A 71,114-nucleotide genomic window follows, 5' to 3' on the forward strand; every position below is an offset into this window, starting at 1 on the left:
GTGAGGGGAGACAACGCAAAGAACTGGAGATGGGAGTATGTGAGCAAATTTACACTACCTGCCACAGAGCAGTTTCCAGATTTATATGGTCAAATTGGTCTATATAGACCATCCTGACTTACCATGGTTCAACTCAGGATTTTTCGACTTTGCGGTGGTGTGAAAGTGATGGGCACTCTGTAGAAAACATATGTCGAATTTTTACATCGGATCTTTTCCAGGGCTAGAGACATGCAGGCAAACTCTTTCATGATGCTAGGCAGCTCCAGTCAGCTTGAGACCTGGGGACACACACTGACAACCATTCTGCACCCATACAGAATTCTGTTTTTCACTTTCGGTATAGTAATTTAATACATTATACGGGATACTCAACACTGTTATGAAACAGTCTGTGCGTTCCATGATTTTGTAAGTGTTCTGAGCACGGTGGAGACAGCCCAGGCGAAGCTATGATATTTGGTAGGCTGGGTGTATCTAATGCATTTTTGACTCACAATGAGTTACCGGGGCATAACCCCGTTGTAAGTGGTCCAATATCTATATTTATTTTTTGGTTCATGATTAGAAAGTTGTTCCTCAACCCCAGGAGGTTTCCCACTAGACAGTTATCTGTACTTTCTTACATTGTTTTTACGTTTTCATTGTAATAGGAGATAGAAATCAAAGACATTTTTTCCAAATAATCAGTTAGTTGTCCCCATATTGTTTTGGGGACTTTCTCTACTAATTTGAAATATGTTTGTTCACCATCCCATGGATCCAGTCGGCTGTTCCTATCTATACTTAGTGCTTCAATTAAGGTAACATCATGCATTTAACATTGCAGGGCAATCTCTCCCATAAGGCTTTTCCAAAATTTCTTGACTTTTTTGAATGTTTATAAATTTTTAATCGCTCTGTCAAGTTTTCTTTAAGACTTTATTTGTTTGTTTGTTTATTTATTTATTTGAGAGAGAGAGAGAGAGCGCGCGCACAAGGAAGGAGCAGATGGAGAGGGACAAGCAGACTCCCTGCTGAGCGTCAAGCCCAACCTGGGACTCGATCCCACAACCCTGTGATCATGACCTAACCTGAAATCAAGAGTTGATGCTTAACCAACTGAGCCACCCAGGCACCCCTCATTCTATCAAGTTTTTTAAATGATTCTAGTTTGATTTCAGCAGGAATTTCATGATATCTGTATGCTGAGAAGAACTGACAACCGGACACGTAAGTTTGGGGGAACCAGAGATATGCCATCATCAAGCCTTCTTTCATGTGTGGCATCTTTTTTCCCCTGTTTTGAATTTTAATCAGTTATAGCTAATGTATAGGAAAGCTAATGATTTTTATAAGATTGATTTCATAGCTGACCACCTTATAGAACCCTCAGTTCTTTCTAGAAGTTTTCCTTACTTGCTTTTATCTACTTTACCTGCCAGAGCCTGAAAGGGAGGCGTCACATGTAGCTTTCTGACTGTTACCTGACTTCCGGTCATGGTTCTTACCATATTTACACAGTATTAAATTGGCATTTGAACTCATAAGCCTGATTAATGTGATCTTTCCCGGAGAGATAAATCTGCTCTCGCCCTGCTGACAAAACCAAGTTTCGGAGACAGCAGAGCTGAGTTAGCAGAGCTGCAACAAAAGCCTTCTTGGAGTTTCTTCCTTGTCGCTCAGGCATGAATTTCTTCTACACCATCTCCATTAGATATTAATCCAACTTCCACTCAGAAAGTCCTAGTGATAGAAAACAATATAATTCAAGTTCCTCATTCCATTCGGGGGACTTTTCAAATTTTTTAAATGTTTTTATTTGAAACAAAATCTACCTAGTCTTTCTTTCCCCATGGTTCCTGAGCGACTCTATCTCTTTCTCTAGCACTTACCCTCAGCTCTTTTTTCTGAGACAACATGGTTAAGATTTCCTTTTGTAATTATTATTTTTATGTTATGTTAGTCACCATACAGTACATCATTAGTTTTTGACGTAGTGTTCCATGATTCATTGTTTGCGTGAAACACCCAGAGTTCCAAGCAATCCATGCCCTCCTTAATACCCATCACCAGGCTCACCATCCCCCCAACCACCTCCCCTCCCCTCCGAAACCCTCACTTTGTTTCCCAGAGACCATAGTCTCTCATGATTTGTTTCCCACTCTGATCCCCCCCCTTCATTTTTCCCTTCCTTCTTCTAATGTCCTCCCTGCTATTCTTTATGTTCCACACATAAGTGAAACCATATGATAATTGTCTTTATCTGCTTGACTTATTTCCTTAGCATAGTCCCCTCCAGTTGTTGATGCAAATGGTGGATATTCATCCTTTCTGAAGGTTGAGTAATATTCCATTATATATATGGATCACATCTTTATCCATTCGTCTGTTGAAGGGCATCTTGGCTCTTTCCACAGGTTGGCTATTATGGACATTGCCGCTATGAACATTAGGGTGCGGTTGCCCCTTCTTTCACTACATCTGTATCTTTGGGGTAAATACCCAGTAGTGCAATTGCCAGGTCATAGGGTAGCTCTATTTTTAATTTCTTAAGGAATCTCCACACTGTCTTCCAAAGTGGCTGTACCGACTTGCATTCCCACCAACAGTGTGAATGCAGTTTCTCCACATCCTCTCCAACACATGTTGTTTCCTGCCTTGTCAATTTTTGCCATTCTAAGCTGGTGTAAGGTGGTATCTCACTGTGATTTTGATTTGAATTTCCGTGATGGCTAATGATGTTGAGTGTTTTTTCATGTGTCTGTTGGCCATTTATATGTCTTCTTCTCATTTATTTATTTATTTATTTATTTGACAGACAGAGATCCAAGTAGGCAGAGAGGCAGGCGGGGGTGGGGGGAGCAGGCTCCCTGCCGAGCAGAGAGCCCAATATGGGGCTCGATCCCAGGACCCCGGGACCACGACCTGAGCCAAAGGCATAGGCTTTAACCCACTGAGCCACCCAGGCGACCCTATATGTCTTCTTTAGAGAAGTATCTGTTCATGTCTTCTGCCCATTTTTTGACTTGATGATTTGTTTTTTGGGTGTTGAGTTTGAGAAGTTCTTCCTGTCTCCTAGTCACTGTCCCCTACATCTTCCCTGCTCTCTGAGGATGCTGAGCGGCCAGTCCTCACACAGGCCAACTAAACGGTCCATGTCTTTTTCACAGGAAGCACTCCAGGCCATATTTCCCCCACCCTGCACTTGGTTATTTTCTGCAAATTTGATTTGTCTTCGTTAAAGTCTGTTCAAGTCCAACTTTTGTGGAGTCTGCCTAAGCCATCTTAAGACGTTTCTCTTTCATCTCACTCATTCAATAATTAAAGCTTCCTGTTTTGTGCCATCTGTAAAATGTAATAGTCATTCCTTCCAGGGTCTAGGTTCAAGTTGCTTACAAATGTTGAAAAGCCTGCAGCATGGCCTCGGGGGTTTCCTTCCAAGTGGTATGTAAATTAAGACTCTTTGGGCACGAGGTGCTCAGCCCAACTTCAAAAACAACCAGCCTTATTAATAAAGTTACGAAATGAGGGATTTTGTCAAAAGTCTTCTGAAATACCAGTACAATGGTGCCCAGAGTTCTAGTTGACCTGCTTATGGGCACAGTGCTGCAGGGGAGCAGGGCAGATGGGGAGAAGCCCCGACCTAGACTAGGGTATGGCCCCTGGAGTGAGCTGCATGACAGGCTGGGGCTGGGGGAGGGAGCATCAGAATTCACCACAAGTAAAAATGGGAATAATAGGGGGGCCTGGGCGCTGCAGTTGGTTAAGTGTCCACCTTTTAGTTACAGCTCAGGTCGTGATCTCTGGGTGGTGAGATCGAGTCCTGTGTCCCGCTCCAGGCTTGGGGGCGGGGGGAGTCTGCTTCTCTCCCTCACCACACTCATGTTCTCTCTTTCCCTCTTTAAAATAAATAAATAAATCTTAAAAAGAAAAGAAAAGAAAAATGGGAGGTATAGCCAGCTGCTCAGCTCCTGGCAACCATGAGGGCCTTGGCTTCCAGACGGTGTGTGAGCAGGAAGCATGTGGTGCTGGGTGGGCAAGTGTTCAGTGGTTTACTCATGGGGGACAATTTTCTGTGAGAGAGGGTGAGTTTTTTCCATTTTGGGCAAAGAGGCATAAAACACAGGGCCCGCACTGTGAAAGACCCCTCTAGGGACAGTATGGCAGCCAGAGCAAGGGAAGCTGAGTAGGACACCACAGAGGACAGCTTCAGGAGAAGCAGAGTTGAGATAGAGAGAGAGAGAGAAGCTGAAACATGTGCTACAGATTGGGTGAAGCCAGCAGCAAAGGGCTCCTCCTGGGCAGAGTGGCTGGCCCCCAGAAGACAGTCTTTGGGTCTGATGGTGATCCTGGTCCCCTTGGCTTTGGCCAGCACCACTGGACCATGTGACATGGAACACAGAAACTTCCGCAAATGGAACCGCCTAGAGCTAGTGTTCTGAGAAGCTTGAGGATGTGACGGGCAGACTGAAGTCCTCCAGGACCAGCGGCTCCCAGGCCCCCGGCGTGCTGAGCTCCTTTAAGAGAAATCACGTGGGAGATAGGATGTGCCTCAGCCAACCGGTTGCTCTAGGATCAGAAATCAAGAGGAGACCCCCTGTGGGATCTGTCATGAGGAGCATTTGAGTGAAATCCTTCCTGGACACAAGATGACTCCGTGACTTCAAAAGGTCACTCTCATTTCCATAAAGTCCTGCAACTCTGAGAAAAGCAACCAAATAAGGATAAATATATAGCAGGGCTTGAAATAGTAAATCTAATTCTACTGTAAGTCAGTGTATTTTTGGTTTCTCCACTATACCAATTCAGAAATATGCTTTGGGGACTGCATTTTTCTTCCTAATTGACTGGAATGAAGTAGATTCTTCATGACCATTTTGGCTTCCCCAAACCACCCCCCCAACCACACACACACACAGCTCTCTCTTTCTTCTCTTTTAGAATGTGAAGAACAGCTTTAAATTTGACATGGGAAAGTAAGACATCATTTCTGGCTTGAGTCGAATGGAAGCTTCGACCCCTCCGTGAAATCTGGTCTTCGCTCTTCCGACCACCCAGAGGGTTCAGATGAGCTGCAGAGCAGAGACATTAAATTTTAGATCCGCCCTTGAGCTGCAAGAGGAAGGCAGGGAGTTGCTTTCCACACTCTAAACAGAATAACCTCGTTTCTCCAAACTGAGCTAGAATCAGAATTTGGGGGGAGTAGAAACAATCCTAGTGACCCAACTAGGTCAGTCTTTCTCAAACTATAGTCTTAAGGCACAAAAGATATTCCTCAACAGAGATTTCTTTGGCCAAATTAGTTAGAGAATTGCTGCTTACTAGGTCCTCTGGAGGACTCTGAGAAGCCCCAAAGCAAAGAAACCTGTTATATTTTGTTTGCCAAACTTATTTGATGACAAAACGTTTTTTTCCCCAGGTAACACCTAACAGCCTTCTGGAACTGGCATGCTATCAAAGCTACTTTCTTAGTGCTGAACTGTGCTGAAGAGTGCTGATCTATGCAGTCCTCCCTTTTATGGAGAAGGCAAATGAAGCCCATATTAAGAGATATGGAGACAATGATACCCCATTACTGGCAGGGCTGGCTTCCAGACAACCCGTCCAGGCTCTTTCTACCTTTCTACCTTGGTCGTAGCTTTGATGTATCCCCTAGCACATTTTCATTGTCTGGAATTTGGAGGTTGTATTTATTTATAGTGCATTCCACAATGAATCCATCAAATGCTTTGAATGTTTTAAAAAGGGTATTGGGTCCTGGTACATTTGATCTAAAAAAGACATCATCTTTTAAGTGGCATGTAATTTACTATATTGTGAAATGTTTTATCACACTATATAATCACGTTTTAAGAGGTTATTATTTTTATAAGCAAGAATAAATCAAAGGGGTCAAATCTCAGTAAAATGTGTTACTAAAATGAAAGTATACTGTCCAGTGAGAAATAACTGTAGACACTGCTTTTGTAACACAGAGAGAACAGTCGGTGAGCCAGAATTACAAAAGAAAAATTGTTCAAAGGCCGCAGATGTATTCTTTAAAAGTAAATTCAAGGAGTTGAAGCATGCTAGCACTCTTCAGAGGCGACATTTTTCTGACTTATTCTCCGAATTCCAGAGGCACGTTGAATCTCTGTGCATTTTAGGGCCACACAGTTCTTTCTGACATTCCAGCCCTGGATACTTTGAAATCTTTCTCATATTTCTTTTTCTGTCTTAATACAAGGTAGACTACCATTAGTTGCGATATTTTTAAAATTGGCTCCTAGTCTCTGAACATCATGTTTGCCAATCCAATACTGGCCCAGGTGGTACCATTTTGTGAACCAGAAAAGGCAGCCCTTTCCAGACGCAGTGGGTGACCTGAACCAGAGCACCGGGCTTGTAAGCAGAACACAGGCTGATTTCCAGCACCTGTCCTCTGGGTTGGAGGCCCGTGTACATGTGAACACATCACACAACCAAAGGCAAGGGCCCTGTCTGCTTCCCTCCCTCTCCTCCAGTCCTCTATCTCTAGCCCCACTTCTAGACCCACCTAGAGACCCAGCCTTCATCTTGACCTGACTTCATGGACTCTATTTATGGATTGCGGACCTCTCAATTCTCCTCACTGACTCAGCACCAAAAGCCCACTGACTCTGTCACAGCTGGGATCCTGGTCACGGTCTCTTCACTTGGCCTGGGCTGTGCCTTTGCATTTAGGAGTTACAACCTCTAGGTCTTGGGTTCTGTGGAAGGTCAGGATGCTGTTATCCATGGGCAAGTCTCTTGATGACACTGGCCTTCCCACCTGAAGTTCTTAACTCCCTCCTCTGCCCTGAATTCGGGAACACCATGTTAATAGCTTTGACAGCCTACTTCATCTCACAACCAGTCCACCAGGACTACAGCCCTCCCTTGCTGGGACCCGATAAGCCTGGGCTTTGTCCCCCAGGACAAGCCTACTTGCTTCTGAATCATTTGTGGGGCTTCAGTTGCTGAGCCTAGTTCTGGGAAACAGCCCCTTTCCTCTAAGTTCCAAGACCTGGACCATCCAGGCTCAGCACAGACGCAGTACAATCTCCTAGGTGTTCTAGACCCATGTTATGCAACAACAGTTGACCTGAAGCCCCGCAGGGGTTTCAAGCAGGAAATAAAAATGTTGCTTTAGTCCATATTGAACTTGTTAAGGCAGAAAGTAGAAGACATGAAGTTCCACCTTCCCCGAAGGTGGAAATGGAAAGATGCTTTGATGAAATTGCCAGTAAATTAGAAAATGGAGGATCCTGGAAATCTAAGCTCCCAATGAGCCAAAGGCTCTGCCTCTCTCCTTCACCAGAATAAACCCAGCCCCTGAGACCGTGACAAGTATTCAGTTAAACCTCTCAATGAATGAGAATTAAAATCAATCTAACCACAGTATTTGGTCAAAAAGTAATTTATCACTCCTCATCACACACATCATAGAACCTGTTTTTAGTCACTTTGTAGTTTATTATCTTTAATCCATCAGGAGAGAATAATTCACAAAAAAATACAATAAGCATTAATGAAACGTGTGTGCCTGGGAACGAAATACTGGCAAAATGAAATGCATAGATGGAAATATATTTCACTTTTGGCAGTGTTAAAGGGTTTTTCTCTGACTGGGACACACATGGGACTAAAATTAAGAATGCCTTTTATTGCCAGAAAACTTGACAATTTACAAAATGCTTGAACACATGTGAGCATATTTGATCCTCACAAGATCGAGGACTGTCTTTAAAGGAAATTATATGCATCGCTCTTTTATAAGGAAATATCTGTGGCTCGTGAAACAGAACAGCTTTCAAAAAGATTTTTGGTCTCTCATTAACAGTAACAATCCAGCTGCGAGCATAGAAGGAGATAGGAAAGATACTCTCTACCATAAAGACAAATTGAGAGGAGGGTACCTGTAATGGCAACTTCCATTTACTGTGATGAAGACAGACTTCTATTATTCAACCTGGGGCAGTTAGAGATACTATTCTAAGAGATAAGTAATGAGATGCCGGAAGTGAGTAATGAGATGCAACCTTTGAAAGTCAAGTTTCAGCTCACTGCAGAGGAATTATTATCATTCTTAGCACTTCTGCTGCATGGTATTGACTGTAGTGCACTTCAAGGCAGCTATAACTCTGGGAGTCTGGAGCAGAGACTGGGAAGAATTCGAGAGTCTCTGATAACATCAAGCCGGGGGATATACACTTGGCAAGGGCTCTCCACCAGCCTAAAGTCTCTCCAGGGGACATACGCTTCTCACTCTTACTCCCTCGCTATCCAAGTGTTGTCACTGGATACCTGCTAAAGAGTTTGGTGAGTTACTCTGGAAACCTACATAATATTTCTACTTACACAGAAAAAAAAAAATCTCTTTAAATGATGTGATACATTTTTAAAGTATTTTTATTGTTTTTCTTCCTTGTTTTCCCCCTTTCATAAAAGTAATATAAGTTTCTTGCTAAATTTTTTGGGGAAACATTATAGAAATATGTAAAACTGTTGCTTTGGTCAGCATTTTGCTTATTAGGACAGAAAGATGAAATATGATTAGAAAGTTTCACCTCCCCCCTTCCCTCAAGGTAACCTTTGTTAATAATTCCACATAAAGCCCAGCAGATCCGTTTTCCTAGGTACACATTTAATTAGGCAACAGCTTTTAAAAATCTCTGAGCTCTGTTTTTGACAACTATCTTATATCAAGCAGCAGTGAGAAGAATGACCAATATATGACGTTTATCAGGTTTTAAAAAAAAGAATTCACCCTCATATTTTAAACAGGGAGAAATTGAAGCTCCAAAAGAAATGTTTTAAAAATAGATGGGGAAAAAAGCCTGTCAGTGTTTGGAACTAGAGAGAGCGAGGGTACCCACGTTCTGGGAAACCGTAATGCTAACAGGTTTTCTAGCCATCAAAACTTGAAATAGAATCTACAGGGGCCCAAAGGTTTGAAATAAAAATGTGGTCAGAGGCATAGATGGTATGGACTTTCAGCTGACTAAAACAAACACCAAAATAGCAACAAAGTCGGTCTCAGATGAGCTTCCTTTCCCAGCAGCCTCTTTGCTTGCAAGACGTTTCTATTACATTTTCCTAAAAGGGAATCACACTTCCATCGAAACACCAGTCCTGCTCCCATCGCACGGAGCACCAAACTTCTGTAAATTTCTGACCACAGGGGCCCATGCTCAGCATATGCCCCACCTTGCTGTTTCAGAACCAGCAGAGCCTATCTTGCAGAGACACCGTGTTCCAAATATCTGCGAATCACCTGTTTGGAGATCGCATCACTCCTTCTTATAGAAACTAGTCTAGGTAGGATTGGAGGGTCCTGAGAGCAGCCCAGTTCATTTGATGGCACCCGAAGTCCCTAACTGTGCGAACCACAGAAATAGGAGATCTTGGTTAACATTGTCTTTAAAATGCATTTTCTTTAAGTGTCCTAATTGGGGATGCCTGGACTGTGGTTCTAATCTCAAGGCCAGGGATTCCCCATCCTGGTTTCATGCAGGCTTCCCAGGCCTTGGAATCACCGTCTTCCGGAATTTGGAACAGAGCAAAGGACAGGAGCCTAGGGCCAGTGAGGAATGGGTTTGGGAGCTCCCCACACCATAAGGTCACCTCGTCCAAGGGGCTCCCGGTCTCTCCTCTCAAGGCATGTGTCTGACAAAGATCTTTGAAGTGCAAATTTCTCACCACGGCAAAGATTACCCATGGGTTTGCCTTCATTGCCTCTTTACCCTCTGTATCCTGGGAAACTGAACTTAGGGGTAGGAAGGAGGAAAGCTGTCCTCTGCTGTGGGGAATTAGAATGAAGGTAGATGTTCATGAGCTGCAGCCCTTGGAACAGAAGCAGAACAGGGTCCAGCAGGGATGGTCAATATTGCCTCAGAATGAAAACAGGCTCTAGATGACAGGGTGCTGTAACGTCCCTAAATTTAAACATGAGTTCTCTCTCTTCTGTTCCTTACAGTAAATAGTAATATAATTCTTAAAATAAAAAATGTCTGTGGTTTGGCAGGGAGGGGTGAGGGGGCCAGCAAAGACGGGGAATTAGGGAGCCTGGACATGTCCTCTCTGAGCAGTCTTGGGAGAAGAGAATTCCAAGTGCTGAAGTGGACAGTGTGGCTTTAAGAAGTATAAACTGTAAGAGTAAAGCAGAGAGAGGATCTCTCTAACCAGCAGCACCACTTGTGAACTCGTTAGACATGAAAGTTCTCGGGCCCCACACAGACCCACTGAATCAAAAACTCTGGGAGTGAGGCCCTTCGGGGGAGTTCCAGTTACCAAGCTCAAGCTTAGAATTGCTTTTATTTGTTTGTTTGTTTGTTTGTTTTCTACTTACTTTTGACCCCCTTCACCCATTTCTCCTACCCTCTACCCCTTCCTTGCCTCTGGCAACCACCGATCTGTTCTCTGTATCTATGGTCTTATTTTTTGTTTGCTTGTTCTTTTTTTTTTTTTTTTTCATTTTTATTTTGTTTGTTTGTTCTTTTAGATTGCACACACAGGAGAGGTCACACGGTATTTGTCTTTCTTTGTGTGACTTATTTTACTTAACATAATGCCCTCGAGGCTCATCCATGTTGTTCCAAATGGCAAGGTTTCATTCGTTTTATGGCTGAATATTCCATTAAGTATGTATACCGCAATTTCTTTATCCATTCATCCATTGATGGACATTTAGGTGGTTTCCATACCTTGGCTATTGTATATAACACTACAATGAACGTGGGTACAGCTTTCCAAGATAGTGTTTTCATTTTCTTCAGATAAATATTCAGAGTGGAATTGCTAGATCATACGGTAGGTCTATTTTTAACTTTTTGAGGAGCATCTGTACTGTTATCCATTTTGATCACATCAGTCTACATTCCCACCAACAGTGTGGAAGGGTTCTCTTCTCTCCATATCTTCAGTGACACTTGTTATCGCTTGTCTTTTTAATAAGGGCCATTCTGGGGCTGCCTGGGTGGCTCGGTGGGTGAAGCCTCTACCTTCAGCTCAGGTCCTGATCTCAGGGTTCTGGGATCAAGTCCCACATCGGGCTCTCTGCTCAGGCAGGGAGCTTGCCTCCTCCTCTCTTTCTCTCTTGTGATCTCTCTCTCTGTCAAATAAATAAAATCTTTAAAAAAAAAAAATAAGGGCCATTCTAACAGATGTCAGGTGATTCTTACTATGGTTTTGATTTGTATTTCCCTGATGGTTAATGATGTAGAGCATCTTTTCATGGCTCTGTTGGCCCGCTATATGTCTTCTTCGGAAAAAATGTCTATTCAGATCCTCTGCCTGTGTGATTTTTTTCTTTTTGCCTTTGAGTTGTATGAGTTCCTTATATATTGGGTATTAGCTCCATGTCAGGTATACGACTCGCAAATATTCACTCCCATGCAGTAGGTTGTCTTTTCATTTTGTTGATGGTGTCTCCACCATGCAAAAGCTTTTGGCCTGTGGTAGTCCCACTAATTTCTTTTTATTTTTGTTGCTTTTAAAAATAGAGCTGCTTTTATATCCTGGCTCGGCTTTTTAACAGCTGTGTGAGTTGAGCAAGTTAATTGGTCTGAGTTTACGAAGAAAATTAAATAAGATAACATATTTGAAGCACTTAGCACAAAGCCAGACATATTGAAAGCACTCAATAAATGTTACCTGCTGTGATCACCTTTTCGTATGAGGGAAAGGAGAAAAGATGAGTCCTTAAGACCTTCAACAAGTGAGCCCAGCATTTACCAGTTTAAAGAGGCCTTTCAGACTCTGGCCTTGTATTTCCAAGGAACCAACAGAGCAGTAGTTCTCAACCTGACTGATCATCTGAAACCCCATGGGCTTTTTTAAAAAATATTTTTTATTTTGTTGGGGGGAGGGTCAAAGGGAGAGGGAGAATCCTAAGCAGGCTCTACACGGGGCGGGGCACAATCTCAGGACCATGAAATCGTGACCTGAGCAGAAATCAAGAGTCAGACCCTTAACTGACTGAGCCACCCAGGCACCCCTAATTTTTAAAAATAATTTATTTATTTTAATTTTTTTTAGAGCGGTAGAGCCCCCAGTGGAGCTTTTAAACTGCCCTGCATGGACCTTCAGAGCAATCATCTTCAGCAGTAGGCCCTGGGCAACTATAATTTAAAAATTTCCATAGGCAATGCTATAAAACCGCTGCGGGAATTGAAAGGTATGATAGCTAGAGCTAACATGTACTGAGTATCTATCTGTGCCAGGAACTACGCTAACTTCTTTATTTTTATTGCTTCCCTTAATTCTCACAGCAACTTCTAAGTCAGGTAATGTGTTTCTTTTATATATGAGGAAACTGAGGTAAAGAGCCTAAATAACTCAGCCAAGTTCACCAGAGAAGTGACTTAGGACCTGAGCCCAGATTTGAGCTACTAATTGTAATTAACTAATGCATTCATTTACTCATTCATCCAGAATTTATTATGTGTGACCAGGTAAGGAGTTGAGAGCCAGGGAATCTAAAATTGAATAAAAATCTCCATCCCCATCCTGAAGAAGTTCATGGCCTTTGTGCGAGGGTTCAGAATGAACAAATGACAGATTGTCTCGTTTTAAAAGATGATGTCATGCGTCAGTGTTTGAGAGGCTGAAAAGATTTTCTACGACTTCCAGCCTCTTCCTCTCAGTGACCATTTATAGAATCCACAACCGTTGCAGATCAGCCTCCCAGACCGAAGCCCGAGCCCATCTGGGGGCCGCCAGCACCAGCGTCTCCCCGCAAGAAGGGCTCTGGTGCAACCTGGACGTCTACGTTAGCAAGTCCTCAGGGTGGTCCTCGGCTGTCCCCGCTGGCTTGTCTCACGCCAGTTCAGCAGGACAGCCACCCGCCCCTCTCGGTAGGTCTATCAATCAAAGCACGGGGACAAAGGTGATCGCAGCGGAGCTGTCGGGCTGGCTCTCTTCCAGCAATAAAACCTGCCCCTTACACCTCACGTGAGCACTGCTACGAAACTTCTCGAAAAAGTACAAAGAGAAGACGTAGACCTGCTTTTTAGAATCGTGAAATATTAGCGCTGGTTAAATCCCTGGGTGGAACGAAGTCTGATTCGGGAGACGGAGCTCTAGGGTCTCGAACCCGCCGGCCCTGGGCTCGCCGCGCCATCTGCGACCGCTCACTGCCTCCCAGAGTCCGAGCCGAGCACTGCTGCAGATAAGACGCGGTCCTGTTCAAGTGCAGCTTTCGGGCTAAAGACCCAAGCTGGAGGCGGCCCGGGAGGACACCAACGGTCCCCTCCGCCCCCACCCCGAGGTTGGGGTGGGGACACCACGTGCAGCCACCACGCCTTCCTCGCGGGTAGGCTGGGGAGGAGAGAGGGTTTGGGATCAGCGGTCGGTCCCCGGACCGGTATTCTGAACGCACAGGGAGAGGTGGTAGCGGAACCTTTCTCCTCCGCTTCGCTCTCGCTTCCTCCCGAACCCAGTTGGCGTCGGACCCAGTGGTGGACTCTTATAAACATGGAGACAGCAGGTGCTGAACATGGGCCGCCGTCCTCAGGTCTCGAGGCTCCGGGTTCCACAGACGATCGGCTTTTCCTGGTGAAAGGTGTGGTGCGGTGAGGTGCTGGTGTCGGGGCGAGCTCTTCCCGGGCCTGCGCTGGAGCCGCCATTCCCACACACACCCCGCCCTGGGAGACCTAACCTTGGGTTGCCCCTGAGTTTAGCCGATGGGGATCGGCTGGTCCGGGGTCGTGCGGGGTGCAGGGTGGAGACTCCGGTGGGCTGGGGGGCTGGTCCCGTGAGGTGTCCTGTGTGCTGCATTTTCCCCATCCCCGCTGCAGTTTCTCCCGTCCCTTGCCCTACCTTTCACTAGCTTGTTTTCCTTCCCGGGAGAAACTCACAAACCGTCCCTGGGAAGAGAGAAAGGGACCCTGGGCCAATTCCCAGCACTTGGAAACGACACCGCAGAATGATCTCAGGAACCAGAGGTCGTGAGGTCACACAGGTTTCGCACCCCTATCGTTTACCTTTGGCCAGAGCTGACTAGCTTTCGTTCTCACATTTCAAAGTGACATAAAATGTAATTGAAATAGTGTCTGAACTTACTTGGGTACATCTTCTTAAGGTGGTTTTTTTTCTCTTTCTCTCTTTCTCTTTAATCTCTCTCCTCGCCCTACCCCCAAAACTCTTGGCAGGTGGAGTTTTCCTTGGTACTGTGGCTGCAGCAGGAATGCTAGCGGGATTTGTTACAACATTATCATTGGCTAAAAAGAAAAGCCCTGAATGGTTCCATAAGGTTTGTGACCCGGAAATCCATTCATAGCATTGTTATTGTTTACAGATAACTGGCAGCTGTTTTGCATGGGAGAAGTAAAGAAAGTGTTGGTGGCCTTTCATGTTGCTTTAAGAAGTAAACCTACATACGTAGATTCAAGAAGTGTACAAATTAACCAATGGTCTTTATTTTCATTTAGAAAGAAGTATTTAGGGAGACCTGGGTGGTTCAGTTGGTTAAGTGTCTGCCTTCAACTGGGGTCATGATCTTGGAGTCCTAGGATCAAACCCCATGTGGGGCTCTCTTCCCAGTGGAGAGCCTGCTTCTCCTTCTCCCTCTGTGCCCTCTCTCTCTCAATACATAAATGAAATCTTTATTTAAAAAAAAAAAAAGAAAAGAGAAGTATTTAGTTATGTGCTTTCTTTTTCTTAAATTTTAGCAGAACAAGACTTGGAAAGCTATCCAGTACATTTCCTATTCACAACATGACTAAGTCTAAATCGGGGTAATTCCCTATCAGTTGTAAGAGGCCCAGTATTTTATACACCTCTGGGTAAAAAAATGATGCCAGTTAAATTCTTGACACAATACTGAATCCCAGCGGCATTTCTATTTACTTATTTATTTAAGCTTTACACCCGGAATCAGTAAGGCCTAACTGATAGCGACGTTTTAACAGTACAATTTGCATAGATTTCTAATCCAAAATTACCAGTTAAACTTTGGGTCACAGACCTTTCTGAGAATCTCATGAAAGTTACGGATTCTTAGGGAAAAAAACTACATACCCACAATTACAACTTGGTATTCTATTTTGTGGTTCTAAGATTTGATTATCACACATGCCCCATCAAATATGGTGGTTGTCAAGCTGTGGTCCACAGAACCCTAGGATCCTTGAGACTCTTTTGAGGGTCTGTAAAGTCAAAACTATTTTCATAATAATCCTAAGGCATTTGAGGGGGTAAAACTGCTGGTGCCTTTAGCGTAATCAAGGCGGTGGCACCAAACTACTAGTAGTCATTGTGTCCTCTTTTACCATGCCCCTGCAGTTTCAAAAACAAAACAAAACAAAACAAAAAAACCTCGTTGCATAAGAATGCCCTTGTTATAGCAGTAAAAGTGTTGATTTTATTAAATCTTAACACTTGATTACTATCCCACATGAAGAAATGGGAAGTATCATAAAGCCCTTCTGATCTATACCAGAGACGTTTTTCTCTAGGAAAAGCAATTGCATGATTAAGTTGCATGCTGAACCCGCTGCTTTTTTTCATGTAATATCATATTGTATTTGCAAGAGCAACTGACAAACTATAATTATTCAGAAGTGGGTATTTGGCAGGTGTTATCTTCAAAATGAACAAGATGAGCCTATCATCTCTCAAGCAAGCGCCTGTCGGTATTTGTTGGCAATGAAAAAAATTGAAGCTTGCAAGTGAAAATTAGATCTTAGGAAACTTGCCATTGGGAGCATGATAGGTGCTCGATACGTAAGGCTTTCCTGATGAGATTGCTGGTAATATTAATAATGTGAAATTTTAAATATTTAATAAATGGTGTCAGCCTCGGAAAGATCTGCATAACTTGATAAATCATTATTTTCTGAATGATCCTAATGCATGAATAAAAGGCCCATTCAAAATACAAAAGAGACGAATGGATTTTAATGTAACAAAGTGCAAAAAACTCATCGGTCTGACTTCCGATTCCAGAGTACAGACAGCTATTCGGGAAGTTTTGGTGGAGTGTCAGAGAAGGGAGGCTGTTAAAATACTTGTCCCTTTTCCAACCACAGATCTCTGGAAGACTGGATTTTATTCACATTCTTCCATCAAAAAACATATTGCAACAGATTGAATACAGAAGCATTTATGAAAATTCATCTGTCCTTTATTTTTTTTTTAAGATTTTATTTGTTTATTTGACAGAGATCACAAGTAGGCAGAGAGGCATGCAGGAGGGTGGAGGAGGCAGGCTCCTGCTGAGCAGGGAGCCCGATGCGGGACTCAATCCCAGGACACTGGGATCGTGACCTGAGCCGAAGGCAGAGGCTTAACCCACTGAGCCACCCAGGCACCCCTATCTGTACTTTATTTCTAAGCACATTTTTCCACTGTGATGTCTCAACCTACAGGTGATGGCAGCCCCCACAAAGCCCTCTACAGTAGAGAGTTCCTACCTGCTCCACCGAGAGGTGGCAGCAGCTTGAGTTCTCAAGTGGCCCTCTGGCTCCTCACTTGTCGTCCTCTCCTAGACCTCAGCCTTGCTCTGCTCACAATAGTTCAGTGGCATCCACAGAATCTTTAATTGGTTTTCTTAAAAGAGGTATTGCTGACTGGAAAGGCTGGCTTGTATTTAAACTCTGTCCTTTGTGCAAATGCCAGACTTTCTCAATAGCATTTTAGAGGAAACTTTGTTTTGAGCATAATTACTAAATCTGACCAGAATATAGTTACGGTACCACCCGTATTGCTCAATGCTAAGACACTGCATGTCTGCTTTTCCATATGGCACTAATTTTTGTTAAAGTGTTCTGAAACTTGAGTTCTTGATGGAACCATTTTCACGACTACACAACCTAAAGTTCTTATTCCTTTTAAAGCCGACCAGAGGGCCCATGGAAAGAAAATTTTCTTGAAGAGACAAAAGTTCCTCAGATGTAGTAACTTAGTTCCTGTAACTAAGCTTGGTTCTTCCCTATCCTGCTTCAGGAATCTGATTCTTCTTCCTCTTCCTCTTCCTCCTCCTCCTCTTTGGGCACATGGCTCCTTGTGCTCAACTCCAGTGCCGTTTGGTTGATTGATGCTTCATTGTCAACATGAACCAACATATCAGGTGACTGTTCAGGGGCAGGCTGAGAAGACAACATCTCATCCCCTCTCCTAGAACTAATCATTGATTGGAGGGCTAGTTCTTCAACCTTGAGCCGGTTCAACTGGTCGTGCAAGGCCGCCTTCAACCCTCATCTGTCCTTTATTAAGCCAAACATTTAGAAGATTAATCAAAACGTAAAACATCGCTTCTTGGCACTAAATTCTTCTGTAAGGCAGTTGTTTTCATAAGAATAGGTTTCTATTCACCTATACTGGGTTGATTTTTTTTTTTTTAAGATTTTATTTATTTATTTGACAGAGAGAGATCACAAGTACACAGAGAGGCAGGCAGGCACCCCCCGCCCCCCGCACCCCCCTCTGCTGAGCAGAGAGCCCCACGCGGGGCTCGATCCCAGGACCCTGAGATCATGACCTGAGCCGAAGGCAGAGGCTTTAACCCACTGAGCCACCCAGGCGCCCCTACTGGGTTGATTTTTAAATGAATACTTAAATGAATACTTTTAAATGAATACTTAAAATTAAATTAAAATTTTTAAATTAATACTTAAAATTTAAGAATTTCTTAGTTTTAATTTTTAATATATTAAATATTCGTAAGTATAATCCACACAAGCAGAAGTCTTTGGGATCCAAGTAGAAATGGATCCTGAGACCGGAAAGTTTGAGAACTACTGTTCTAGCTGGTTAAATATGTTGTGTAAAGTTCTGCCTCTCCTCTGGGGGAGCATCTGAATGAGAGCATCACCACTGATCCAGACCGTGTCTGAGAGGCTCAGAGGTTCTGGAGCAGGTAATGCATTTACACTTAGCAAGTGCCGGTTTAAGAATCCCACTTAGGCAGTGTATTTCAGAGTCACGGCCTGGCAGTTTTCCCTGACATTAGTAGTGAAGATAATATCTAGCACTTGAATGCTTACCACGTTCAAGCTGCTGCTGCTCCTTGAACCCCCATCACAGCCCCATGAGACACTGTTATTACGTTGTCCCCATTAAACTGAGGCACGGACGGATTAAACAACTTGCTCACCAGGGCACTCTTTCCATCTTAATCTTGGTGAGGAAATTATACTATTTTTAGCAATTTTTTACTTAAATAGACTTCTGTCCACTAGCCTGGAATCGAAGCATTCGTTATAATACAGATACAGATTGCAACTCAGGACTCTAAAAATGACCACCTTTAGTTGGGGACTGCCTACACTGCTATTATTTCAGGAAGATGGTCATCATTTCTTTAAAGTCTTAACCGCGGTATCTTAGCTGAGTCTCACACTAGTGGAAAGGGAGTAGTAAATGCTGAACGAATGAACATTGATTTTTCTTTGTCCTTCACTGAATAAACAGACGAAGGTGTAAGCTAAGGTGCCTTTTAAAAACACATGCACATACAAAATACATAGATAATTTCTGTCCTTCCCAAAGAAATGAGGAATTTTTAACTTAAGTTTCTAAAATAAAATTTAGGCACTCAAATTGACCCTCTTTTAATCATATTTGGTTAATGGTATTGCTTCTGGATGAAAATTCAGGCCAGTTAGAAGTTAGTGAATTTATATGAGATCTGTGGTGTCTAGTGAACTGGTCTGAAATTACAGCAACATGAGAAAAGGGAGAGGAGAGTGTTGTTTTGATCACAGAAAATAAAGAAACATCTCTTGAAAATCTGGTTGGGTCTCAGGTATATTACAAACAAGTGTTAAGTCAGCAAATACTGTGTATCTTCTGGGTCAGGGCATGGTGTGAGACCTGAAGATACAGGTAAGCCCAGCTTTTCTATGTGCCACCAATAACATTCGTAACCACAACACGTGATACAAACCTTTATTATTCAGTGGGTTGAGCAATATAAAGGAAGTTGTTCTTAAGAAGAAAGGCTTTTGGGGCGCCTGGGTGGCTCAGTGGGTTAAAGCCTCTGCCTTCAGCTCAGGTCATGATCTCGGGGTCCTGGGATCGAGCCCCGTATCGGGCTCTCTGCTCGGCGGGGAGCCTGCTTCCTCCTCTCTCTGCCTGCCTCTCTGCCTATCTGTGATCTCTATCTGTCAAATAAATAAATAAAATCTTAAAAAAAAAAAAAAAGAAGAAAGGCTTTTTTCCCCCAAGTAAATAGAAATTTGTTTCCAGAAGGAAGACCAAACATTACAAATTTGCTATCTTATTACATTAGCTGATCAGTTTGATGGCATTTTAATGAAGATGCCAGTGAACAGAACTCAGAGAGAACTTGACAGAATGTTGTAGGACTTTTCTGGGATAATTAATAGGCACAAAGAGCAAAGAAAAGTTTTGGAAAAAAATAATCAGTAACCAGTGCTTTCAGTGATGGGATGGTTATATGCTTTTGAAGCATGCATCGCATTCCTAGTCTTCTCTGTCAAGTTCGTGTGCTGATGAGCTGAAAGTTATTAAGTTATTATGGTTATAGAATTTTTTACCGTAATAAGATGCCTTGAAACCCAAAAGGAGAGTCATTGTTTATTTCCTACTTTCTCGTGACTGGCTGCCACAAGTTGGCTTTCTCCTGTGTGCCCCGCATTTTGCATATACATTTACAAGTCTTCGCAGTGACTTCTATTAGTTCACCTCTTTGAGGAACCCCTCCTTAAAGCTTCCTCTTTGCAGCAGTAGATAATGCATCCTCCTCTGGGACCGTGGTGCCCTGGGTATGGTTCTCTCGTTGCACATTCCATTTAGATCACAGTTAACTTTTATGTGTCTGTGTCCGCCCCCCGCCCCCCGCACCAGTGACTGAAATTTTTAGTCAGAAAGAAGTTATTCTATTTGCCTTTTTCTCTCTAGTACCCAGCGCAGCTCCTGGCAATGCCCTGCCTACTCAAATATCCGTCAGTTAGAGGAGTCGTGACCTAAGTCTTGTAGTTATTAAGTAACAAAGCTGCTTTTTGAACTTGGGTTCGTCTGGCATCCCAAAATTACGGTGACATTCAGAGAGTCGTGAGCGTCAAACATTCCCGAAATAATTACACTTTCCGAACTGATGCTTTTTCCTTTCTTTCTCCATTGCAGGGAAGTATGGCCACAGCCGCCTTACCAGAGAGCGGCTCTTCCCTTGCCTTGCGAGCCCTGGGCTGGGGCTCACTTTATGCCTGGTGTGGGGTTGGTGTGATCAGCTTCGCAGTCTGGAAAGCTTTAGGAGTTCACGGTGTAAGTAACTACAGTCCTGTAATTGCTGTCTGAATGTTTATTCTACTTTCTGTGACTAACTATGCCTGATTTCCAAGAAGTGTGTGTTTGTGTGTGTGTGTGTGTGTGTGTGTGTGTGTGTGTGTGTGTGTAACTTATACTCCAGGCTAAACAGCTCCATACTGGGAATGATTGGCTTTTTTTAAACTACTGGTAGGAAGTTCTGTGGACCAGGCCATGTGTGACTGGTGAGAACTGACGGTTGTTTGGAATAGGTGGCAGCAAGGGAGTTGATGAAAAGAGGTTCTGGATATATTTTGAAGGTAGAGTCAACAAGGACTTGTTTCACGTCGAATGTGAGAGGTGAGAGAAAAAATGAAGTCAAGGATCTCCAAGGCTTTTGGCCTGAGCAGCTGGAAGATGGATGGGGACAGTGTGAGAGGAGCAGATGTTCAGGGTAATGTCAGAAGCTCCATCTGGGGCCTGTGAGTTTGAAATAATCTGTTAGGTAGGGAAGAGGAGAGTCAAGCAGTTAGATATAGACGTTTGGAGTTCAGAGGAGAGGTACAAGGTCAGGATGTAAATTTGAGAGTCTTCAGTATGTGGATAGTATTCAAAGCCAGGAGACCAGATGAACTCACCAAGGCATTGAACATAGAGAGAAAAGAGGTCCGAGGAAAGAGCTCTGGGCACTCCCAAGGTTTAGAGGTTGGGAAATACGGGGGAAATTAGTAAAGGAGAAAACCCAGGAGAACGGGGAGAACAGTGGCTTGGACGCCAGGTGAAGAGAGTGTATAGTGGCGTGAAATCATGTAAGATGAGACTCGGCAGTTCGCCGAGTCAGCGGTGTGGCGGTCCTTGGTGGGTAAAGCCTGGGTGGAGTGGGTCCAAAAGAATGGAGACGAGAGACTATCTGTATAGGCACGTCTTAAATTCTGCTTTACAGGTAAAGAAAGACATGGGGTTGTAGCTGGAAGGGGGACTGAGATCAAGAGAGGTGTTTTTGTTTTAAGTTGGGAGAATTGACAGCATGTGAGTATGCTGACGGGAGCGATTCCGTAAAGCGGGAGAAATTGCAAAGGAGGGGGAGTGCTAAGTAATATTATTACTATAGGCATTACCCAAGTTTTCCCATTTGGTTTAATCATAACTGAACGTAGGCATTATTGTACTTTTTACTCAAAGTATACTAATGGACAGACAGATAGATGTTGCTTTTCTTTTAGTCTGACTAACCTTTATTTTTAAAGTAACTTTGCTGGCTAGTAATTGTTTATAACAATAAAGTTGTGTTTACACGGAAAAGTTAGAAAACCCATGACTGAAGATTTGGGATGATTTTTGTGTTAACCTCAGTTTTGCTTTTGACCAGTGTAAAGTCTCTCCTTCCATTGCAGGCATTGTACCAGACATTTTAGACATAGCGGGTTATTTAATCTTTACAGTAACTATGAAGCACATGGTAATATCCCCCATTTTATAAATGAGGAAATTGGGACTCAGAGAGGTTAAGACACTTGTCCAAGATCACACAGCTTATAACTGACGGAGTCAAGATTTGGATCCAAGTCTGATAGTCTTTAGAACCTAGTTTTTTTTTTCCGATGTTACCTCCCCTAGCTAAGATAGGAAAATAAAGGAGTAGTTGGAAGGGGCCAGAGTGAGGGGGAAGGAGTAAATTTGGTTTTAATTGTGATGTGATCCACACATTCTTGATGACTTCACTGGTCTTCCTGGGTATCTTCAATGTGGGCCTCATCTCCTGGCTTTCTAATTAATCCCAGTTAGGACTGGGCCATTTTTTCCTCATAAAAGAGAAGGCCTCCTTTTAGCCTTCATCTGCAGTAGAAAAATGCTTAGGGTATAATGGTAAAGGAGGATTCATTTGTATATATAATATGAGAGCAGTTACTTGAAAACAAGTGGAAAAAACTGGGGGGACATATGTGCAGTTGAAACGTGTGGATGAGTTACGGGTGTGGGAGTGAATTTTTTATTTCACTTTTTTCTGTATGTTCCTTAAATATGTATTACTTTAACAGTAATACTGCCATTTAAAAAACACTGCTAGATTTTATTTCTATTAATTTATGCTAGAAATGAAGCACAGCTGCTTAGAAGTTCACAGAACTTCTTTGACTATGTGTGAAATATACTTGAGGGCATGAGATACTTAATAGTAAGGTTTTTAAGCTTGTAGTTTCTATAAAAATGATGGTCTTGATGAAGTGACTTGATGGAATTGTCAGGGGATGTTTCCAGAACTTAGTAATGTGGGTCATAAACTGAATAATAAAGTTTTAAGGTATTTTAAAATATAAATAACCTTTGAACGAGAAGAGTCATAATGAATCCATCCAAACTTTCATAGGCCAACAAAGTTAAGATATTTAGATTAAGTTATATGCTCAAGAACTTGGGCTTTATGGGCTATCTGGTGCTATTCTAGTTTCTAGAATGTGAACTTCTTTGTTTTATGGCACCTGTAGGAGGATTATGGCCTAAAGAAAATAGTTGGGCAAGAAAAACTATTTTCTGATTGGCACTGCTGAATACAAGGACACTTGGAATCTTTTTATATCTTCATGTCTTTAAAACGTGAGAATACGAATGTACTGTCCCCCTACCTATAGGTCATTAGGAATATCAGATTGCTATCCATATCTGAGAAGTCTCACAGAAAAATGAACCACTGATAGTTTTTCAAGGGCACACCTTTTAAAAGCAGTAGTGTTTATGAATTTGTTCATTCAAAAGACATTTGGGGGCCTACCCTGAGCCAGGCACTGTGCCAAGACAGGGCTCCCCAGTAGACCATTACTGTGGAAGGCTTCGGTTTTAAGACTCTCTAAGCAAATTCTTATTATATGACCCACTCTGCGTCTTGCGGACATCAGTACTACATTTCAGTTCTCAGAGAATTTGGAGGATAATTGTGAGATTGCCCCGACTCCTGAGAACTGTTATCTTTCCATGACTAAAGAAAACAAATCTTAGAAAATGCTGGAAGAAATGGTCCAGATCTATGCATTCAATAAATAATTGATATGATTATTCTGGGTAAATTAGGTAAATCAGAATCAGTCCCTTTGTCAAATAATTGATGGTAGCAACCTTGAATCCTATTAAATCGTTATAAACCCAGTTCAAAAAAAGAGAAGGGTGCCATCTACTGGCTGAAGGAGAGCGGTGCACATTCCCTATTTTAATTCACAGCTACATCTGCTGGTCTAAACCAGGGCATGCTGAAATGCTTGAAGCTAAGCTCTTCAGTTTCTTAGAAATATTTTGGATTTACACTTAGTTTATTCGTAGTTATTATGGAATTTATTTTACATAGAAAAATGTATAATACATCAAAATAATACATCAAATATATCAAAATTAATACATCAAAATTAAAAAGTTTATATTTTACCCAGTAGTGTTACCATTTAATTAGAGATTCTAACAAAAGGAGAGCTAGTGGAGGTTATCTTGTCAGCGGACTGAAGCCAGTAGGTGCGTCCAGGATTTAAGGTGGGAGCCTCCCTCCCTCCATGTCTGAGCCAGTCCAGATTCAGTCTGGGATCCTCTCACCAGTTCTGGCCATGAACAGCATCGTGGGCCAGCAAGCAAGGCCTCATTGCTCAGTATAGATTCATCCATTACTTTGAATTCCAGTATTTTATCATCTGATTATGATTGAGGCAGCATTAACTTTTTAACAGTAACTTAATTGTTGAAACAATGAACAGTTACTGTGGGTCTGTGGTCTCCTAATGCACCCAGTGATCCTAAAGGATCCCAGAGGATCCTGGGAGACTGCCATGTTCAGGCCAGGTTCACCCTGTGGCAGTATGATTAGATTCTTTTTATTATTTTAGGTTTAGAGTAGTTGAAATAAATGCTTGTCAGTGAGTAAATAAGGATGTCTTGAGATACCAACTAGTAATTCCCCAGTTATCAAAAGAAGCAGCCAGGGCGCCTGGGTGGCTGTCGGTGAACTGCCCGCCTTCGGCTCAGGTCATGATCCCAGGGTCCTGGGATGGAGCCCCGTGTTGGGCTCTCTGCTCAGCCAGGAGCCTGCTTCTCCCTCTCCCTCATTCCCTCCCCACTGCTTGTGCATGCGCGCTCTCTCTCTCTTTCACTCTGTCTCGCTCACACTCTCTCAAATAAATTAAAAAAACTTAAAAACACCATGCCACTTAAAATTATTCACCTGTGACTCAAGCACAAAGACTTCACTTTTGTACCTTTTCTTATTTATATTAAGTATTGATACTTGAAAGGATTTCTGAAAAGATTGAGCATAATTACGATTAGACTATTTTGCCTTTTTTTCCCCTCCTCTTAGAAGGAAAAATGTTGGATGTATAAATAATTCCTGATTGATATGACTGGGAAATCTAGGGCTTTTTTTGCCTGGACTCTTCTCTTCTTTTCCAACATTTGTTGGACGTGAGGCTGTCTCGGTACCAGTCGGAATCACCACTGCTAACATTTACTGTGCCTTGTGGTTAATATATTCATGATACCTGGTGTAGTTAGAATTCACAGATAATTTACAGTCGTTGCCCTCAGAGGAGCTAAAATCTCAATAGTAATAAAACCACGAATGAAAACATTTTTAGTTATTGTGAAATACATTAACTCATCCAGAGACTTAAATTTAAAAATTAACTTGTAAATAAAGGAAATTTTTCGTTTAGTTTGTCTTTTACCAGGTAATAAGAAGTATTTGTTTTTATTTACATATATTGCTTATTTTTAAAGAAAAACATGTTTAGGACCTATCTTTTTTAAAACAAAGATGGTTTTGTGTTTATTTTATAAAATTATGTACCCATTTTTAAAAAAAAGGTAGAAAAGTACAAAAAGGGAAACAGAAATTCTATTTAGTTGTAATCACTTATTACAATAAAAACATCCCTTCAGACTTTGTGTATGTTTATGAATATAATTGTATGTAAGTGTTTTACCGTTCTATTCTGGAGCCTTTTCTCACTGAATAGCCACAAGAACATCTTTGCACAATAGACTGTGCAAATCTCCATCACTTTTAATGGCTACCTGGTGTTCCATTATATTATAATTTATGTAATCAGTCTCCTGCCAATAGCACTTATATTGTAATTTTTCACTATTAAACACCATAGTGAACCTCTGTAGGTGTGCATCTTTTTATACTTTTCTCAGTCAGGAAATTTATCCTAAAGACAGCTGATGTTATTGTTGATTCCAGGGGCATTTAAAAATGTTTTTGATGTCCAGAGTACAAAGTTTATACATTTAGAAGATATTGACAGTGCATACAGGTTTCCTAGCACTCTCGCCATTAGTGGCTTCTATTACTTTGAAATGTTTGCCAATCTGATAAATGGAAAATAATCTCTTTCTTCCTTTACTATATCTCTCAAAAGTCCCGCTGCTCTAAAGGCTTTTATGCAAATAGTCTGTGATTGAAGTCTTACACATCTCTCCAGCCCCCGTATTGCCTCCTGATCTGATATAGCTTACTTCTTTCTCAAGAGCCCAGGCTTCCTTTTCCTTAAAATCAAAAAGTAAAACATGTCTTAATTATTTCTCCAGAAATTGACATCTGTCTTACCTATTCTAAGATTCTTTAAGAGAGGTAATAATATCTTTCTTCTAGGACAATATTGGATTTATTCTAATAAAATGTATTTTCTCCAGCTCTTTCTGGTAGCTGCTGCTAAGTATACTTTTTAATGTTAATGTGTATGCTCATTTCTTAATGACCTTATGACCAGCTTTGATCATAAGCTTTGATTAGGCTTTTGCTAATTACAGTAAAATCTCTTTCTTTTGACTTTTTGCTGATTTCAGTATCTGATAGATCTTATATTAAATATGTTTATTCTGACACCATTTTTAAGTTATTTGTCTCAAATGAAGCAACACTGTAGGTGAACGCTAGGACCACAGATATAAATAAAATAAATAATATAATATAATAAATATATATATTTATATATATAATAATAAAATAAAATAAATAAAATAAATAAAAAATAAAATAAATAAATATAATAATAAAAAAAATAAATAAAACTATGAAAAAGCTTAGAGGTTTTTAATATCTAAGATATTTAAGAAGGAAATAGACTGTATGCTTTGTACTTTTCTTTGGTTCCAGTCAGAGGTTAAAAACAAATCCATTTCCTGGCAAATTGTTTAATGGTGACCACTTCTGAGGGATCTGCAGGGGAAGTCAGAAGGGTGACTAAAATATGTCCCTTCTGCATCCTTGCCTAATCTAATGTGAGAACTTCCAAACATCTCTACCAGCTTCTGTCCCCAGGAAGCAAACTTCAGTTCCTGACTCTGATTACCATAACATCAGCACACCCAGCTTCACTTCCACTTCCTGATGGATCTTACTAGAATGCCTAGAACACAGAGTCATCATGATCTCACACAGGTAGTTCTGTCTGTCAAGCTGAGGGCCTTCAAACAGCGTAAGCATTGAGGAATATATTCCTGGAATCATTTTTAAATTAATTGGAAGTGGCACTGTGCATCACTTAAATTTAGGTCTGAGGTGACAAGAACATCTCTATAACCCTTATTTCCCACTCACTGCAGCTTTAATGGGCTTGGCATCCGGTGGTAAGAGGCACTCAATGAGGGAATTTGGTGACAGAGAGACCGAATCACAGGCACTTGCTCAGTTTAAAATGGGAGATAATGACCAATGTCATATTTTGTTTTCTGAGGTTTTTTTTTTTTTTTTTTTTTTTTTTTCGCCCTAAGCCAAGGGGGCAGGAAAAGAAAAAAACAAAAACAAAAACAAAAAAACGGCTTTTTTATTGGCATATTGCCAAAATACCTCTTCTAAAAACCCACCAGTTTCCTTTTATAAGTAAAATAGGACCCCAAGCATTTTATAAAGTGGGAATGTGCTACAATTATTAGAAAAGATAAGCTCTGCCATAAAAGCCTTCTTGTTCCAAAGCCTGACACAAATCAGGCTTAATCACCTCAGGAATGTTCCCGGCCTTATTCCACTGGAAGAAAAATATCCTTGATTTCATTTGGGTTTTCTTTTTCTTTGTCCTTATTTCTAATATGGAGCATAGAAAATTGGACTCAGATGAGCAGATCTCTCTAAATAAGGCACTGTGGAACAAAGACCCAGTAGCCTACGCTTCCCCCTACGCTTTGTTTTAAATGGTGCCTATTATTGGTTGGTCACTTAGAAATACCTAGGAATCTATAAAACATTTTTACATGTATATGTTGATATATTTATATTTATTATTTTTCATTTCCCGGTATATCTGATAATGAAGTGGTCTCTCAAATTGAATTCTCCTGACCAAATAATTTTAAGAAGAAATCTTTTTAATGTGCTGTGTATCATTCCACAGTGTAGACTGTGCTGAACATAATTTCTCTAATTTTTGATGAACCAAATATATATATCGGATATATATCAGTTATTGTTTGTTACTTGTGCTAATGGATACTGGCCTTTTATAGTTCTTCATTCTTTTTGTAATTTTTCTCAATCCTAGTTTGGCTCTTATTTTTTCCTTCCCACTATTCCATTTCCTTCTGAGATGCTGCTGCCTTACTTTATACATTTTATGCTAGGTTCCTTGCTTTGCCTTTAAAGTTGCTCCTCTGAGGGTCCGTCTGCTCTAGCTTCATCCACACACAGAAGGCTGCCAGGTCTGCGTCTCTAGTTGACTTCTGAGCTCCTTGCTCACGGACCCACTTGCCGGACACCTGCTTGGATGTCCTGCAGGTGTCGCGTGTGTTCCCACAAGAATGTTATTTTCTGCCCTCCCCCCGTCCCCACGCAGCACCCTACTCCCGGATCTCATGGTGAGTGGCGGTGTCATCCGTAGCGCCGCCCAGAGGGAAAAGCTGGACTCTCTTCATGACCACACTCTTTCTCACCCCTGTATCTAATCACTCAGCATGTCTTGCTTCTCCCACACGCCCACTGCCATTGACCCTGCCCCAAGATTGTCATGACGGACCTCTGTTCTCCCTGCCTCCCACCCGGTTTCTCCGTAGTCCTTTCTCCACACTGCGAGAGGCTCTGACCTTCATCTTCCCCAGAGTTCATCCTGCATCTGTACCACTCACTCTGCCTTTCTTCATGTCACCGTGGGCGAGGTGTCCATGCTGCGGGCATAGGTCCATCACGTCCATCTGTCAGAGGACCTTGCTCCCAGGATTACCCCAGCCTTTGCTGATTGTCAGCTCCCCGCCGCTGCTGTGTGTACAGACATGTTCCAGCTCCTTCCGCCTCTGCACATTCTCTCTTGCTGTTCCCCATCTTTCTCCAGCTACTCCTTTGGTCCGTCAGCCCCCAACTGAACATTCGAACACAGTCTGCGCCGTCGGCCGTCGGGTTTGCCCTGCACATGCCTGCTGCACATCAGTGGTGTGGCCCAGAGGCACGCAGCAACCTGGGTCTCACTCAGGACTCTCGGTCTCCTCACCGCCTCTTGTCGCTCCCGTTCAGGCTGTGTCCCTCCTGTGCCCCCAGCTTCCCAAGCCCAGAACCCAGCAGAGACTCATCATCTCGGCTTCTCTCATTTCCCTTCATTCCCTTCATGTCATCCACGGGCAAGTCCCGCTTGTTGGCTGTGCTGCCAGACACGGCCTGGCCCCTTTCATCTCTTGCCATTGCATTCACCTTTTGCCTCGCAGAGTTTTCCGGCCTCTTCTTTCCTTCCCCCCGAACTCTCCCTCCACACAGCAGCTGGAAAGATTTGTAAAGTGTCAGATGACGACACTCTGAACAACGCTTCAGAGGCTCCCCGTGAAGAAGTCTCGTGGGATGTAGCCCCACCTGCCGGCCGGCCTCCTCTTGGACCACCCAGTCACCCCTCCCACCCGCCGACACCCCCCTGCCCCCCCACCACACACCAGCCTTCCTCCTGAGGGCCCTTCCTCCTGCTGGTCCAACAGACTCCTTGCCCAGGTGCTGGCCTGGCGGCTCTGTGTTGGCTTGTGGAGTTTCAACCCTGTTTGCGTTCGTCTCCCCCGAGAAGCTTCCCCAGACCATCAGTCCCTCTCTGAAAGCATCCTGTTTGCTTCTTTTCACAGCACTGTTGCAAAATGAAATTATATTGACCATTTGCTTGTCTCATCTGTCCTCACAGAAAGAATGTAACTTTTAAGAGGATAGAGACCTCGATTGTCTTGTTCACTGTTCAACCTCAGCACCTGATAGAGTACCTAGCACGGAGGGTGTGTCCAGTAGACATGTGTTGGATGAAATCTGATCACTGTTTCTGCCATTTCAATGGCCCACTCTTCCCTGGAGAATAAAATCCAAGTTCCTTGAAATGGTTTGGTTGCTCTCTGGTCTCGCTCCTACTCATTTTTGACCCACTGGTTCTTAATGGGGGCATTTTGACTTCCCCTCCCCACAGAAGAAAGATACTTGACAACATCCATAGACATTTCTGGTTATCATGATGGTGGGCGTGCTCTGCCATTCCATGGATAGAGGTCAGGGGTGCAGCTCGGTGGCCTGCACTGCACGGGACTGGCCACAGAAAAGGGATCTGATGCAAATGTCCACAACACAGTGCTCAAGACTCTGGCTGGTTCTCTCTTTGTTGCACTCAGAGTTCTAGCCTTGCCGAAAGGCCATGTCCTTCTAGCCTCTGAGCCTTGACCTTGCTAATGTCGCCACTGAACATTCCTTCCTCTTCCTCTGTTTCTGCTGCTGGCTCTGTTCTTTGCCTAGATGGGGTCTTGAGGCAAACAAGGAGTTCATCTGTTCCGGCAGTTTTGAGACTGTAAAAGATAACTTAAGTTTCCACCTTTAGGTGGAATTTAAGTTTTAGGTAAATTTAAGTTTTTACCTAAATTGAAGGTAACTTCCATGTACAAACATATTCTTCATGTCATTTTTTTTTTTTTTAGATGAATAGAACTGCTTTGAGGACTACAGTATTATTTCTATTAATCCAACCACAGAGAATAATTGCAGTGAATTAATAAAAACGCACCTATTTAGAACCTAAATCCATAAAATTAAGCTTTGTCAGTTTTTAGCTACAATTTGGGATATTTAAACATCTATCAGTGAATTTTAGTTTCTTTGTTTTTCGTGATTTGTGCTCCGTTAAAATATTTCACTTTTGAAAGATAAATGCATGTGGCTCTTCTAAGTGCATCAAAAATTATGTGTCGATAATGCCCTTAAAGAACAGAATTGAGATTTGGATACTTTATTAGATGACCTTGCCAATTCCTGTTATGATATTTGAATACCATCAATGCAAGTTGATTGCAGTGTTTTGACTTGACAGTCTGCCCTTGTTTTATTAGGAAACAAAGCTTTGTGGCCCTACTTTTGTCCCTCCCCAGCATTCCCATATCACCGACAAAGGAAAATGCTCTAAGGTGCTGGTATTTGTAAAGACCCCCACACAAGGATTACAAAGTTATATAGGTTTTAGTATATGAGCAATAGAATCACAGCCCACTGATTTGTTTTAAAACTACAATTTGCATTTTATGATTTTTAAATCACAAAGAAGATTTTTAAAATAATTATGTTTATATAATGCTCTACTTGCTGATGAGTTTATAGCTTATAATATTAATTAATAGTGCTTTCATTGCAGCTTCTCTCTCTCTCTCTCTCTCTCTTTTTCATATCAAGGGTTTTGTGCAGTGGTTATTTTATAAAGCTTTCCAAAGAACGAAACATTTTTTTACAGGATGAAAATATTCTCTCTGCCATTGAGCATTTGTTTTATTGTGTGTCTAGTGCTGCAGAATTTCTTTTTTGTATGTTCTGACTTGGTAGGTATTGGCTTTGGCTTTGAAAACGGTTAAGAAATCTTTCAGCTTATCCATATCTTTATCTGAATTGTATACATCAGCCTTGCTAAGAAACCCCAAACAGGTACCTACACATTTTACCTACCCCTTAATTTAAAACTTTGACACCAGGTGGATTCTCCAGTTGTGCCTTTCTATTTCTCTCATCTTTCAGTGCTCTGGCCTTACTTCACTGGGTTCTATACTCCTTTTCTACCATGAATATTTACTGAATTCACTTACCGAGCTCTGTTCTAAAGGATCGTGATATGCTCTAAATAAAAGGTGATCTCTTTGGAGTGACAAGTTCCTAAGTAATTACATTTAATAGTGTGTGATTAATCCCACAATGGAGAGAGGTACAAAAGACACTGGTGGCGTAGGATTCTTAAAAGTCACTTCTGCTTGGGGGATCGTAGAGACTGAGAGAATGGAATATTTGAACCGCACTCCTAGCTAGAAAAAGGGCAGGGGACCTGGGGGAAAGTCTAGGCAGAAGGAAGAGAATGACTTACTTGGAACCATTGCTGGTCCAGAGACTTGCTGGTCATCTTCATTTCTTGCTTTCTCCCTCCTAAGTGATGTCATCAAGCATAATCCTGCCATCAGCTATAATATTATGCTGTATTTTGAACAGATAATTTGAGTTAGGTTTTCCATTCAAAAGGAATAAAGAGCCACCGAAGACAGGTCATTAGGGAGCTATCTGGCTGTATTTGGCTTTGCACGTCTTTGAGTAGACCTAAATCTGCTCCGGGGGTCATGTACGTCTCTTTGTCTGTCTTAGTTCTTCCCTTCTTACCTCAAGACTTACTGTAAATAAAAAGCTGCTTTGTTTGAGGTATTTTTATTTTGGAGAGTGTTATTTTCTCAAAATTGATTCAGTTGTGGCTAAGGGGAAAAACTGAAGAGGCAGCTGTCAGAGATTTTATTTCTGAAGAGGTTCAAACTCTAGAAAGAAAATTACTTTCGAAAGAAGTCATTTAGCTATGAGTCTTTATGTGCTTGAATTTCATCCTCAAGAACACTTATCTTGGAAAATGACTTGACTGGTCAAAGGAATCATTATAGGAAGAAGGTGGGAACAAGCATCAGGTTAAAACATTTCAATTACGACTGGGATAAAAGAAACTATCAAAAGTTGGTCCTTTAAAAGGATCCCTCGAAGATGTTAGCCACCGTTAAATAAAGATGATCATTTGAGAAATTCCAGTTTTCAATTTGAGAAATGGTTACCATAAATCTGACCACTATTGTGGAGAGAACTTACGTATGTGGTTCTCTCACCATTGTGTGTGTCATGAGGCTTGTGACCACATACTTTCCACATGGGGTGTCTGGTCCCTGCTAGTGTGCTAAGTCACACTGAAATAGGATGGCAGGAACCCCATTAATAGCCACACTTTTCCTCCGCTCACCACCTCCTCTGCTTATTATTCCTGTCTTTCTAGACTGCATTTCCGTGGCAGAAAGAGTAAGAATAGCTTTCCCAGTCCTAAATATGAAATATTTAATAGAAGGCTATCTCCCCACCTTTCGACTCAAGAAGTCTTTTTTAATCAGGACTCTGAATCACAGCCTTGCCTTTGGCATGAGAAGGAAGTAACAGCGTCTCGCGTGAGTTTTCGCTGCCAGACCAGCGCGCAGTCGACCACTTCCCCTTGTTGTCGCTGCTGTGACTTCCCAGCAGTTGTGGGTCATGGTCGTGACTGTATGAAGGCAGTGGAACCTTTCCAAAAAGAAAGTTCTCAAATTGGGTACAACCTAAGTCAGGAGCCCCACCTCTCCTACAGACGCAGAGAAATGATGAAGGCGGCCATTTGGAGACAGAGCGCACCCACCTTATTCGTGCCGGCAGGGATACACTTCAGAAAATATAACCCTATTTTTATCTGTACATATTGGAATTATTTTTACTTGGCATCTATAGCAAAAATAGAAAATCAGTAATCCTGGGGATCTTGGTTGGCCCATTATTCACGTTAAAAATTGCAGAGACTTCGTGTTTATAAAACTTTCACTTCAGAATTCATCTGCTAGAGAAGTCCTTTTCCCACCCCAGTCCAAGGCAGAAATTTCCCCGGAGGCCCTGGCGATTCCCGGGGGCCCGGCCGCCTTGCGCAGCCGCGGTAGTGGGCCGCTGGGCCCGCCGCCGCCACGGCCCTGCGCAGCCGCAGTAGTGGACTGCGGGGGCGCCCAACCGCCACGGGCTTGCGCAGCTGCAGTTGCAGGCGGAGGGCACGTTTAACGGTCACCCGCAGCTTTCCATCCCGCCTGGGAGCTTGTCTGGCGCTTCCCTCCTTTCTCCCTCCACTTCTCGAGTGAGTGGCCATGAGTCGGGCCATGGGAGTCCTGCGTGCCGGCCGGAGAGTGGGCGCCGGGAGAGTGAATTGGCTGTGTCCCCGCCAAGCGGCGGGCCTCCCTCTCACGGGCGCTTGGGCCGTCCCCCCCGTGTGCAAGATGGCAACCGTCAAGTGTGAGCTTATCAAGAACTTCGCGTCCGAGGAGGCCGTGCCTCACAACAAGGTCTCCATCATCGGAACCGGATCGGTTGGCATGGCCTGTGCTATCAGTATCCTGTTAAGGGGCTTGACCGATGAACTTGCCCTTGTGGATGTTCATGAAGACAAACTGAAAGGGGAGACGATGGATCTTCAGCATGGCAGCCCCTTCGTGAAAATGCCAGCTATTGTGTCCAGCAGAGATTACCGCGTCACTGCAAACTCCAGCCTCGTGGTCATCACCGCAGGGGCACGCCAGGAAAAAGGGGAAACACGGCTTAATTTAGTCCATCGAAATGTGGACATCTTTAAATTAATGATTTCCAGTATTACCCAGTATAGCCCTCGCTGCAAAATGATCGTTGTTTCCAACCCAGTGGATGTACTAACTTACGTGACCTGGAAGTTGAGCGAATTTCCCCCAAACCGTGTTATTGGAAATGGTTGTAATCTGGACACGGCCCGTTTCCGTTTCTTGATTGGGCAGAAGCTCGGTATCCACTCTGACAACTGTCATGGGTGGGTCCTGGGAGAGCATGGAGACTCGAGTGTGCCTATGTGGAGTGGAGTGAACGTCGCTGGTGTCCCTCTGAAGAGTCTGAACTCAGACATAGGAACTGATCAAGATCCTGAGCAGTGGAAGAATGTCCACAAAGATGTGGTCGCTAGTGCCTATGAGATTATTAGAATGAAAGGTTATACTTCTTGGGCCATTGGCCTATCTGTAGCTGATTTAACGGAAAGTATTTTGAAGAATCTTAGAAGAGTGCATCCAGTTTCCACATTAGTTAAGGGCCTCTATGGAATAAATGAAGAAGTATTCCTCAGTGTTCCGTGTATCTTGGGAGAGAATGGTATTACAGACCTTATAAAGATAAAGCTGACCACAGAAGAAGAGGCATGTCTGAAGAAGAGTGCAGAAACGCTTTGGGAAATTCAGAAAGAGCTCAAGCTTTAAAGTTGTTGGAAACTACCTTTCTGAAGTTACTGAAGGGATAGTAGTTACAGGGTTTTGTTTGTCAATTTTTTTTTTTTTTTAAATAAGCTTGAATTTCTACAAGTTAGAAACAGGAAAGGAAGTAGAGTGAGTTGCCCCCCAAGCTTTTTTATTTAGCATCTAGATGTCAGGATGCTTTTTTCCCCCATAGTTCCTAAGTGACGGCATCGAAGGAGGTGTTTTTGTACCACAGATGTACCAGCACGTGCTATGTGTGTGTCTGTGTGTGTATTTGCTTTTTGGTCCAAAAAGGATTAGGATATAGGCATTTGTGTTACAGAAATGATAGTTTTCATTAAGTACATGTTCTTTCATTCTGGATGGCTTATACTTACTATGTTTATTTACCATTTTGAAGACGTTGTAACTTCCTCTACAATGTAAAAATAAATGTACCTACAGAAGTACTTTCTGTAATGAAGCCATGAGCTGTCTTCATTCCACTGTGACAGTCTGTCACCTGGGCCTTAAAAAAAGGCATTATAAAATGGGAGCTGCAAGTAGGTCCTGTTTATTTGGGGGCAGAGGGGCACATGCACACACGTACTCTTGTATGGATGCCAGCGAAGCAGGATCATTAGGTTAAAATGTGAAAAGAGGAGTGATCTGGTTGGCAGTTGTTACAAAGTGTTTAATGCAGTAAAATACAAAGCTTTTAGAAAGAGGCCTGACAGAGATGGCAAGTGTTACTGTCACTTAGCAGGGAAAGGAAATATACTTAGATTTTGGAGTTGTTAAAAACCAAGCCTGACTAACGTTATTTTAGAACTGCCTCTGAGAACCTGACCTGTTAGCAGGTGAAATCAGGAAGTGTGTTACAAACTGTCCTTGTTCGGTCCTGTCTTACCAGAAGATTGGGCCCTGACCCCAAGATGCTCCCGTGTCATCCCTGCTGCTAGTTCACTTCACATTAGCAGAAAGCTTTTGTGTTTCAATTTTGCCCTGTTAGTGTCCTAGAAATTGGTTATTTTAATGAGTACTCCAAGGATTATATTTCTCAGGAAGTTACACATTCACTTTTTATTCCTTAATCAATGGACTTTACTATAGATGCTAAACTTTATGCATCTGATAACAGTGAGGGTTTAGGAGAAAGTGAAGGTGCTTGTCAGGCCTTTACCTAAATGATGTAATAACTTAGAAAATAAGAAAAAAAATTTTTTTAATATTTTTATTTTAAAGAGAGCGAGCACACAGGAGGAGGAGAGGGAGAGAGGATCTCAAGCCGACTCTGCTGAGCACAGGCCCGATGCAGGGTTCCATCTCAAGACCTTGAGATCACAACCTGAGCTAAAGCCAAGGGTCAGATGCTTAACCAACTGTGCCACCCAGGCACCCTGAGAAAGATTTTTAAATTCGTGTCAGCTTTCCTAATGCAATGGAATATTAAATAAATAATACGGTGTCTTTAAACATATTTCAAGATCCATGTGGCTATCAGCAGGGGTCATCAAAATTGAAAGGTACCAGCATCTACTCCAGTCCTGGAATGCCTGGGTGGCTCATTCTCTTAAGTGTCTGCCTTCAGCTCAGGTCATGATCCTAAGGTCCTGGGATCGAGTCCTGCATCGGGCTTCTTGCTCCCTCTGCGTACTCTTTCCCCCTGCTTGTTCTGTCTTTCTCTCTCTGACATAAATTTAAAGAATAAAGCCAGTCCTCCTTAGTTGAATTTTATCAAGTAGACCTAGGACAGCAGTCTGCCCCCCAAATGACCCTTTACCCTAGTGATCAGAGCTCCCATACTATTTTATTGGAAACATCTAGAAATGTTCTGATTACCCAGGAAGTAGTATCATATAGTGGGACAAACTGATGTACGGGGCTTTTGGAAAATGGAAAGAACAGTGGTTTGGCTGTTCCAGCTGATTCTAAGAGTCGTTTAAGCTTAACTGCACAGAGTTCCTCTTCCCCTTTGCCCAGCACTTGAGTTTTCATTCAGCCTTGTTTCAGCCAAGTTTAACGTAATTTTGAAGGGGGTCAGAGGATGCCCTAGGTTTGTTTTGTAATTCTCTTCACTATGTCAGGATAGGCTGGGTTATACTACAGTGAAAAACAGTCTCCAAATGTGTGGTTTAAAACAACAAAGGTTTATTTCTCTTGTAAAATCCAGTGTGGGTTTACGTGTGTCTCTCTAGGGGAGCTGTCCTACCCAAGGTGGCTTCGTACCTCAGATTGTTTTGATCTTGAGGCACCTCTGTAGTAACACAGGTCTCCTTGTTTCCGTGGCAAGGTAAGAGTGGCCTGGATGTGATGCCCATTTCTTCTGCCAGAACTAGTCACATGGTTACCTAACTTCAAGAGGGTGGGGAAGTTGAAACCCCTGTGTCTAGAAGTCCACGACTTCTGGTTATCAGGGAACATTGCTAACAACCTGCCATACCATTCTAGAGTGGTGGCCATTGTAGGAGTATATATGCTTTTGAAATCCTTCTTAGTGAAAGCTGGTATGTGATTAGAGGTTCTAGAGGTACCAAGTTTTCCAGGTCACGGGACCAGGGTGGTGAAAGAGCCCAGGGCGTCAGTCAGTTGTACTTAGAAAACATGTCACCGTGGCTGGTTTAACCTCTCTGACCTCTGGTTTCTCATATTCAAAGTGCTGGCTCTCATTTCTGCTGCATAGAATTGTAAAGACTAAGTAATAGCCCCGTGCTTGGCACAGTGCCTGGCATCCAGGTCATGTCAAATGGCAGACATTTTTATTCCTGTTGAAGTAACAGAGTCTTATTCTATTTTATGGAGAAGCTGAATTTCCAGGTTCTTCAGAATTACTCTTGGTACCATCATTATTCACATATCCGAAGGCTTTCTCATCACTTGTTCCTAAAAAGCTTTTGTCATGCTACATCCAGCACTGACGTCCTGCAAGAGGCAATTGAAGTAAAGGAGCTGGTGAATGGCAAAGACATTGTACAGCTTGAGCTTTTTATTCCAATAACTGCTTATTTTTTTAAGAATAGATGCTATAAGGATTCTCTCAAATTAATTGGTTACATAGCAGCTTTTAAGGAGTTTTTCAGCACACCATATATTAGACCAAAAGTCTTCTTTTTTTTTTTTTTCCTGCCAAGACACGCATGATGAATGCGCAGCAGTGTCCCAGGTCTCCCTGCTGGCATCCTGGCTTTATGGCCCTTTACAAAGCTGTTGCAGTGTGAACGAGAGTAACATTGTTAGAGGCACAATCTTGAATCTGTTCTGATGTCTGAAAAGTTGCTCATACTCAGTCTTTCGAATGTCCATATTATGATGAAGTACTTACAGTAGGTTTCCCAGTTGTCATGACATTGTATTTGATAACTACCTTTAGGAAGTTGTACTTTCCAATAATATGACAACCCATCACTGCTGGACACAAACACTGGAACTTAAGGATGAGGTTCTTGAGCAGTGGACTTGATGCCCAGGGGGTGCCATTCCTGTCTTAGTCTTTGTGGAGAGCAGCCGCTGGAGCTGCACAGTACACAGTGGCCCTGCTTAGAAGGGTAGCCCTGTGACCCCTAGCCAAGGTCAAATTCTTCCCGGTCCGAGGAAAGAGGGAAGAGGAGGGAAGAGATCCCAGAGTTTGCAAAATGCTGCAGAGTAAAATTGAGTTGCTGGATGGAGACCTAGTTCCTAGCATGCCCCATCCTCACCAGACTGTTGGGATGTAGGGTAGGGAATGGGTTTATGCCAGTAGCTGTCAACGTTATTGTGGAATCTAGTACATCGGTGTTATAATCAAATTTGCTTAAATTAACTCAACCCCTAAATCTTTTCAAGCACATTTTTAAGCAGAAGGTTCTGTTAGCCTGTGATAGCGTATTACTGATAGACCCACACCTCTAAACTGCTTATCAAAAATTGACAGAGGTAAAAAAAAAACAAAAAAAAAAAAACCAGCAACAGCAACAAAAACCGTGAAGGTTTTCGTTTCCTATCCATATAACAAAAATAGTACGAACTTAAAAACCTGCTGTGGAACCCTTGCTTAAAGCAACATAAGGCCCTGTTTATAACTTAAATGTGGACTCCAGGTTTCCATTTCCACAGCTGTAAAATTAAAGAAGAGGCCTGAATGGTCCACTTGCCTCCCTTCCTTTACATCTCTTTGAAGCCTGTCTATTCCTAATTGGCTCTTTCTTAAGATGATTCCTTGCGGTAGCTCAGTAACTCATGTATGACTCTGGGAGCAAGTAAATGATACAATACTTGGGAAATTAAAGGCAAGGGGAAAAAAAAGTCCGTCCAAGAGGAGGAAATGGGAACACAGGCCCCCATGCTGAAGTAGAACGCCCACCCTTTACTCCTCCCCAGACCTCAGCTGCTTCCCCCGCCCTCCTCCCTTCTCAGCAACTGCCCGTGTCCCACATCCCTGAGAAGGTAAAATGGTAAATGATTCATGTCCTCGCTCTCTGACACCCCATTTGAAAACTCATTAGGTTTAGTTTTGACAGATGTTCAACCAGTAAAGGCTAAGGGAAAGAACTAGGCAGCACATTGTAGACCCTGACCAGAGATGTCTTTGAACTGAGAAAGTGTATGCAAAAGATTCCTCAGTGGGGCCATGTTGGTATTTTGGACAAAGCAATTTTTTTTTTTTTGAAGATTTTGTTAATTTATTTTAGAGAGAGCCCGAGAGAGAGGGAGAGGGATAAGCAGGCTCTCCACTGAGCAGGGAGCCCCACGTAGGGCTCAATCCCAGAACCCTGGGATCATGATCAGAGCCAAAGGCACATGCTTAACGGACTGAGCCACCCAGGTGCCCCCAAAGCAGTACATTAGCTATTTAGAATCTTTCCCCACCCCCAATGCAAATAGCAGTTCACTGTGCTTATGGCAACCAAAATGGCATGACACGATTTGAGAACTGCTGTTGGGAACTACAGTTCCAGTCCCTCCCCAGTACTACCTCTGGTTGACAACCTCTCATGGAGGACTTGCCACAGTACAAGCTGGAGAGTTGCATGGAAGACTGGGCTAGGGAGAGGCATACCTGCCGTGGACGTGTGTGTCTTGGGTACTGGAGTCTGGGACCCAAACATTGAGGTGGTTGGCACGGACCTCCTACAGACTACATAGAATAGGTAGCCTCCTGGATCTCCCAATGTCAGAAGACTTAGACCAAAATGACAGTGACCTATAATGTTTTAACAGATCTATCATATCTATGCATGTGAACTGTGTTCTTGCAGCCCAGCACTGATGATGCTGTCATGCCAACAGCTAGTAGGTCACCAAACACCACGTGCTGGGTGCTGTGCTCGCGTCCTCACCACCGTGTAAGCGGTTGATGATCTCCATTCTACACACGTGGGATCTACCGCTTAGAGACAGGAAGCAGTTTTCCCAGGTAGTGGAGTTAGGATTTGAACAGAGAAGTCTATCCAGTACCAGAGTCTGTGCTGCACTCACAGTGCTGCAGGGACTGGAGCGCATGCCTAGCACTTGACGAGGCCTGAACACGACACACTGGCTGAATTTAGAAACAAGGGAAGGAACCAGCTTCAAAACCAAGTGAAGTAAGAAGACATCAGCCAACTCTCAGAACAATCCACCCAGAGATGACTTGGTGCTGGTGCTGTCAAGGAGTGCAAGGTGCTTCACAGCTCTCAGGGGGTCTTTATCCTTGAGAAATGCAGTTCGGATGTGACTGATGAGAATACCATAAGGCCGTGCCATGCTGTAGGGCTGAAGCGATGAATTCACAGCAGGCCCAGATAGATTAAATAACGAACCAAACCGTGTATAGCTTGGACTATCTAGTGGAAAGATGATCGAGCTCCCGTAGTGAGTGCTGCCCTCCCTTAGAGCAGCGCCCTCCGTCCGTGGAGCACCCTGCCGAGTCTCTTCTCTCCATTTCTTCTTTTGGCTCCAAAATTCTTGGTGTAGTTAAGATAAACAGAACTCCCCCCCCCCAAAAAAACCCCCAGAACTCCCATTCTTAGCTGTATCTTTATATATGAAAGCCAACGATACATAGCATTCTTCTGGTAGGAAATAAATATTACGGAGAGTTGACAATTTAAATTATGTTGCCTTCCAGATTTAGAATGGCATTTTATGTTATTTAAAGGAAGAAGAAAAGAGGTTTCTCATTTCCTTTTACGGTAGCAAGAACAGTCCTTACCTTTTATTGTACCCACAAGCAATACAGTATCATTGGGGCAGCAACAGGGTCTCTCTCATTGCTTTGGCTCTTTTCCCCTTCTTTTAATTTTGATAACTGATTTTTTTTCCTTCTTTCAGATGAAAGACTTTCGAAGTAAAATGCAGTCAATATTTCCAGCAATTCCCAAGAACTCAGAATCGCCTCTTGAGTGGGAGGAAGCATTGAAATCCAAATGAGATGAGCATGGTGGGGAAAGTCTAAAACAAACGTCATGGAGAGGGTGGCTTTGGAGATGTCACAGAAGCAAAGGGACTCCCCTGATTTATCATCAGGGACATGTGCATTGCTGACCGAACCCACGGGACGGATGGCGTTCAGTGCTGCACAGGAGGCCTATAGTCTGTGCGCTTTACTTTAAAATTGGGGTGTGGGTGTGTGTGGGTGTGCGTGAAGGTTTTCCCAAAATTAGGAAGATTCTTGCAAAATAATTATATGGATAACCTCTCGGTGGAGAAGATCCCAAGGGAAATCCTTCTGTTTACAAGGGCTAAAACCAAGTTTTGTACCTGGGGGAAAAATAAACGTGTAGTTAACAGATGATGGAAAATCTTTATAGACAGACTCCTAACACCACTAGTACTTCACTGTGTCTAATTAAATGAGTTTCCACAGCCTTTCTTGTTGGATGTAATTGTCAGGGCGTGGAAGGCTTGCTGCTCTTAGGCCCACTCCACAGTGACAGGTTCACAGGGAAACCCTGTCTGTCAGGCAGCGGGTGTGGCTCTGTCATCTGGAACATAGCCCTGGGTTTGCTCCTGCTTGCCAGGTAGCTGATGAGCTCACCCCAAGGCCCTGGAAATTCTCAGACATAGAGAAGAAGCCAGGAACAGATTATGATAACCCAAAGAGACAGTCATGCTAAAATAATAATTGTGGATATAAATTGTGCTTTTTTGAGGAGTTGGTTCTGTGTTCCTAAACATTGACTAATAGTTTGTAGTTTTAACTCAATTGTTAATGTAAAAATAGGCCAGTTACCACCTAGCTTAACAAATATTTTTAACCAGAAAGTTACTGAGGTATTGAGTCTCAGTATTAAGTACTGCCTCCTGACGGATTCTTTTTTTTTTTTTAAAGATTTTATTTATTTATTTTATTTATTTATTTTTTAAAGATTTTATTTATTTATTTGTCAGAGAGAGAGAGAGAGCGAGCACAGGCAGACAGAGTGGCAGGCAGAGGCAGAGGGAGAAGCAGGCTCCCCACAGAACAAGGAGCCCGATGTGGGACTCGATCCCAGGACGCTGGGATCATGACCTGAGCCGAAGGCAGCTGCTTAATCAACTGAGCCACCCAGGCGTCCCAAAGATTTTGTTTATTTATTTGACAGAGAGATCACAAGCAGGCAGAGAGGCAGGCAGAGAGAGAGGAGGAAGCAGGCTCCCCTAGAGAGCAGAGAGCCCAATGCGGGGCTCGATCCCAGGACTCTGAGATCATGAACTGAGCCGAAGGCAGCGGCTTAACCCACTGAGCCACCCTAGGCGCCCCCTCCTGATGGATTCTTACACACAGGCCCACCCTTTCCTGTCCTCCATGACCTCTCAGAGAAAACAGAGGATAATGTCTACGTGCAATTATTTTTACTGGAGATGAACATTTTTTAAAGAAAGTACTTTAATATGTCAGTATATCCCAAAAAATATGGTTGGATATCAGTAGTGCAATTTCTTTATAATTAATTAGGCTTTAATTAGCAATCAGGTTTAATAAGGTACATTTGAAATTTTTCTGTTATAATGAAACCTTTTAGTGCTAAGGAAAATTTTTAAATGAAATGTCAAGTGCATAATGTAACATTTTTCTCTGGACCACGTTACCCTGTTAAAGTTGCTGTATTGTTAATTAATTAAACAGGTGTAAGCAGCATCTGGGATCATATGTAACCCGTTAAAAATCCAGGACTAAAAGGAAAGAAGTGTGGAATTTATCAGGGCGTATGGAGTAGCAAAAACTCTTCGCCCAACTTTCATTTTTAACTAAATCTCTGCTAAGAAAAGATTCCTAGCCTCTGAATGGGATGAAGGAAGGAAAGGCCAGAACCAAACTGAACAGTTTGTGTTCCTATTACTGGCCTGAGTCTAGGAGCAGGGTGGGTGTGCTCTGTTCCCCCATGGCCTGGCACATGGGAGGCCTGAGGAATGAATGTTTGGACACATACTTCTGAGACATGACTCATGTTTACAAACCCTTTCCATACGTCTTTTGTCCTTGAGGGATGGCAGGGTGGCCCCATAAGAATGATCGTGAATCACCTGCTGAGGGAACGTTGACATGGGGACAGACTCCCTAGGCTATACCAGTCATAGGCTCCCGTCGCATTTGAAAAGCAGAAATGGAGTAACGAAACTCAGAGTTTAAAGGAAAACAAGCAGTGTGATCGAAGTGGTATTTTTCTATAGTCAGAACTCAGATATCAGAAGATTTAGTCACTTGTCTATTCCCTTTATACCAGAGGCATATTGTTAAATTGGTTAATGGAAAGGAAAAATGTTGAACAGATAATGTTATTCTTTATGTGAAGTACCATCTGTGTATTGAGTTCTGAATGTTCCGGGATATGGAAGAGAGGAAATGTTATGGAATTTCAAGTTTGCCTTCTTTGCTGTCTTTATCTTGGGTAGAGTATGACAAACATAATCACATTTATCTCCTGGAGCATAAAGAGTTTTAATCACCCTATTAACCAGGATGACATTTTTCACAGACTTAAAAAGGAATAGAACAGACATTATCTCCCCATAAGCAATCCATTTCATGGAGGCTGAGCACTAGAAATTTTTTAAAGGATGGATAACACAAGCCATTTCCATTTCATGCGTAAGCCCACATTAAGGCAGCTTTCCCTAAGAATGTTGCTTACCCTTGTTGAGTGTTAAGCTTTACGTTTAGAATCTCAGCACCAAAAGAGCTATTAGAGAAAGCAATATAGAGAAAATGTGATGGGCAGGGAGGGGCGACTTCCCAGGCCTTGGGATTCATTCACGGGGGAAAAAAAAAACAAAACACAACAACCAACATGTATTCCAAGAGGTTATTGCTACCCTGTAAAAACGTATCCATGGGCTGCTGTTACCTTCAGAGTCAAGAAAATACGATTTCTAAATAACCCCAGAATGAAAAACAAGGCACGGAAAGGACCTCATGCAATGCCGAGCTGCCTTTCGCTACAAGAAACGGGGATTCTGATGATCAGAGTTGGGAGTGAACCACTGTGCGGCCCAGCAGCGAGGAGGCGTGACCACAGGTGACCCTCATTCCGTCGCACTGACTCAGGTGACATCGGAAAAACCTCGCTCGGTGCTCAGTCAAAAGGTGGCATCTGATCACCTCATCTGTCATACATTGCTTTGTTTCATGGACAGTATGGGACTCAACTTGCAAATTAATCATGCAACCTAAGGGGAAAATGTAAGAAATTAAGAAGAAAAAAAAAAAGCCCATGGGGACAAAAGTAATTAAAATCCACTGAATTTAGCTATTTCACTGGGGGCAAAATTTAATCTCTCCTAGGTTTGGTTCATGAAGAATGTTGTATATTGTCACCAATTTTCATGTATCTTCTTTAAAAATAGAGCAAACAGTTAAGTATAAAGTAAAATCAGCCAGGTAAACTATAAAATTATTTCTCCAAATAGTTAAATTTCTCACGAAAGGCAGTAAAATACAGATTTTTATAGTATATTATCATATTCAAGTGAGATGCTTTTCCTTTCTGCCAAGAGTCATTGAATAATATGTCAAGGATCGGGGTCTCTATATCGGTGTTATCAGGATTAATTATCAAAGGCGGTGCTTATATAAGGGGAAAGTGAGCATCTCTTGCAGGCATTGACATTCATCTGTAATAATGAGTGAGGCTGTTAGCAAATTTTGTCTGAAGGCAGGCAACTCAGTTTGGAAGAAAATTAGACCAAGAAGCACATAGAGCTCAACTTTCCTGCCCAAGCAGTGGAGTGACTCAGGACCTAATTTGCATTTCTCGAATAAGCTTGCCTCATTATCATTTGGTGAGGCACGATCCCTTAGTAAAAAGAAAGAAAACAAGAGTGAACACAGGCAAGATATCATGTAAATGTTCTCAATGATGAAGGGTGAAGGCCATTTTTTCCCTTAAGATTTTATTTATTTTGTTAGTAGGAGCAAGCATGAGTAGGGGTGGGGATAAAAGGGTCAGAGAGGGAAGGAGGTTCCCTACCGAGCAGGGAGCTTGATGTGGGCCTAAATCCCAGGACCCTGAGGTCATGACCTGAGCAGAAGGCAAAGGCTTAACCAACGGAGCCTCCCAGGAGCCTGTAAAGGCCTGGTGAAGCTGACCGATGACCGTCCCCTTCTCACCCATGCTGACCACATCTCAGCCACCAAATCTCGAGAACAATAAAAGTCACGTCACAATGAGGAAGGAGTAGCATCTGCACTGGGTTCTGGGACCTGGCAGTGGTTGCTAATTCCCAGTCTCAGGACCAGACAGTCCAAAAATTAAACATCAAAAGCAAAATCCTAATGCATTTACCTTCTCCGCATTACCTTCTTCGAGTCACCGAGCAAGAAGAGATAGAAGATGAGCCAAAGGACAAGTATTACTCAGGATGACCCCGTGTGGGGCCGCAGGGGTGGCCCAAGCAGAACCCATTTGGGCTCCCAGAAGTAATGACAGTGAAACGTTCTCTGAACACAAAAGATTAAAAAAAAAAAAAAAAATCCTGGTGCTTCTCACTTCATTTTAGAGACTTCACTCTCTAGCAACAGCCTCTAGACATAAGGCTCCCCCTCACCTCTGGGCGGAGGAGGTTTATTTTGTAGTCGGAGCCGAGCTGAAGTTTGGCTCCGAGTCCCCAGGACGCGCACACACGCCCCGTGGGCTGCCCCCCCACACCCCCGGCCCGGACAAATGAGACCTAGACCACCTCCCCGGGACCCCAACCCCACTTAGCAAGAAGCCTAATAATTCTACCTAATCTACCCAATTTGTGCCTTCGGGGTAAGCTAAGTCGGTCACACGCAAATGACCCCGCGTGACAGCCCCGCGGGTCAGCCGCTCTGGGTTGCTCCTGCTGGGAGGCCGCGACCACTGCCAGCCAAGCGCGGGCTGGCAGGCTAGTACCCTCCCTCCCGGTCGCCACGCGTGACATGGCTGCCGGAGTGGAAATCAGTAGCATCTCAGATACGCGACAGCCGAGAGTCCCAATGGGCCTGTGCCGTCCTGACCCGGTGCGGTGACTGGATCCGCGGTGGCTCCGGACGCAGACATCACCCTCAAAGCAGCCGTTGGCCCAGTAGCAAGGTGCGCGCAGCGGGTCAGTGCTCAGACCCCCGGCGCCGGTCAGCCTCAAGGCATTGCAGGGGAAGATGCTGCCTCCCACTCGGCCTGTCCACTGCCTCCCCCAGACTGTCCCTTGTCTTCCAGGGGCTCCTCCACCCCTGCAGGAGCACCTGGGGAACAAGACCGGAGCTGATCCTGTGCACAAGCAGAGGAACATTGACTCCAGCCTGGGGAAGCCTTCCCAATGCCTCACCTGGCACATGGTCAAGGCCAGGGGCGGGGTGGTCAGAGTCCTTGGATTTTGGATCCCTGCTCATGTTGCCCAGGTGTCCTGCACCACCCCCTGCGGAGACCTGTTCACGTCTGTCTTCTCGGGGGTTGCTTCTGGTGGATCCAACCCCAGGATCAGCCCCAGCTCTCTGAAAGGAGACAAGTGAGCCGCATGTTGGCAGGTTAAATTAGCCTTTGCCCTGTGTTTCTTTTCCTTTTTTCTTTCAGAACAAGGATCGGTTGATGTGAATGAGAGATTTTGCAAACCTCTTTGGAGGTTCATGTAGTGGGATCCTCTGGGTGGCCCATGAGCACTGCCCAGAGCCCTTCCTCAGCTAGCAACATCCTTCCCCGTCTTGGGGAGTCACTTCCCGAACCTCGTCCTTGTTCGTAGTGAGTTACTAAGGGTCGATTCAGTAGTGATAGGCCAGTAAACATTTTCTCCGCAGCTAAAACTCCTTTATGATCAACGCCGGTATAAACATTTAAAAAATTCTTCACAGAGTACCCATGTCACCAGGCTGTCCTCCCTGAAGGGGGTCTCCAGGAGCTGGTGGGGTCCTTCCCCACCTGACTCTACCCTCCAAACCCCCTCCAACCCTCCTCCAGCCTCCCAACCTTAACCCCAAGACCAGCTCCCGCCCCGCTTACACCTGGGATGACTTTGGGCAAATGACCCATGCAGGCTCAGTGTCTCCATCTCTAAAATGGGTTCAAGAAGCACGTCCACATCACGTGTTCTGGGAGCGCTTCATAAAGCAGCCAGTCTGTGTCACAGGTGCACTTGATCTGACCCTCAATGACAGCCTGGGACTCCTCCTGCAGGATACTCCTGTTCACCCCACCCTCCCAATGCTCTGCCTTCAGATCTCACCCTCAGGTGGAGGGTGGGAGCCCCCTCAGGCCTGGGCTTCCGAGGCCACACCTGCTGGTGAACCAGGCACCATCAAGAGAGAGTCCGCCCTCCAGCCTGGAACGTCCCCTGAGCCCTCAGGGACCGCTGGGCAGCTACAGGGGGAGCAGGGAAAGACTCGGACTTGGGAAAGGAAGGCTCGGGGCTCCTTTGTTACTCTGCCTACACTCACGGTTCTCAAACCTCACTTGAAGCCCTTGTGAAAACCCAGGTCCTGGCCCCACCCCCAGGCCTCCAATTCAGTCGTCTGGGCGGGGCCTGAGAGCTTGCATCTCTGTCAAGTTCCAGGGGACACTGACCTGCTGGTTCAGGCACTACAGTGAGAACCAGGGCCCCATTCTGTCTCTCAGGACCGTGCTAGGAAGAAGAGGTGCCGCGGGAAAGCACCTTTGCTAATCTCCCACTTGCATCCACAGACCACCTTCTCAAGCTCCTGCGAAAGCTACAGCTCATCCCACCCTCCTGATTCGGCTCCCACCTGCCTGCAAAACACACGGGTGGCTGTCACCCTCCCAACCCTGTCCCTGCCCCTTCCCCTCCCTCGTCACCTTAGAATCGCTCTCCTGGGCAGCCTGGCAGGAGTCTCACTGTCATCCAGCTGCCATGTGCCATGGGCACCTCCACTCCCTGCCCCCGGGCGTGCCATCGTTACAGGCAACGCGGACCCCCGGACATGCTCAGGGGGTCGTAGGAAATGAGGTGGGAGCTGACCGTCTTCAGTCCCTGACTATTCACATTTTAACTGGGAAAGGAGACAAGGTCACGGGAAATAACAAGTAGCCGAGATGGGTATGAAAGCCCCAAGGGGAAGAGACAGCAAGGAGGAGAGTCCTTCCCCCAGACCTGGTCAGGGAGGAGGACCTGGAGAGGGCAGGGGAGGGAGGGCCTTGGAGCTGCCTGCAGAGGGAAGAGAGCTTTGCAGGAGGTGGTCCCTGGCGGGTCTGCGGTGCTGGGACCAGAGCCTGGGAAGTGAGTCAGTTTACCCAAGGCTTGGGCTACCAGATGAGAAGTTTGGGTTTTGCCTCTAAGCAAGGGGAAGTCCATGGCGTTTTCTGAGTGTGTGATGTTAGGAAATTGGCATTTCCTTCCTTCCACTCATTCATTCATTCATGCAAATCACTTAAAACACAATTACTAAGCGGCTGGTGGGTGCTGGGTGGGGACATAATCACGTTTAGAGGCCCTCCTTTAAGATTGGACGGGAAGCCAGCCGCGGCCGGCACCCGGGAGGCACCTCCCCCAGGCGGTCAGCAGGAGGCGCCAGGGACCGGAGACACCGCTGAGTCCCGGGGCTGGGGCTGGACAGGGTGCGGGCTGAGGGCTGCACGTTAACAGGTCTCGTTGGCACTAACATTCCTCTCTTTTATTTTTTTTTTTAAAGATTATTTATTTGACAGATCAGAAGTAGACAGAGAGGCAGGCAGTGGGGGCGGGGAGCAGGCTCCCTGCTGAGCAGAGAGCCCAATGCGGGGCTCCATCCCAGGACTCTGGGATCATGACCTGAGCCGAAGGCAGAGGCTTTAACCCACTGAGCCACCCAGGTGCCCCTAACACTCTTCTTTTTAAAGAGAAGGTGAGAGCGCCGGGCAGAGCTGTACCCGAGCGGGACCCCGCGTCCTCTCTGCGGTGAGGTGTCTGAGCTGCCCGGGGGCCCATGGAGGGTGGGGTCTGGTCCCGCAGGCGGTGGCGCCACACGCCCGTCCAGCGTCTTCCTGCCGCTGAGCACGAACCGCTGGGGTCCGGTTCCCTACTCCAGGGTCCCACAGGGAGGGACAGCCACGGATCCAAATAGTGAGAACCCTGGCACTTGCGTGACATTTACGGGGGGGGGGGGGGGAGACTGTTCTGAAGACGCGCGTGTATAAGCTCATTTAACTGTCAGAAACGCCCCGGGAGATGGAGAGGAAACTGGGGCCTTGGGAGGGATGGAACTGTTCCCAAGGTCGCAGGCTGGAGCTCAAGCCACGAGAAATAACCCGCCCAAGTCACACATCTAACTGACGCCACATGTAGGATTCCACCGCGCCCCTTCCCCTGGCGGCCACCCAGGAGGGAAAGACTGGGGACAGAGCGCTAGGAGGCCAGCGATCCCCAGTCCACCGAGCCCGGGGCCTTCGTAAAGGCAGCCGGGAAAGCAGAAATCAAGCTAGAAAGTTGCTAAGTGAAATGCATTTAGTCTCTGCTGGATAAACACAGCTTCACAGCCAACGGGAAACCAGGCTCCAATGCAGAATTCTCGGGGGGGGGGGGGGGCCCCCGCCCCCATACCCAGTCCCGGATCCACGCCTTCAATGCCAGCACCTTGCCGGCATACGCATGTGGACCCCCAGCCTACCGTCCAAGCGCCCCCGGCGCCCCACTAGCCACTCTCACGTCCGACCTGGGGCTATGAACACCTGCGGGGAGGCCTCCGGGAGAAGATGGGCCCAGGGCTGGGCTGGTTGCGGCTTGCGGTCCCCTGCGCCCCAGCCGAGCCCAGGCCCCCTCTCAGCTTTGCACTGTGCTTGCGTGACCCTGCCCCCTCCAGCCCCTCGCTGTGACAGTTAGACCCTCCTGGCACGTCCCTCCCAGGCCCCTGTAATTGTCACCAAGCGAACATAGTACCGGAGACGCTGATGTCCCTCGGAGGGCTAATGCACCGCTTGCAATGTTCTTTTCTTTACTCAGATGAGGAAACTGACAAGAGGCTTCATGTTTCCATCCTTGCTTTAGTTGCCGGAAAGCTCGGTGGGACGCTGAACCTCGAGTCACAGCAATTTTTTTTTTCTTTTTAGGATTTTATTTATTTATTTGACAGAAAGATAGAGAGAGAGCACAAGTAGGTAGAGAGGCAGGCAGAGGGAGAGGGAGGAGCAGGCTTTCCTCGGAGCAGGGAGACCGACGTGGGGCTGGATCCCAGGACCCTGGAATTATGACCTGAGCCAAAGGCAGCGGCTTAACCGACTGAGCCACCCAGGAGCCCAGGGTCACAGCAATTTTATCACCTTCCCCGCTTCCTCCCCCTTCCGTGTGACTTTTCCATTTTCTAGTCCCATTTTAGCAACCTGGTTGTGCTGTCTTTTATTGGATGTTGCCTCAAATCCTTTTTAGAAGCTGACAGGGTATACATTATAAATAAAAAATAAATACAGCTGAAATCTTCCCATTGTCGCTTTCTTATTTCTGGAGTTATCTGAAGGCCTGACACGGCATTTGTGATCAATTCAACATAAAACCTTTTATCCACCAACACGTTTTCAAAATTTCTGTTTCTGCAGGAGACCCTGGGTTGCCATCATCCTGGACTCACAACTGAAAATTTTTCAAGGGAAAGCAGTTTATAAACATTGTCACTTTGAGCAGTGGCTGTTTGCAACACCTCAACTAAATCTTAACAAGTACTGTTTAAAATTTGGGGATCATTCTTAGCGAGCTGGGAATGGCTGAAGGGGGGGGTGTAGCATAGAGTCACTTCTGGTTGGAGAGGAAGGGTCTTGGGGAATTTATACTGTAGCAGAGAGATTCCGATGTCATTCCTTCTTTCTGCCACCCTGAGAGGGACCCAAGGAAGGAGGGACGTCCGGCTAATAGGATGGGGCAGGCGTGCAGAGAGGTAAATGAAAGCTGCCGTTAACTCTAGAGGGGGTCCGGTTCTGACTGAGGAGACCTCTGAGCTACCCAGGGTCAGGACAAAGGCACCTTCTGACCTAAGGCTGGGGAAAGTGAGAGAGGGACGGATAGGCCTTGGTTACAGGCTTTAGTTTTTGAAATCTTAGCCTGTGAGATTCGATATTTGACCATTTTATGTTATCAGTATTTCACAGTTGTAATAGGAAGCAATAATGGAATGAAATGGAATAGTGCAGCACAGCATAAAATATGATAAAATAGCACGGAACAGAAAGTTGTTCGAAAGAAGTAGTAAGTGTGCGGGAGAGCTTTCCACTGACAGTTCTTTCACGAGCTTGGTTCTGACCTTCTTGCCTCAACTCCTATCCACACCCAATCCGGCCCTGCTCGAACCCTCTAGACCCTGGGGTCTCTCTCCCCATCGCTGTCCCCTCTCGACACTCTGAACTTGAAGTGGGACCCTCTCTCTCAGTCGCAGACTGGTTCTTCCGGCCATGACCCTGATTATTCACTCTGGTGGTATCTCCTGTTTCTGTCCCTGGCCTCCTGGCCCCTGGGTCCTCCTCCCACTGATCTCACCGAGGCTCGCCGGGAAAGATGGCATGTTCCTCATCTTCTGGGCTATATGAGCAAAGCACTTTGCCCCTTCAGAAGCAAGTCCTAATTGCTGGTCAGATTTTGAGAGAAGCATAGTCTGAAAAAGAACCTACAAAACTGATTTATTCAGTGCTGGCAAAAGCCGCAGCCCCAGCAAGACTGGTCAGTGGCATTCTTTTCAATGTGAAAAGTGTCGTCTATTTCCACACAGTTATCACTGGGTGCTGAGCTTTGGGAGATTTTTAAAGCGTTCTTTATACTCTTTGTACTATTTGATTCCCACCACCTCCCCCCACCCCCCGCCCGTGAGCATGGATCACTCTTCCAACTAGAAAAAGTGATTAACCTTTTTTAAGATTTTATTTTGAGAATAAAAAATTATTGCCTAGAGTATATTGTTGATCCAAACCCCAAACAGTCCCCAAGTCCAATCCCTCCTGGGGAAGGAGACAGGCCCCAACTGCCTCCTTCCAGAATCGTAGCCTCCACCTGCTGAAAGCGTGTCCCCTGTGGGTCCTGCCTACCAGGGCCGCTCAGATTAGATGAGATCATCTGGCTTTCCCTGTTTTCTCCGCCTCTGGAGTGGAGCCCAGAGCTTCTCTCTGTACATTCCTGAACACCCAGGAAAAACAGACTGCACCGATGTTATCAGGTATGACTGCTGTGCCAAGAGGGCAAGAGACAGGCACACAGGAGGAAGCGGCCACGTGAGGCTGGAAACCGAGATGGGAGAGATGTGTCTTCAAGTCACTGGACATCAAGGATTTCTGGGAACACCATCGCTAGGAGAAAGGCATGGAACAGAGTCCCCTGCAGACCTCAGGGAGAGTGTGGCCCTGCCGGCAATTTGATATTGGACTTCCGGCCTCCAGAATCTATTTCTCCTTGAGGAAGTGCATTTCCATTGCTGAAGCGGCTACAACGCCCCCGTTGGCTCCACACCCACCAGCTGACCCAGAGCCCGCTCCATAGAGCCACCAGCGCTACCGACCCCATCCCACTGAGCCGGTTTGCCTGGCCGTCCCGCTCATAGTGCGCCAGCTCCCGGAGGAGGTGGGTCCACGTCGCTCTCCTCTGCCTCCCCGCAACCCCCACGCACTCAGCACTTTGCATGCAGTGGCGGCTGAGCAAACGTCCTCCTGTCGGGGGACCCCGGGGACGCCGAGGTCAGCCTCTCCTGCCCTCCTCTGATGCACCGTGAGGCCCTTTCCTTCTCAGACCGATGCACACTTCCACCCCCCCGGCCCCGCCCCCCAGCCCCAGGCACCGTCTTGCCACGTTTCCGCGTTCCCTGCACTCGGGAGCCCCGCGAGTGCTGGGCGCGCGGGACGGACGGGAGGCTGCCCTGCGCGCTTCGCCCAGCAGAGGGCGGCCGAGCCCGGGCCCCGCGGCCGCTGCGCGAGGCTGTCCCGCGGCGCCGTCGGGGGGCGGGGGGGGGGGGGGGGGGGGGGGGGCGTGGCCGAGCTTCCTCTGACTCCGCGGCCGCAGCGCCTTTCCTCGCAGTCGGGGGAGGGGTAGGGGGAGTGGGGAGCCCGGCTGCCGCCCGGGTCGCCGCCGGGTCCTCCGCGAAATGGGCCGGAACGAGGCCTTGCTCTCTTTCCTTCTTCCGCCCCGTCCCCCTGAGCGGGGTCGTCCCGGGCTCCGGGCGCCCACGGGGCAACCTCCAGACCCCCGCGGCCCAGAGGTGCGGCCGCGTGCTCGCGCGTGTCGCTCTCGGGGCGTGTCCGCACCCTTCGGCCGCCCCCCAGGCCGGGACGGAGGCCCCGGAGGTGCGCAGGGTCCTTGTGGCCCCCACATGTCTCCTGGGACCACGCGACCCAGCGCACTGCCCTCCGCGCCCTCAGACCCGCTCCCGACTCTCCCTCCCCAACCACCCCCCAGCCCCTACCTCTGACCCCTGCAGGGGCGGCACCCCGCGCTGCCTCCGCATTGAGGGGCCCTAGCTGCAGGGGGCAGGCCCGCTCCTCTTGGTATCCCAAGAGGTGTTTCTGGCCGTTTGGGTTTTCACGTGCCCTTTTCCAACTGTTTGCCTTTTAGCGATTGTTTTGCCTCCTACCAGTTACTACAGTGTTCGATGTAGAAAAATGACAGACAAGCGAATGAGTGAAAAAAAAACCCGAAGTCCCAGCCTCTGCCCCTAGCCCCACTGCTGTCTTGGGGGATGTACTGCCTCATTTCACCTTCTGCGTGTGTGTGTGTGTGTGTGTGTGTGTGTGTGTGTGTGGAGAGAGATGCATATTATTTTTCCAAAATAGGAATCACATCCTCTCCCTGACCTCTGTCATCTACTTTTTTTTTTTTTTTAAAGATTTTTATTTATTTATTTATTTGACAGAGATCACAAGCAGACGGAGAGGCAGGCAGAGAGAGAGAGAGAGAGAGGGAAGCAGGCTCCCTTCTGAGCAGAGAACCCGACGCGGGACTCGATCCCAGGACCCTGAGATCATGACCCCAGCCGAAGGCAGCGGCCCAACCCACCGAGCCACCCAGGCGCCCCTGTCATCTACTTTTTAAAAAAATTTTGTTTTTTTATTTGAGTGAGGGACAGAACACGTGGGGGGAGGAGCAGTGGGAGAAGGACAAGCAGACTCCACACTGAGCCCAGAGCCGGCCAGGGGGCTCCATCCCAGGACCCCAAGATTGTGACCTGAGCTGACAGGAAGAGTCAGGGGCTTAACCAGCTGAGCCACCCAGACGCCCCTGTCACCTGCTTTTCCACCCAACACAGGGGGAACATCTCTCCACGAGGGGGCTGCCGTGGAAAACGCACCCAGGAGTGCAAAGGCCCTGCGCAGCTGAGGACTCTCACTGGGAAGTTTCTGGAAGCTGGAGGGTCATGGTGTCCCAAGGGCAGCATTACTCACACCCTCGGTCCTCTCTGTTGGTGAGGTATCCCCACCGCAGCCCCTAAGGCTTCATTCTGTCCCTTTCAAGAGCGCTCTGAAGAACACCCCATTCCTGTACCTTTGCTCTTGTCTTCCCTGCCCCCACCTTTGAGTTGAAACAACTCTGCCCTTTGTCGTGCGACTTTAACTATGAGCAACACAAAATGAATCTTACTGACATGGGAAGGAACATCACTCTTTCTGCATGTAGGACAGGAAAGATGGGCCTCCAGATCAGCCGCATGGAAGGGGGTGGGGTGGGGGTGATTCTGCCCCCTGGGGGGACATTTGGCAATATCTAGAGACATTTTTAATTGTCATGAGGAGGTATTGCTCCTGGCATCCGGTGCAGAGATGCTAGTCCACAGAGATGCTGCTGAACTACCCACAATGCACAGGACAGCGCCCCGAAGTAATTAGCCACGGCAAACGTCAACAGCGCAGAGGCCCCCTGCTTCAGATGCTGGTCAGCACCCTCACTTGGGGTCCAAGAGCCTCCCAGTCTTGGTCTGCCTACAACACTGCCTGAGGGACCATGGCCTTGACTGGTCACTCCTAGGCCCTGTCCATTTCACCCCAGGCATGAAAGGCCAAGAAGGGCGGGAGGTGGAGAGGCAATGGAAGTGACGGGTCCAGAGCACTCGGGGAGGTGGTGGGGAGAATCACTTGGTAGCCAATGTGCCCTGTTTTGCTTTATTTATTTTTTTTTTAAAGATTTTATTTTTTCATTTGACAAAGAGAGACACAGCGAGAGAGGGAACACAAGCAGGGGGAGTGGGAGAGGGAGAAGCAGGCTGCTCCCTGCTTGGCAGGAAGCCTGATGTGGTGCTGGATCCTAGGACCCCGGGATCCCAGGACTATAGGATCATGACCTCAGCTGAAGGCAGACGCTTAACAACTGAGCCACCCAGGCGCCCCTGTTTTGTTTTATTTTGCTGAGCAAGGATTCAGATCGTTTTCTCAGGGTTGTTTTTCTTTTCTTTTCTTTTTTTTTTCTTTTTTTTCCTTTTTTCTTCTTGGGGCGGGGTGGGGGGAGGAAGACATGACTCATTTCAGCCCTTTTGACTGCAGAATCCCAGAGTGTTCAAGCTCTAAGGAACTGGAGGCATTTTCTCATCCAACCATTTCACTTTCCACACAGGAAACGGGACCCAGATGCAGGTATACACAAAGCCCCTGTGCTCCGTTTCTTAATTTACAAAAATAGCATCTCCCTTTTGCCAGGTACCACCTGTGCCTCAGGCACATTCACACATTCCCTGCACTGCCCACGACAAACCTGTGATGGAAGCGTGACTTCACAGGGGAGGGCGCTGAGCCGCATGGCTTCCCGGAAACTGCAGAGCCAGCAGGTAGAAGGGGAAGCCCAGCAAGGTTTTCCCACCCTGAACGAGACCAGGCCCCTGGCTCTCAAATTTGGCTGCCCGTTAGAATCATCTGGGGCATTTGGCAATCACGTGCCCAGGTCACCCCTCAGAGATCTGATTGCATTGGTCTGGGATGCATTCTGGGCACTGAGATTTTCAAACCTTTCCCTGGGGTGGGGTGGGGGGTCCAGGTGCAGCAGGTGTAGGGAACCCGCTCAAGCAGACGCCTTCTGACGCATAACCCATGTTATTAACCTGGGTTAACATCCTGGACATGATGTCAGGGCAAGGAAGGGTCTGTTTCATGAAATGTTGAGGTTTTAGGATATCTTCTTGGTAAAAGCCTCTATTCTGTGTGTCTAGAACCATTAGGATTGGCTTCGAATGAGGTTTCCTTCCATCTGAATACTGAGGTCCCCAAATCTGGTCTGTTTGGAGACCTGTATTTTCTGGCCGCTCCCTAGATGTCTGGAGGGTTGATATAACAGCTTAAATACTACCCCTGGCTCACAGGGCCGGGGGCTAACCCCAACATCACAGATTGGTGTGGGCACCAGGGGGACACAGGCCTGGGAGTCACAGGCCAACATTTACCCATGCACTGCGGACACTTGTACCTTTAGCAGAAGGTCTGGAAATGGAAAGGCCCTCAAATGAACAGCGTGCCAGAAGGGGCATCCCAGGTGCTGGGGGGCGGGGTGGGGGTGGATGACTTGGGTAGGGCAGGGGCTTCGACCTCCTAGCCCTCCCACACCTCTTCTTTCAAGTCTGGGCCACAGAACACACAGTTACATATGACTTTAAGTGGCCTGTTCCTCCCTGGACCTGTGGACATCTGCATTTTTGCCCTTCAACCAGGAGAGCACTTTAAAGCTGACACAGGGAGCTGAGTCATCTCACTTAATCCTGGCAACACCCTGGGGGCAGCTGGAGCCCAGGCCAGTGGAGGCCCCCCAGGAAGGCTGCTGACTCAGTTGCAGTCCTGTCCACCCACAACCCTGGGGCGCTTCTTGTGCCTGACTTCCGGTTCAACGTATTGTAACGTGGCCAACCTGGTCTGCACCCCTGCAGCTCAGCCCTCCACGCCTCCTACTTGGGCAGGAATCCCTCCCTGCCCTCGGCCTCAACCCGCCCGCTGCCTGTCAGCCCGTTTGGCCTCCATGCTCCAGCTGTTCTAGAATTTTCCATCCCCCTCCTCGGGCAGTTTGTTTCCTTTAACAAACCTTCATATTTTCTGTGGAAGCCCCAAATTCACATCTCTGGGCCAGTATTAGAACACTCTTCTTCTCGGCTAGCTAAAGCGATTTTAATATGTCTATCTCGTCCGTTTATTGTATTTTTATTTCCTCACATTCCAAGCTCTATGTTGACAGGCATTTTGACATAAAAAAGGATTGCTCTGTTATGCAAGTGTTTCTGTGTGTGTTTGCGGTGTGTGCGCGCCTGTGGGAGCCGTGGGAGCATGGGTGTGTTTTAACCGCTGATTCTCAAGTGTGGTTCCAGAACCAGCAGCTAGAGCACCTGAGAACCTGTTAGAAACGCAAATCATCCAGCCTGAACCCAGATCTACTGAACAGGAAACGCTAGGGAGGGGGAGGCCTGGCAGTCTCGGTCGTAACAGAACCCACTGATCCTCCGTGTAACCCAGTTATTTTAGGATCTGCTTAAGACAGAAGCTTACCCTGGGCTCTCTTAAGACACGAATAGGTAAACAGTAAGAGCTCTGACGTCCTTGGAGAGGGGTCAGTAGACCATGTCTTTTTTCAGATTTCTTTGTTCATGCTTTAATGGATAAGAGGCATGCGTGTGCCTGTGCATGTGCACGTGTGCAAACACACTCATTCCAACTCTCCTCGGATTTGGGGAGGCCTTCCCTTCGGCCCCTGGCTCTGCTCCTGGGGACATGTAGCCATGGAGAAAAGCAGGTCTGAGTCTCCCTGATTGACACCAAGGTCATGGTTTCAGAGATGGCGGAAGGAAAGCGAGAACGAACTCAGAGGAATACAGCTGCGGCGGTGGAATTTCAGGCACCGGGGCCAGTGGCGGGCGTGGAGGCGATGGTGATGATGGCGGTGAGGTGACGGAGGTGGTGGCAATGAACGTGGTGTTGGTATTGGTGGTGGGGCTGCTGGTGGAGGTGATGATGGTGGTGATGAAGGCGAAGGAAGGAGGTGTTGGGGGCGATGACGGCGCTGGGCTGCTTACACAGCGGCCCTCGGGTCACGCTGCCAGCCGCCCTCTCATTCCCCAACAGGTGCGCCGCGTGCATCCGGCGTGTGCCGCGGGGTGTGACGGCGCACACGCGCTCGCACTTACATGGGCCCGCACCTGCCACCTTGGCTGGAGGGCCTCCGAAGTTTACAAAACCCCTAAAGCTTTTAAAATAAAAATAGGGGTTAAACCATTTGGATCTTCCAAATTAGAAAGAATAAATGAACCACCCAGCTGTAGTTATAGGCAATTAATGTGATTCTGGGAGGGCTTCACTGCAAGATAATGGAAAAGCTGATTATAAACGAGCCAGGAGTAACGAGGGAGGTCAGAGCGGTCCCTGAGCTCTGAAGGAGAAGCCGGAGCTCGGCTGCGTCCCGCGCCCGCCGCTTCAAGGTGCGGGTCTCCTTCCGCTCGCTGGGGCCAAGGCCAGGGCCGCGGGGCGGGGCTGAGCCCGCGATGGCCTGGCCTGGCCGGGAGGAGCCGGAGGGCGGGAGTCTGGTCTCCCTTGTGCAGCCCCTGCAGCTTCAGGAAAACGACGCGCTGAAAATAAACCCAGAGAAGGGCGAGGAAAATGAGGGCAGAAAGGGAGAGAGCAAGAGTAAGGTTCCCCGTGAGAACCGACTAAAAACAGGACTTCTGACCTGGAAAGACACTGGCAGGAGCGGGGAGAGGGAACGCGTGTGCCGGGTGGCTCTTCACCCCTGCCGGCAGGCATCCCGGAACCACCACCGACCACCCACCACCGTGCTCCGTAGGCCGACCCCCCGGCTTGCATATTTGTGCTCCAATTTTATCTTCATCTTGAGGGTTGTTTTTCTGTTTGTTTGTTTTTTTTTGTTTTGTTTTGTTTTTATTAGGTCTTTTAAATACATATAATTTTATGTTTCGTTTTCTTATATCCTACTGCAAATTCTTTTTTTTTTTTTTTTTTTCATTTTCTTTTTTTATTTTTAATGCAGGCTCCACGCCCAGTGTGGAGCTGGAGGCAGGGTTTGAACTCAGGACCCTGCAATCATGACCCAAGCTGAGATCAAAAGTCCCACACTTAACCGACTGCACCAGCCAGGCGTCCCAACAAATTCTTCTCTAAAAACAAGTCAGAGCATGAATGGACAAATAAACAAGCCTGAAGCACTTCACACTCGGAGCTTCAGCCAGGAGCTGACCCAGTTCACCAGGCAAGCTCTGGTTCTGGTTGAGCTAGAACAATCAACCGCAGCCTTCAGAAACTGCAGTTTGGGCCACGCCCTCTTTCTGGAGACCTGCCCTACCCCCCCCCCCCCCCAAGGGGCCTTGCAGTTGGTATGTCAAGCCTCTGGGCCTCCTGGTTGGAAAGACCTGCTTTCTGGCCCTATTCAGCTCTGGAAGGAATTGTCCTTTGAGAGAGGAGGGGTTCACCCTCTTCCTCAGACAATTTGGATTTAAGGAGCCTGCCCCCAATTCCAATTCCCCCTATGTGGGAGGAACACCGTGGAGTCCTAAGGCGATAGCCCTCCCTTTGGAGAAGAACCACTTCCGGACCTTGTGAATAATTCATGTGACCCACTGTGGTCTTTATGTAGTAGTTTGTGTGGCTAGGTGGGGAGTGAGACTTCGAGAACTTCCATCCACAACTTGTAAAGTGACAGTGCCACGTAGCGGCTGAAAGCCTGGGTTCGAATCCCAGCTCTTCTGCATACGGGCTGGGAGACTTACTTAGCCTCTCTGCACATCGGTGTCTTCACCTGTCAAGTGGGGATAGTAATAACCTTCCTCACAGAGATACTGGGAGTATTCACAGATGAGAGATTTAAAGTGCTTGGTTCAGTGCCCGGCATGATGCCTATTATGACGATGACCATTTTTATTATTATTCCCTTTGGGTGGCATGCACTGACCTACTAGCCTGTTGGAGAAACTGCGCCACTAATACTTCAATTGGGGTTCAAAGCCTGGTAACTGGGACATTTGCCCAGTATGACCCCAGCCCCAGACCTCACTGGGCAGGAGAGGCTGTCCACGTGACCAGTGCCATCACACAGTCCTGCCACAGTCTTTCCCCACGGGACACCATGTTACCACTGCCACAAAGACTGATGCCAAATGGGTCTTGGCTTAGGTGAAGTCTATTTTTTGGAGTTTCCTTTGATTTTGGTACCCATGCTCCCCGTAGCGGCGATCTCTCTCACCTGTGGCTACTGTGTTGTCTGACTCACTTGTCTATATTTGAGGAAATCTTCATACTGAGAGTCTCGATTCGATTCCCAGCTTCCCTTGCAGCTAGGAAGACCTGTTTCCTGGCCCACCCATCAGACATGACCATGCAAGACCTCAATTCAGAGGTAAACCATGTGGGGGCTCCTGTTTTGCTGGTCCTGGCAAGGCCGATGCGCCCAGGTTCCAGTGAAGACGGTGGCTGGGGCTGCCCAGCCCACCCTGAGCCACCAGGTCCGGTTCCCGGGCAGAAGTGGCAGCAGGTGGCAGCCAAGATGGCAGTGGGGCTGAGCTCCGACATCTGGTGTGAGCAGGGACTTTAGGTGCCGATGTTGGGAGGGCAGCCTTGCTCTGTTTGGCCCGCCCTCTCGAGGCTTCTGTGGGCCAGCCAACAACTAATCATGCCCTTTCAGCTTAAACTAGCCCAGGTGCCTTCTGTTCCTCACGGCGGAGCCAAATGATAAGCCACCACTTACCAGGTAGTCTCCGTGTGCCAGGACCTCCCACTGGGCACTTGACGGCGCCTTTTCACCGAGGGCTCACAATCCCCTGGGGACACAAGCTGCTGATTTCCAAGAGTCAAGCTGCCTCATGTGTCAGTCTCAGGCCAAGCCATTTGGGGTCATTGATGGGTCTCTTCAAGGGAGACAGTAATTTTTAGTCTTCAAACCTAAAATGCACCCCAGATCTTCTCTAGAAGGGACTGAAACCCCAAGATGGACCCTGGAGCTACCCAGGCTCCCAAAGGTGCTCCTTGGGCTGTGTGGAGCAAACTGGATGTCCCTGGGTCATCTGCACCCCCAGCCTAAGCTGGTGGGTCCAAGGATGGAGGTGGCTGGAGCCCGGGGCTTCTGGGGAGGGGTGTGCACCTCCCCAGGGCCCACTGGCCACCGCTCTGGCAGCCCCATCAGACCTCTGAATCTGGGGCTCAGTCCACCACCTAGCTGCAGGCAGAGACCTCACAACTGCCCAAAGAGACTCGCTCTGCCTTAGATTATGTGTGCATGCTGTGTGTGTGTGTGTGTGTGTGTGTGTGTGTGCGCGCGCGCGCGCGCACGGTGTCTGTGGGTGCATGTGCATGTATGGGGGTACATGTCCGTGTGTGCATGTGTGAAGTGTATGTGTCTCTGTGCACGTATGGGGGTACGTGCACACACATGTCATGGGTGTGTTATGTATGAGGGTACATGTCTGTGTGCGCACATGCATGTACAGTGGGTACGTGTCCATGTGTGCATGCATGTATGGGGGTACGTGTCTGTGTGTGTGTGTTATGTATGGGGGTACATGTCTGTGTGTGTGCATGTATGGGGGTACATGCCCATGTGTGTGTGCATGTGTGGGGACATGTGTCTGTGTGTGTGCGTGCATGTACAGGGGTACGTGTCCATGTCTGTGTGTGTGTGCATATATGGGGGTACGTGTCCGTGTGTGTGTGTGCATGCATGTACAGGGATGTGTGTGTGTGTGTGTGTGTGTGTGCATGTATGGGGGGTACGTGTCTCTGTTTGTGTGTGCATGTATGGGGGGTACATGTCCGTGTGTCCATATATGGGGGTGTGTGTCCATGTGTTTGCATGCATGTACAGGGGTATGTGTCTGTGTGTGCGTGCATGTATGGGGGGTACATGTTTCCGTGTCTGTGTCTGTGTGTCTTTGTTTATACATGTGTGTGCATGTTTGTGTGTATGGCGTGTGTATATACAAGTGTGTATATGGGGTGTGTGTCCATATGTGTGTGTTTATGTGCACGTTTACACGCATGTGTGTGTGAGTGTGTGTGTGTGTGTGTGTGTGTGTGAGCGTGTGTGGTGCTCTTCTTCCGGGCATTGTCCTTCACTTCAGTTCCTAGTTTTATTACATCATCAGAGGTCTTCATGGCAGAAGCTGGGGCCAGTACCGCCAAAGGGACAGTTGCACTCATCCTGTCCTTCAGATGACCCTGTCCCAAGTCATCATCGAACAGCTAACGCTTCCCATGAACAACCCTTTTTAACTCCCTACTCGCTTCCTCCAAGCCACAGACAGAACCGAGGTTCTGTAATCACATGTTGTTTCATGCTCAGCGCTTCTGATGAACATACGTAGTGAGCAGAAGCACACATGTGTCTCGAGTACTCCGTCTGTGCCAGGCACCGTCTGTGGGACCCTGGTGTAAAAGGGACAAGCTGAGCATCAAACGTCATGGAAGGGCCTGGAGGCCTCAGCCCCAGAAGGTAGTCTGATGGGAGGCTGGGTGCTGGGTGGAAAACGCAAAGGCGGGCAGCCAGGGAGAGTGGGTGGGGGTCCCCTCTGAGGCTGGCTCACTGAGGGGGCAGGGACCACACAGAGCGCTGGCAGAACCACCAAAGTCAGTCAGGAGAATGAGGACACCTGGCTGTTCTAGGGACAAGAGAGCTTGAGTGTGGCAGATGGTGGGGACCGGACATAATTCATGCAAAATGAAAGGGTAGACCCTTGCTCGGAAATTATTAAGAGCTTCCAGACGGTGACAGCAGAGTAACTAGCAAGCCTGGGGCCCTGCATGCTCGAGATGGGGCTCCATGAAGCAGGCCCTGAGCGAGGGCGGCAATGAGACGTGTGCAGGGTCAGACCTTGGCGTTCTGGATTTTCTTCCACCTGCGGCGGAAGCCACAGAAAGGGCCAAACTGGGGCAAGATGTGACATGGGGCCCGTCCTCGAACCATGGCCTGGCTGCTGGGAGGAGCCTAGGCTGAGGGGCGCGGGCAGGTGCAGGGGGGTCCAGGGGTGCGGCTGGGCCCAGGACCAGATGAGCCGAGGTGGCGAGAGGAGGGCGGATTGTAGAGGGGATGGGTGGCAGGCAGCGAGGGGACGGAAGCCCCACAATCCTGCCTGACCTGCAGTTCAAGGTGCCCCAACCAGGCCTGCGGGACCACGGCCGGTGCCCCCCCACCCCGGGGAAGCAGCACCTCTCTTGGGGTTGCGCTTCCTCTCTCCTCACAGAAGCCTCATCCAGGCTCCCGCCCAGCGACAGTGCTTGCTAGAGGCTTGTCACGGTCGGAGGCCATGCTGCCAGATGCTAAATCTTCCCCATAAGAAATCTGAAGACAAAACGTGCAGCAGCCACTGCCCAAAACCAGTATGTACCGAACAGCGCGGAGCCGGCTGGAGCAGCAGGTGCCCGGCGGTAAACATGGGAGGCCGACAAGTTGACTTTGGCAGGCTCACGCCTGTCTTGTTGTGGAAAGAGAGTTTATCGAAGTTGAAAACTGGGACAAGGCAGCTCCGCAAGGCCACCCGCTCTGTCGTCCAAAGTGGGGTTAAGAAGCGCAAGAGTTACATTTCCAGAGCGCCTGGCACACATGTGGGACACTCAGATGCCCCACAGCCCTTCCACACGTTATCTCAGTCCTTCCCACAGCCCCCTATTTTCCAGATGCTGAAAACGGGGCACAGAGGGGCTGAGCGACCTGTTCAAGGTCACACAGACCCTTAAATGAAGCCCAAATTTAAAAAACCAACTGGCAGATCCCGTGAGACTTATAATGGGTCTTCACCGGTCATCAGAATCCTGATGCCCTCTGCCAGTGGATGGTTTGGGAGTGAGCATGAGACCCTTTCTGGCCAAATGAGATGGGAGAGAAAGATGTGGGATCAGGAGCTCCTGGGAAAGAGCTTCTCCCTGATAGAAAGGCGTGAACGATTGGAGAACAAATACCCGTTGACTCTTCCACCTTTCCTTCCTGCCGGTGGGCTTGTTATGGGAAGGCCGGGTGAGTGGGCTCGGGCAGCCTTTTAAGATCCATGAGGTGACAGGCATAAAGCCTGATGATGCAAAGTGAAAGTCTGGAATGTGTGACCGCTGGCCTGTCAAACCAACCCCAGGACCTTCCGTGTCCAAACTTCTTGTTGAGTAAGCAGGAAATGTCTTCATGGTTGAAGTCACTGTCACTCAGTTGAACACCTCCTAACATGAGTCCCGGGCTGGTCTCACTTCAAAGCCTATGAGCTTTCTCCTGTTACACTCCGATGCTTACGTGAGGGTCCAGCTGTCCTTTGCTGCCCATCGTTAGCCCAATGCCCAACGATTACAGAAACAATCAGATTTGGAAACTGGGAAGAAGGAGTGATGGTCCGTTCAGCAAGATCAGAAATCTCGTTTCTGGCCTCCATTACTCTTGGCATGAATCCTAGCATCACCGAACTGCAGAGCTGCAACACACCAGAACAATCATCTGGTCCACCCCCATATTACAGATGGTGACATGGAGCCTACGAGAGGCTAAGACTTGCCCTGAGGCCTGGAGGTAGCATCAGCCCCCAGACCAGAACGCCGCTCTCCTACCTGGCTCTCAGCCAAGTATCTTTTCCTTACTCTCCACACAAACTCTTTATCCACTTGGTCCCAAACTCTGACTGGCCACTCGTCTCAAATCAAAAAAATTTTCAATTTAACCACATTTTGGTGACAGGATAAACTTTGGTGTCATTAACTGAGGTTGGTTTCATGCAAGTCCCCTTGGGTCAAGTTATCACCCTCTTTCCATGAATTCATGAATTTCCATGAATTTTCATGAATTCATCCCGCCCAAGAAAATAAAAGAACCCAGAAGAACCCAGAGCAGGGTTAGTGGGTAGAGAGTGTCGAGTTCTTGGTTTTTCAGACCAAAAACTAGTTCTTGAATATCATCACAGAGACAGCTGTCTTGAAAGCAAGAGTTTCACATTTGGAATTTGAGAGACGAAGCTCTGATGGGATCCAGTGACACGTGTGAGCCACAGACCGAACGCTGAGAAGAGGAGTCAGAGCACCACATGCCCCTTAATGAAGACTGCCCAGGCTGGACAGAAAGGGAGCTTAGGTGCTGGAGAAGCCCTTAGAAGGTGACTGATATCTAGGGAGAAGGGGCAGGGAGGACATTGGCACCGGCTACAGGGGTCTGTGATGGGTGGTTACACAGTGGCACACACTGAAGATGTCCTACCGGTTTATAGATGAACCAGACCAGCCCGGGTTTCCCTGCCAGTTGGGACCCCAGAGCCTCCAGGTCTGAGATCCACCTTTCCCTTGGCCCATCTCGGATGCCCAATCTCTCCATCCCTAACAGTGGCCCCAAGCCTGGGAATAAACGCCAGCTGGGTGCAGAGAACCATGGGTCTGGGATGACAGTATTGGGGTCCCACAGTCTCTGCCACCATTTTGCTTTCACATCCTGAAAACTCTCCCCCGGGGAGCTGGGAAACCCAATTACACCTACAGCTCCGGGGGCTTGACCTTGAACCAGGGGGTCGGCAGCCCAGCCATGTGCCCCGCCAACTTCTCCGTGGTCCCCGTATATTCCTCTGCCCTGTGCGGCGCCAGGGGCGCCCTGGAGACCCCCCAGCCACGTTCCTTCCGGACACCCCCACCCCGAGCGCCAGCGCTGCATCCTGACTGGCCCAGGCCCAAGGCCAAGCTCATCTCCCTGTCGGTGATTGGTTAGAGATGGGCCTGCTGTCCTGCCAGGTCGGTTTCCTGGCTCTGCAGGGGAGACCCTGAGATCCGTCCGTCCCTCCGAGACTGTGTGGGGACGCACGGCCCAGGACCCCCACAGGCCGAAGCTGGTGCCCCCCTGACCTGGCTTCACAGTGCAGGAGCTGGAGACCTGCACCGCCTGGTGGGAGGCCTCCACCACCTGGAAGAGGAAGGGGGGCAGGGTGGGGGGGTCAGGTGGCATTGCCACACTCACCGTATCACAAATCGCCAAGGTCCTCAGTGGCACCTGATGATGAGCTAGACAGCCCTGCTCCACGGGCGTCGTGCTTAGCCACACGACACACTTAGGCAAGCAGGCAACTGGGGAGAGTCCCACGTGATGGTTCTGAGGAGAACTTGTCTGTCCCATTTGATTTCTTGCCCTTCTGCCATTGCTGTGAGTAAAAGCTTCTTCAGAGCAGCTGCTCCCTCTTGAGCCTGGGCCCAAGGTACACACCCCTGGAGCAGAGTCATCCCCGAGTTCTGCAGGGAGAAGCGGAGGCTCCCAGCCACGCCCAGCCTAGAGCAGCGACTCCAAGCCAAGTGCAGACCCTGAGCTCGTAAGTGTCATGCTTCTCAGGGGTCACCGAGGTTCTGGGTTGTTGGCTACGTGTGCGGCCGTGAGGATCCTAGGTGCTCTGTTTGCACCTGTATTTCATAACTTGTACTGGTTTATCCCCTCTTTGACAAAAGAATTGTTTTGGCCTTATAGTGCTATTTCTAGAAGATCTTATGGGGAAAGCACTTAACAGAGGACGTGGTATGGAGTAGACACTTGGTAAATGCAGTGATGGTGATGATGGCACTGGTGGTGGCGATGACGATGATGGTGGTGGTAGTGGTGCTGCTGATGGTGATGGTGGTGGTGGTGGTGATGGTGGGGATGGTGGTGAGGGTAGGGGTGGGGATGGTGATGATGGTGATGATGGTGATGGTGGTGATGAGGGTAGGGGTGGAGATGGTGATGACGTGGTCATGGCGATAATGGTAGTGGTGGTGATGGAGATGATGGTGGTGGTGATGGTGATGATGGTGATGATGGTGATGGTGGTGTGATGAGGGTAGGGGTGGGGATGGTGATGATGGTGATGAGGGTAGGGGTGGGGATGGTGATGATGGTGATGGCGATAATGGTAGTGGTGGTGATGGAGATGATGGTGGTGGTGATGGTGATGATGGTGATGGTGATGATGGTGGTGATGAGGGTAGGGGTGGTGATGGTGGTAGTGATGGTAGTGACAATGGTGGTAGTGATGGTAATTCTGTGAGGCACTGGTTAGAACCCTGGCTGCTTAGGGTCACTCCTGAGCTCCTGGCTCATCCACAGAAGGAGAACTTTCTTCCAGAAAGACCTTGGTGCTACAGAGAGCCTCAGGCTTGCAGCCAGAGCAGTGCTTCCTTGATTTCAGGCTGATCACACAGCAGCTGGCCCCCAGCCCGAGTGGCTCTCGGGCATTTACCTGCTTCTGGCATTTTGGCTGGCAAACACAGACGATAACTCTTCAAAAATATTAATGATATTATTATGGAAAATAATCATCAATGAAGACATCACAGAGAAATGCGGATTAAAATGAGCTGTGTGAGACTTTCCATCTTGTCATTTCTGGCAGGGGGCCAAGACCCGAGAAATAATGAGGTGATAATGAGGAAAGACAAAGGCCATCATCCCTCCATCGCCTCCTGGGCCTTCTGGGGCAGGTGCAGGCCTCTCCTCTCCATCCCCAGCGGGTTTCCTGGAGCCTTAGGCAGCCGCGGCTGCTCTCCCCTGGACAATGTGGGTTGGGGATGCTACTGTGGTAACTAGAAGGGGAAGTGGGCCACCGAGAGGCACGGAGAGAGCCAGATTCACTTACTGCACAAATGAGCCAGGCCCCCAGGGGGGGAAACGACCCTGTTCCCAGGGACGTTCCATTTAAGTGAGAAAGATACTTTCCAAACACATAAATGAAATGACTGCAGGTACTAACAGAAGCTTCAAATAAAGTAAAGCAAGCCCCCTCCCCAAAAAAAGGTAAGAGAATGTTGAGGTGGGGAAAGGGGTGTTAGGGGTTGAATTGTGTCACCCCAAAATTCATATGATGAAATCCTAACTCCTTGTACCTCAGAATGTGATTGCATTTGGAGACTGGGGCTTTACAGAGGGGATGGCATTAACATGAGTTCAGTAGGAAGGGCCCCAGTCCACTCTGACTGGTGTCCTTATAAAAAGGGAAGCCCGGACCCAGACACACACACACACAAGGAGACCATAATGTGGACAGAAGCCGGCATCTCCCAGCCCAGGAGAAAGGCCTGGGAGAGGTTTTCCCCTGCAGCCCTCAGAAGAGGCCCGCTGACATCTCCACACTCCAGGACAGAACATGCCAAGGGAGTTCGCTGGATTTCCAGGCTCTTTTGCAGGATTTGCTGTTCTTTGCAAGCGATCAGTTACTGAAACCTGTCCTTGACCTGGTAGAGACTCCTTCACTCACTGTCCCTCCCTGAGGTCAATTCCTGGCCCATCCTGCCAGGCCCCGGGCCCTCGGCTGCCTGGCTGGTGGCTGGATAGGTCGGGATAAGCAGAAAGGACAGGAAGCTTTAAGAAGAGCTTTCCCATGGGTGTTCCGGCTCTGCAGCCACTTTCAGTGCCAGCCTCAGCCTTTGCTTGCTGAAGGCACCATCCTTACCACCCGCAGGAACCAGCATGAGCTGCGTGTGGCCAGCGGGCTCAGGACGGCAGTGTAACCCCCTCCCTGTCCCACCACTGGTGGCCTCTGCCGTCGCCACTGGCAGAAGCAGGTTCTCAGTTTCCTTTCATCTTTCTCCAACACTCAAGCTCTACAGTGATAAGAAAATAATTTCGACAAGGGTCAAGCTTGTGGATTATACTTCTTTGTATAATGCTTGGCCTATTACTTTGCATAAAGCTGGGAAATGATCACTCCATGCAGCTCGGCTGAGCCGGTGCTCAGCACAGAACACCCTTGGTAAGTGATTTAGAGAGCAACATCGATCCTTCTACGGGGATATACATTTCTGAGTCCTCACCGTATACCGTCAGATAAATGATAAGCACGCACTCTAAATACTTCTTTCCAGTTTGACACCAGTTTGACACTGGCGGAATAGCAGCCAGGCTCTCGGAGCTGCACCTGTTCTAGCTCTGTAGCTCTGAGCCCAGCCTCTTTCAACAGCCCTGGTCCCAGGAAGGCCAGCTCGCTCTTTCCTGCATCTTCAAGGTCGTACCCTTGACTTCTGGCTGGAAGCCCTTAAGGAGTCTGGGCTGCTGTGCTCAGGGGGCTGCAAGCTTGTGGAACTCTGAGTCCATTCTTCTTTTTCTTCTGTGCAAAGATCCTTTTCTCCTTCGAAATCCCTGCGGATAAGACACACAGGCTGGAGGCGACCGTCACCTCAAGGCTGAGCAGCTAGTTGAACGACTGCCTCTAAAAGGTGCCCCAGAAGCAGATGGGGGAGGGCCGGGAGAGGGCCCCCGCTGTCCTTTGCACCCCCTGTTCTGTGCGTGTGTAATGCCTGGATTCAGACATGATCAGGGCATAGGGAACATACTAGTCTAGGAGTTAAGAATCCGGGCTGGCCCCAAACTGCTGGGGCAAATGAAGTCCAGTTTAGCTCTGAGTTAATTGTCCTGGGTGGGGCAGGTCATTTAACTCCTCTGGGCCTCAGTTTACTCAGCTCTATAATGGGAATCATGATCGTTTTGCCTTTGGAATTACTGAGCATATTAAGAGTCAAGACTCGCAAAGCATCTAGAATTTACCATCTGGGTGTTGGCTGTTATTAACACAGCTCTCCTGGTGGTGAGTAACAAGGAGCTGGGGCATTGGGGGTGGGAGGAGTAAATGCACCAGTGGACGGAACAGGATCTGGAATGTCTCACTGAGTCACGGTGTTGGGTGAATTTGACAGTGAAGCTGATTGTTGTGTCCCTAAGGCCCCATCTGTGCAGGATGAGAAAGACACAGTCTCTCAGTGGTATGGGGAGGAAATGACCTGGGGGATGGTTCAGTAGTCAGTTACCTAGAAGTCAACCCCAGGGTGGGCTCCCCTCCCAAAAAAGCTTATGTCATCTCACCCTGTGTCCCTAGATATGGGTGATTAGAAGAGGGAGGACTCTAGCCTTCAACCACACAGACAAAATACACCCGGGCCAATTTGGGGTGCCCACTGTAAAAGGAGTGTAGACAGGCAGGGATGTGTGCAGAGCAGGAGCTGGGAATGCAGAGACTTGGAAGCATGTGGGTCGAAGCAATGCTAGTGAGGACAACAGCTTAGTACTTGCTCACCTAACAGATGTTCCCCAGTGGGGGTCAGCCCTCCTCCAGCAGTGGAGCAGGGTGCCTGCCTGCGTGAAGAGCATGGAGCCTGTGAAGGTAGGTGCAGGTCAGGTGTGGAAGTGACCACATGCTCTCCGCTCCACGCATCCCATGACCATAGCGACCTTCAAGGGAGCGTGGGACATGCAGTCTGGCTACGAGACCAGAAGAGAAGCTCGATCATCAGCCAGCAACCTCTGCTATGGTGCACAGCGTAAAGAACGTCCAGGATGGGGCGCCTGGATGGCTCAGTGGGTGAGGCGTCCAGCTCTTGATTTCAGCTTGGGTTGAGATCTCGGGCTGTGAGATCGAGTCCCACATCCTGCTCTGTGCTCAGAGGGGCTTCTGCTTGAGATGGTCTCTCCCTTTCCCTCTGCCCCTCCCCACCCAGGCTCTCTTTTTTCTTTCTCTCTAAAATAAATAAATAAATCTTAAAAAAAAAAAAAAAAAGAAGGTCTAAGAAACCAAGGATGTCAAGCCTGAAAAGACTTTGGAAGACCCAAAACGTGTCTTTAAAGGATGGAAGGGTCTTCTCATGAAAAGAAAGGATCATCTCTGTTTGTGTCATTCTGAAGGGTGTGAGTAAAACCTGCGACGCACAGAAGAAGGGAGGCAGGTGGGGTGAATCGACCATCCTGCTTTGCCCAGGCTATCTGGTCTTAGTCCTGAAAGTTCCACCAGGACCCTTGGTCGTCCTTGTCAGGGCCGACTTTGGGTGGACACAGGTGTGTCTATGCTAAGAGTTCTCTCTGCAACCGTCCCTCCCCATGCCCCACTTCTTCAGTCATAGCGTTGTTGGCCGTGAGTTCAATGCTAATGAACCAATAATATATATGAAATAAGATGTCTTTAGGCAGAAACACATATAAAACGAGGTTGTGTATTGATTGATTGATGAAAATGTTGTGACCAGTGGCTTGCAGAAACGTAACCCCGTATTCCCCCCAGCAGCAATGGCCCGGTGTTTGCTAATTCAATGATCGCAGCATCTTTATGGAATGTAACTACCAAAAATAACAAGGCTGGATATCTATGCCACGAAATAGTTTGGGGCCATAAAAAGAAATGAAGTACTGATACTACAACATAGATGAACCTTGAAAACATGATGCGGAGTGAAAGAAACCAGCCACAAAGATGATGTATTGTAGGATTCTGATTTATAAAATGTCCAGAATAGGGAAATCTATAGAGACAGAAAGATGAGTGGTTCTTAGGGCTGGGGGAGGGAGGGGCGGTAGAGATTAGAGGAGCAAACGCTAAAGGGCACAGAGTTTCTTCTCAAGTGATGAAAATTGTCTAAAATTGACTCGTAATGGTGGCACACATCTCTGAATGAACTAAAAAACACTGAATCGTGCATTTAAATGGGTGAGTT

At 47.0% G+C, this 71,114-nt stretch overlaps 2 protein-coding genes and 1 pseudogene across 3 annotated transcripts; 2 read left to right on the forward strand and 1 right to left on the reverse strand.

The window, feature by feature from the left end:
• The first annotated feature begins 13,353 nt into the window (after positions 1-13,353).
• LOC111158687 (transmembrane protein 242) lies at positions 13,354-41,685 on the forward strand. The gene is made up of 4 exons (XM_022520895.1): positions 13,354-13,543; positions 14,133-14,233; positions 20,071-20,208; positions 40,714-41,685. Exons 1-4 carry the CDS (start codon positions 13,456-13,458, stop codon positions 40,810-40,812), a joined length of 426 nt encoding a protein of 141 aa, XP_022376603.1. The 5' UTR covers positions 13,354-13,455; the 3' UTR covers positions 40,813-41,685.
• Positions 16,251-17,295, reverse strand: LOC111158689 (annotated as a pseudogene). The gene has a single exon (XR_002641370.1). The product of XR_002641370.1 is annotated as an snRNA-activating protein complex subunit 5 pseudogene (transcript).
• Positions 33,118-34,449, forward strand: LOC111158686 (L-lactate dehydrogenase A-like 6A). Its single transcript, XM_022520894.1, has one exon. The coding sequence runs from the start codon at positions 33,322-33,324 to the stop codon at positions 34,447-34,449; it is 1,128 nt and encodes a 375-aa protein (XP_022376602.1). The 5' UTR covers positions 33,118-33,321.
• Positions 41,686-71,114: the final 29,429 nt, after the last annotated feature.

Source organism: Enhydra lutris, unplaced genomic scaffold (genome assembly GCF_002288905.1).
Source record: "Enhydra lutris kenyoni isolate GAN:26980312 unplaced genomic scaffold, ASM228890v2 scaffoldscaffold62, whole genome shotgun sequence".
Taxonomy (NCBI): domain Eukaryota; kingdom Metazoa; phylum Chordata; class Mammalia; order Carnivora; family Mustelidae; genus Enhydra; species Enhydra lutris.

What these genes read in the sequence shown, in the direction of transcription:
- LOC111158687 (XM_022520895.1), top strand. Translation starts at nt 13,456, where the DNA reads ATGGAGACAGCAGGTGCTGAACATGGGCCGCCGTCCTCAGGTCTCGAG. An exon ending in TCGGCTTTTCCTGGTGAAAG is followed by an intron (nt 13,544 to 14,132) that starts GTGTGGTGCGGT and finishes AACTCTTGGCAG; the next exon opens with GTGGAGTTTTCCTTGGTACT. An exon ending in GCCCTGAATGGTTCCATAAG is followed by an intron (nt 14,234 to 20,070) that starts GTTTGTGACCCG and finishes TCTCCATTGCAG; the next exon opens with GGAAGTATGGCCACAGCCGC.
- LOC111158686 (XM_022520894.1), top strand. Translation starts at nt 33,322, where the DNA reads ATGAGTCGGGCCATGGGAGTCCTGCGTGCCGGCCGGAGAGTGGGCGCC.